Consider the following 72,089-nt stretch of genomic DNA (forward strand, 5'->3'; position numbering starts at 1 on the left):
GGCTGGGGTTTTTTGTCTTTTTTTTTTTTTTTTAACTTTTGCAGTGAGTTACTTGCATTTTGAAGTTTTATTAAATACTATTGGTTTGAAATACATTGTTCTGATCCTTGTCAAAACAGTTGTTTAAAAATATTGTTACACAGAATTATTCTAGGTGTTAATCTTAAGTCAATATTCTTTTACATTTTCTGTGTAGCGATATTGGTAATTTTTCTTCTTCTTTCATTCTATGAAGTAAGAATTGTGAACTTTGTATCAGTAAAAGGGCTACTAGTTTACCAGTTAGAGAAACTAATTTTTAACCTCTATTTAGAAGTGTGTGTGTACCTTTTTAACGTATTACAGGTTTATGTTGTTTCTAGGGATGATTTACTAACTTGTTCTTGAGAGCTCTTAAGTAATAATATTCTTGTGGCTTGCTTTGCAGAGGGGCAAGAGACTTTTCTAAAAGAACTGTTGACAATGTTATGACATGAGCATTAACCTTGTGTTAGCAGGAGAAAATTTAATTTTATGGGAAACGTCAATTTTTTTTCATTTACTTACAAGTTCTGTCTTGTGAAAGTATACTTAATATCATAACTAGGGTAAAGACAAATTACTGATATTGATACTGTTGTTGCTGGTTTGAATTGCCTCATGTGCTTGCCTTTAAGAAATAACTTGACACTGTCAAAAGGATATTTGAATTTTCTTTGTTATAGCTGATGCTTCCACATCTGAGATATATTTGCCAATGTTTTGTTGTCTGCAGGAACCATCGATATATGAAGATGAAACCATGAAGAGAAGGCAGAACGAATAATAATGCTATTCCGAAACCGTTTTCTGTTCTTGCTGGCTTTGGCAGCCTTATTAGCCTTTTTGAGCCTCAGTCTGCAATTCTGTAAGTGTCCTCCCTTTTTGTTTTCTATATATAGTGGTCTATAGGTGTGTTTAAAAATGGCTATGCTTACATGTTGTTTAAGCATTCTTTCTGTATTTAAATATTTGTTGTGGTTGGTTGGTTGTTTTTTAAATAGGAAAATAAATGTCAGAATAAAAATAGTTTTGTATGTCATATGGGAATCTATACAATCTAGAGACTTTCTCAGTCAGGCTATCTCAGGAAAAAAAAAAAAATCTTAATTTTGTAGTGCAGTTAAGTAATTGAACGTGACTTGAATCCTTCCATGAAAGTAGACGAAACACATTTGACTAAAAACTGCTGCAGTTCCAATTTCACATAGCAGCAGACCAGACGGGATTGAGAAAACTGCTGTGAGAGAGTTGAGTAGTGGAACTTCTCCTTATTTGTGCCCTCATGTTAGGAAACTTTAAACACTTGAATTGCCTGGCAAGTCATAAGTGATCACAAGTGACTGGTTTGTTTAAGACAAGATAAATTATGTTGTGCTTGAGATCAGTTAACCATGGGTCAATCCAGAGGACTGTCATTTACTGATTAAGCAGGAAGGTGGTGCTGAATGCAGGTTGGTGTAGGTAGACAAATGAGTGTTGTGCCACGTGTCTGCTTATCACATAGTTCCTGAACGATAACATTTGCTAGGTAAAGTGATGTTGGGTGTAAATCTGATACGTACTAATACATGCCGATGTAATTAGTTGCTGTTAAAGAGCAAGGAAAAATGCATATCCCTACCACAGGATAGCATTCTTTGTTGTTGTCTTGCCTCGTGTTTTAATGTAAGAGTGCGGTCTTTCTGGTCTATGCTTTTTTTGCATAGTGTAAAAAACAAAACCCCCAAACAACAACAACAACTACCAAAAAAACAACCAAAAACCAAATGAAACCCAAACCCAGAGGATTACTTGCAATTTAGAATGTGTCTTTTGCATATGGTGGCAACTTAAAAAAAAAAAAAATTGGGGAGGAAGGGGAAAGAAACTTTGTGGGTTTATGTCATTGTTTTTTGTGTGTTTAAACTGATCTACATGTAATGCAGGGACCTTTGGCTCTGAATTGATTTTTCAGCCTCTCATGGGTACATGCCAGTGGGTCTGGTTGCAGCTTGTTTTGCCCATTGGGCTCTTTATGACTCTGCCCTTGACGTTATATGGTTCATTATGAATTGTGTAGAGGATGAAGATCCTAGAGGAACTGCAGCTGGAATATGAAACCGAATTGTTAACAAAAATGAGCTTTATGTAGAGATGAAGAGGTAGGCATATTGGAGAATGAATCACATTCCATCAAAAGAGGAAGTTATTTTCCACTTAATTAGAAGATAACATTCGTGCAAGAGGAATTCCAGGAGATACAGATGTTTGAGGGCTGCTTTAAAAAGCACTTAAGCTACAGCTAGCAGCCGTCATGAAAGTTAGTGCCAATACCAAAACACATACAGCAATTTTTACATAATGAGAAACGCAGTACAGGCTAGCAGGAACCAAGTGGTTTATGACATATAGGTAGCCTGATATTTTAACTTCTGCCAGCTTCAGCTTGGTAGTTAGTTCAAACTTGGAACCAGGACATCTCCAAAGCAAAGACAAAACTCTCTCCTCCTATCGCCATGTAACACTATTTTGGAAACCAAATGGAGTTTGGAGAATTTAAAAAAACAAGCCAGGGTCTTAAAGCCAAAACCAATTTTTCCCCTTCAGCCCCTAAACAACCCCCTACCTGCAAAATTATGTTAGAGTCTGCAAGTGCTTGGTGAGCTGCTTTCAAATTAAACATAGTCGTAAATTTTTAGTCTTTTCCAAAGTACACCTCCTGACTAGTTTAACATTAAGCCAAGGAAACACTTGATTCTGAACTTGAGCTTTTAATGAAACGGGCACACATTTAAGGAAATACTTGCAATATGTTGCTAATGGAAGCATAGTTTCGGTACTGTCTTAGAGCAGAATCTTTGGTCAGTCGCCATGACTCATATAAATACATAAAACTGCTGTTTTGATAAAAGCGGACCAAGTACTAGCACATGGTGACCCACATGCTGACTCAACAAGGCAGTAACCCCCACCTGAGAAATTTCAGAACATCCTTCAGAAAACGTCAGCCCCTCTGATACTGCATGTTAAGGAGTACTTTACTGCACTAGAGCATTGAAGGGCAGAATATTTTAAGTGTGCAGTTCCATGGGACATAGAGAAGGGTCTGCCACTATGTTGGTCTCCTTATGAGTAGTTTGGACTTTTTTTTTTTTTTTGAACAGCAAAATTCCAATTACTGTATGTATTTCTTTAACAGCGGATTTAAATATAGACTCTGTTGTAGCACTATGTAGTTAGTAGATCTGTATTTACTATTTGTTTCCTATTGCTATGTTGAAGGTCCTTCCTTGCACTGAATTTGTTACTCTTAAGACATGACACAGTTCAGAGGCATGCATCCCTCACAATTCGATTCTCACTGTTGCACAAAGTGGTAGTAATGTAGTCTTGTTTCATGTATAAAACTTTTTTTCTGAAAGCAGTATGCTGCTTTTCTTTTTCATCAGCCTGTAAAACTTGGTTTCCAAGTTTTGATCCCTTCCAAACTGCCTGGAGAAAAATTTTGATTATACTGCTTTATAATTTGTGTCAGATCATGGAGTGAAAATGAGTTTATACATTCAGACTCAGGAAAATGCCCAAGTATTGATGATTTTTTTTTTTGTTTTTAAAGGGAGTTATCTCCTGAAGCATTTGAGCATTTGGAGTGGAAATGGATGTTTTATGCTCTTGTGAGATTGATTCTGTGTTAGCAAGCATGACAGCTTTGTGGAGGAGGACTGGTCATCTTAAAACACACTCCTGCTTCTCTAAGCAGTAAATGTTCAAAATGTGCTACATTTGTTTAGAAAAGTGAAACAGTAACATTAAATGCATAATTATACAAATGGTACATATCTTCCTGCTTTAGGGCAGAGCATCATGCCCTTAAATGCTTGATATGGAATCCCCTCTTGGCCATTTAAAGCCAGGCTTGTGAGTTGTACCTGACTCTGAAGCAAAGGGTGTAGTGAAGGCCAAGTTCAGCAGGTTTTCTGTAGGTTCTGGCTCAATATTACAAACAGCCCACACTGGGATGGCTGACAAGATTACAGTCGGTCCTGTGCTTGAGCTGTGAGAGTTCAGGAATTGCTTCCAGCAGTTTGCAGTCCAGTCAAGCAGAAATCGATGCTGGTTTACTTTAATAGACTGTGCTGTGAAGGGTCTGGAACTGCTTTATGAGCAGTGACTTCTGCAGCCACAATGAAGTGGAGGTGATGGGTGTCGCAAGAGTCAGCAGTCCTAGTGCAAGTCCATTCTTCCTTGTAAGACAAAGTCCCCAGGCAATTGTTTCAGAACTAACAGTTGTTATGTCTCGGGTTTAGACAGAAGGAGAGAAATGCTGGGGAAATAAATCAGTATTGGACCTCAGAGTCTTCAGTGTTGGTAGGCTGGGGAGGGACCCAAGAACGACAGAAAACTCTGTGTCCTGTTTTGATGTTTATTCTTGTTCCCTTTCTCTTCTGTTGTGATTTCTGAGTTCTGATCTAAACTAGTCTGCTTTCCTGTGTTGTTTTGTTTTTTTTTTTTCCCCAAGGCTGGTGCTCTGCACACTTAACTTACAGGGTAAATCACTGAGAAAGTTTTCCCCCAAAATCCTGACAGCAACCAACAGCTCTGAGTGCTAAAAGTATCCTGTCCCACCAACAGTTGCAGTGGGTAGATGCGGACCAGTTGGCAAGAATCCCTTTTACCAGAGCAGAAGCTGCCCTCCCTCTGCCTTGCGTCTGCAGTGCCATGGTACCAGAGATACAGAAGGCAGCTCTGCGGAGCAATCGGTTCGTGTTTGTCAGATATTGTGTGCTGGATTGCCTTGCTGGATCAAATGCCAGATCTGGCATTTCTGGTATGGCTGAAATTTCTTCACTTCCCTGTCCTGCTGAGAGGGAGTCAAATAAGCAGACTGTACTTTGCCAAATAGCTGGAGAAAAGACTTTTTTAAACTTTATTATTCATTCTTCAAGGTGATGTAGCTGCTGTGGATCACATAAGATGCCTTTTGTTCCCGCTGAGTTTTCCGTTATGTAGGTTTGGGGCAATGAGGCACTTGAACAGTTCTGTTCTTTATACACTCGTATATAGGAGCAAAAAGCATGGGATCTCAGTACGGTCTTTATGTATGCTGCTACCCACTGCATCAGGTGGGTAGCAGCGTACTCCTGCTGCTACATAAATAATTCCTCAGTTTTTGTTTCTGAACATATCTGGTGGTGAGTGATAGGAGAATGACATTTGAAACCTGTTTGAAAATGTATTAGAATATTCCAGTATCTATTCATAGTTTTGCCAGGGTTGTTTACCATTTCTATCAGGCACATAGAAGAAGTTTATGCTTGATGAAAAACTACAAGTCTTAATGGTTCTAGGCATCTTTTATGTAATTGTATGGCCTGGACTTTGAAGCAAAAGACTGGGAGCCAGATATGTTCTCAAATTCAGTTTGGCTATTAATAAATTGTACACTGTGAAACCTGGACCAGATCAGCAATAGGAGACTCTCATGGCAAATGCCTCCAAATTTTGTAGCTGTTTTAATTTTTAAATTGTGTAGAAAAATGGCAGTGTAAACTCCAAAAATGTTCCACCGCTAACTGAAAGCTTACTGTGATGTCTCTGGTGGATAATTACAGTGATGAAAGTTTTTGTTTGGGAGTCCCATTGGATAGGGTGACTGATTGACGTCCCGACCAAGTGTGACTGTCAGCTTAAAGTTTTATTGGGAATTGTCATTGTTTCCCTCTTGTTTTATGTTTGGGGACAAATCTGTGGAAAAGACTGGAGAAGTATTTTCCTTAGAGTATTTATTACTCCACACATGTTTTTATTTCCCCCCTCTTTGTTTATGTAAATGGTCATAGTTCTAAAAGATCTAAAACTTCAGTGCTGGAGACAAAAAGAGAACAGGTTTTGATAGACTTTTCGGTTAGACTGTTCTAAAATGGAATTACGTTGTTTTTTCTCTTGGTAGACTCCAGTGCTTTGCTTTTTGTCAGAAAAACTGCAGAACGCAAAAATGACCTGTGCTAGATTGTGGACTGTGTTTTTGTCTCTGTAAATATTATCTGTAATGCTGTTGACTAAAACTGGGCAGTTTACTTCTGTACAAACAGTCAGTACAAGTTGGGATACTTCTTTCTTTTTTGCCAGAGGAAAAGGTGCAGTGGCTGGGGTCTTCCTTCCCACTTCGTGCTGTGTAAAATGCCCAGAGCAGTGCAAAGGGACGGTAAACGCGGTGGTTTGGGGAGCTCCTATAGCACAGAGACGGAGGATGGCAGTGCAGCTAGATTCAAGTGTGTTGTAAGCGATGTGTCAGAATCCGGCTGTGGTCTTGCAGCCTCACACTGAGGGGAAGAGGCATAATTTAGGACCTTGTCAATGTTAATTACGTTGGGTAGTCCTTAGGTCAGCTCAGGAACAGGAGGTTGCAAGTATGCCTGAAGATCTGCTCTTTTTTCCCCCCTTAAGATTGGTGGTGTATATGAGAACCCAATTACTGGGTAAACCCAGACCTTCCAGTGTATTGGAACAGCTGTGACTGACTGCAAAAGCCTGAAGGTGGGTCTCTGCTGGGTGTCTCAACTATTTATCTTTGAAATTACCTTGAATAAACCAAACTGAAAGGAAATTAAAAAAACTAGCTGTTAAGACGCCATATGTAATCTCTGTAAAGTTTATTTGACAATAACTATGGATTTTTATTTTTTTATCAAAAACATGTAAATGCCTTTGTTTACTTTGTTTTTTATTTTTGTTTCCATTTACCGAAAGCCTAAGGAAAGAAACAGTCAAGAGAGGAGGACTAAAACTATAGTGGGAAAGCATCTCTTTCTACGAGCTTTTAACCCTGTTGCGAGCATAAATTACAGGCTCTCTCCTTTTCATCCCGCCTGCTTCAGGCACCTGCAGAATCGCAAGGTCCCTGGCTCTCAGGCAGACCCTGCACATGGAGCTGCTTTTCTGGTTTGAAGTTTGTTTCCCTGAATACTTTGGTACTTTGGTCAGTGCCTCAGGCCTGTCTTTTGATAAAAAGAATTTTGGTATCTGCCACTGCTTTTTAGGATATCAGCAGCTACTCTGGGCAGGGTGCTGGATCCTGTGTAAAGTGTGAGGAAGTTTGGGGATTTTTTTAAGTACTTTGTCTGCCTTGATGGTCCAGGCTTGGATGCTGGTGTTTCAGCATGTCTGGAGATGACATTTTGCTTTTCCCGTAATAACTTCACTCTGTGTTCTGTCATCTTGTTTTGCATTGGAGGTTTTGGTTTTACAGATGAGTCCTAGGAGACAGAAAACAGGATTCTCCAACGGAAAAGTGGTAGTTTTATTTTATTAGCTGGAGTGCTGCGGGCGTCCCTTGTTTTACGAGGACGGGGAGAGCAGGGTATGCGGTCCCGCCGGGACGCCGGCTGCGGGAGGCGGCTGCCGTGTTGCCGCACAGCCCCCTCGGAAGCCTCTTCGCTGTAACAGTCCCGGCGCCTCTGGTGCGATTGCTGCTGTCTGCCCCCCTGCTTGGTGGCCCGACACTGTACCAGAGCAACGCTGAAACGTTCGGCGCTCAGCTGGCTGCCCGCGCCGCTGCTCGCTGCGGCTCCTGCTCGGACGGCCGGGGGGAGGCTCCGGGGGAGCCGCTGCCAGTGCCAAACGCTCAGCAGGGCCTTGCAGGTGAGAATCGATGTGGAAGCCGAGGGGTGAAGCACCCCTGCTCAGGCTTCCCGTTTGCAAAAAGCGGGATGTGCGGCCTCACCTTGCGAAGCTGTAACTGTGGCACTGCAGAGCTGCCGCGGTCCCTGTATCTCCACCCCAAACCGGCACGGGGGTGTCAGCTGCCCCCCCAGCCCCTTGCCCGGAGGCTGCCGGTGGGATGCCTGCAGGAGCTGGGACATGCGAAGTCTGTGGAAAAAATGGATGAGTTGGGTTTTTCCAGAACTTAATTTCTGAAGGAGGAGGGGAGGGAAAAAAAAACCCCAAGGTGTTCAGTAAAAAGATAATATAAGCTTCTGGCTCTTCCTGGAGAGAATATATATCCTTACCATCTCTCTAAGGTGACTTCCTTACCAACAAGCAGTAATTACTCATGGTTCATATTTTAATAGTATAATTTCTTCAGTGGAAGAAAAAAAGAGGGAGTATTGCGTTTTGCTGATTTATACAACTAACTAGATTTAAAAAGCTGCAACTTTAGAATTCTTGACACAGAGAACTTCTTTTTGTCATGTGTTACCAGCATACGAAATTAAAAGGAGATCAGAGATCTCCCTTCCTGAATTTTGCCTTCTAGCTCATAAGCATGGCAGATTTCCACTAATGAGAAGTCTCGCTGGGTTTTTTGAAAGTACTGATTTAATCTGAATTTAAGATTAAAGGGAAAAACAGCCCACAAATAATATATCCAAGTAGTGAATGAAGAAAACTAACTGTAAATGTACATATTTTTGTTAAATAGGCTTTTTATGTTGCAACTGGAGATTTACATAACTTTTTTGTGATTCTCAAAAGTGGTGCTATAATGTACCAGTCCAAAAATTAACCCTTGAAGGGTGATATGATACTGTGGGACAGTCTTATTTTCTCCCACAAAAATAGAGTAATCATTTTTAAATATCTGCTTTAACTATAGGTCAGGTTAAGTTGCTTCAGATAGGATTTGACCAGTAGAAGTTACTTGGCAGGCTACAGAACTTCATAAACCTCTTTAAATATGTATTTTTGGCTTCATCCCTGATGGTTAGTTGAACTGTATTTAAGCAGAAATTAATACGAGCTGTTAAAACGTATGGTTGAAGGCTACTGTAAGTAAAGCCTAATACTTCACAAAAACTAACGGCGAGTTAGTAGTTTCTGCAAATCCTTACTACAGTGTTGGGTTAAATCCTAGAGGGAAGGAAACAAGACTTGAAAATAATAAGCATTTTAACATAAATTCTCGCAAAATCCAATTCAAATCTTGATCCTAATACCTGCAAGAAAGTTTGAAAGTGTTGAAATTTGTGCTTCAGTCTTTTAATAATTATGGTGATACATAACGGCAATTATTTTAAACAGGTAAAAGGGTCAGTGACTTTTGGTAGGGACAGTCTCATAGGTACATTCCTGGCCTTTATTGTTTGAATTTTAAATGGATGGTAAACAACAGAGGAAAATAAATATTCTCAGTAGGAGAAAAAATGTTATGCTTAGAGAAGTCAATATTTTTGTCAATCTTTATGTAGACTAATGCATTAATCTTAATTCCCTCTCTGTATATTTAACCTGGGAGTGAACTTTGTCTTGTTGCTAGTAGTTCAGCTACCTTTATTGGAATACCTCTGCTGTGGTTAAATCCTTCCTCTTCCTGCTTCCTGCTGAACTGGGCTCTGGCACTAATTGAAATAACAGCACAAATAAGTTCCACCAGAAGATGACTTGTATATACAGTTGTATGTTATTTAAACGAATTTGACCTACATTTCTTTCAAGGACTTGGGTAATACCTTTATCTTTCTACATACCGTGGAGTCCTGCTATTTCAATATACTTGTATGTATCACCAGAACAGGGCTGTAAAAATAAATGAGGGTAAAATGTGAAATGAGGATGGATATACATTTTTTTCCATTGTGACTGCGTGAGAGACACCTACAGTTTTTTTCTGTGAAGATGTGAATTGGGCCTTTGCTTCTCCTAAAGAAGTCTTCAGACAGCGACCCTCCTCTTGTATCTTGTTCTTGTGGAGACCCAGAAGGTGGAATTATCCCTAGACCAAGAGGATCCCCAAGGAGCGGGTGTATTCCTTAGTGACCTGGACTACTAGTGTTTTTGCAAATCGACGACATGCCAGTGTAACTGCTAGGAGCTCTGTTGAGCTGAACTCTTAGAACCATGTGCATAGCTAGTTTCCTTGCATGAAAGTCTGTGGAAGTGTAGTAGACTTTTGGGGAAGCTAATGGAAGATGATTGCGCAGTGTTTTCTTCTGGTGACTCACAATTTTTTCGTAGTTTTTTCCTACCTCCTCAGATATTGCAGTCGTTCTACAGTCCTGTGACCTTGTTTACATTGTATTGGTCTATTACGAATTCAGTAGTGGTTTTTTTGGAACCATTGTTTGGCACTGTCTGGCATTGCAGTTGCAGACAATTTGAGATACAGTACATAGAATAAGTAGCTCAGAGTTTCTGTAGAGCTTTAAGAAATGCTCTGATTTATTTTTTTAATATGGAGTATATCTCTTCCTTCTTTTTTTTTCCTTCTACAAGCCAGTAGTTGCTTGACTTTTTATGCCAATTGAATCCTTTGTCAGAAAAGGGCAGTTTATACTTTAATGTGGATCAACTTGATGAGGCCAATTTCCATTAAGACATTGGACAGCGAAGAAATTTGGACTTTTTTTTTTTTCTTTTAAGGGTTGCTTAGTCATAACTAAGCTTTAGTCTGTCTACTATCATTCGAAGTTGTGGGTGGTTTTAGTCATTGTGTGTAACTTTTAAACTGTTGATAGTTGCCTAGACAATGCCTTGAGCAACCTGATTTGAGTTAGCCTTGTTTTGAGTGCTGGGTTGGAGCAGATGATCTGTAGAGATCCCTTCCAACCTAAATGATTAGTTTATTCTGTATCAGGTGAGATATTGATTTTTTTTTTTTTTTTTTTTTTAGCAAATTCTTTTTTGTTTAAAATTTCAGGGCTGTTACCCTTATCAACACAACAAAAGCTCATTAATCCAATTCTCGGCTGTTCCTTTTTCATAGGTGTCTAATGCTGAGACAGGCTGCCTTACAGGTAACTGCAGGTGTGTTTGGATTGGCATGTCTGTCTTTTAAAGCCAAAAAAAATTGTTCCCAGGATTTTTCCATAGGTGAGTTGCGTACTGACCTGAACTATGTTTTAACACGTGTAACATTGTTTTTTAAATTCTGAATTCACCTTATTTTCTTTGTAGAAATAGTGAAGAAAGATAGTTCTCTTTCTAAGGGGCAGCTGTTACATTCTTTATAAATGTTAAATTTGGCTTGGTGATTCAGGGTTAGTTCAAGCAGGTGAAGTCTGCACAGTGCAAGCCCTCAGTTCTCACAAGAACACGGCCCCTCTGCGTGGGCTTCGCATTCTAGCTCTTGCTGGGGGTTTTCAGAGTAACAGATTTCGGTGGTGTCATGGCAGCTGTGTGGATCCAGTCCCCGTAGCCGCTGGCTGCCAGGGCTGGCTGGGAGATGTGCTTTGGGCAACTTTGGTCTTTGCTCGCCTGTGGGCGAGCTGGTGAAGGCCGAAATTACCTGTGTCCCATTCTGCTGCTCTCGTCTGCCCTCCCTGCTCAGCTTTCCTGTTCTGCCTGGCTGGGCAGTGGGAAGTGATTCTCATCCCTGAAGGTTTTTTCTTTTCCATGTGCAGTTTCTCAGCTCATCCCCTTGCTATAGACTGCCTTCCTTTCTACCTTTGTTTTTTCCATGTTTTACAGAGGTGATGTGACCGAAAGCAAAACCTGTGTGTCTCAAGCTAAGAAGATAAAGACAGCCTTGTCACCTTGCTTTTTTGTTTTAGTACAAGCCCTTTCTTAATCTTTTGCTGACCACTCTGATGTTAGATCAGTTTTCTGACCGCATTAGCTTTATCCCTCTTGCTTTACTTTTATCAGAGCTTTTAGGACAACGCTACCTATTAATTGTAAATGGATTCCTCCTCCATTAATTGTTTGCTGTCCGTTGTTTGAGATTTGTGTTCTGCGTCTTCATCAGAGGAGTGTTCTGACCCAGATCTCCCTGCTCTCTTTGTTCAGAGTGCAGACACACAGTCTCAGCGGGACAGTACAGGGAAAACTGTCTTAACATCAGTGGGTATAATGCAGTTGTGTTCCCCCCATTCACAGGCCATATGCAGTCTTCAGGAAAGCACGGATGACTACTTAAACTTTAGATTTGATGATATGTTTGCTTTTTCTGAGCTGTGCTTTGTGCCTACCTTAATCCCTGCTGTACTGCTGCCAATTGAGTTGAAAACCATCGGTTTTATGGATGTGCTAGTTCTCCTCTATGTATCTGCTTCAGATATACTTAATATTCTTCAGATAGTTGTTGTTCATGTTTCTTCTTAGTCCTCTTAATTTTCCTCTTGTGATTTATCTGCCAGGCAGTTTTGTTCTTTTATCTGTGCTTTTGCTGGGCTTTCATTTCTGAAATGATACAGTGACTTACTCAGTCCAAAGTGTCTTGTCATTTGACCGTGAAGATTTTTGAGAAATTTAATGTGTGTTCTTGGGCTTGTGTATCTTCTGTGATTAATAAGGTTTTGTAAGCTGCACCGATTTTGAGGATTTTAATGCCTGCAGGCAGTTTTAAAAAAAAAAAAAAAAAAAATCTCTGTTCCTGAAGTTACTTACCTTTTAAATTTTCAAAGCTCACTCACTGAGAGGAAAGCAGTGCTTGCACATACTAAGTGGCATTGTGGTTTATTTGTTAATGAGGTGGGGTCTAAGGAGTTTTGTATTTAAAAGACTGAGGCTTTTGTGGAATTGCTGCAGTGAAATATGAAGCCTTGGAAAGTGGAAGTGATCTCCCTTTATGTTTTTTGTGAGATGGTTGGATTAAAAGAGATGGAAACCCTAGGTACATGGTGTAATTTTGGGCTTACCAACTGTGCTCATTAATACTGGATGAAGACAAGAAATACAATTCACCATCTTCCTTTAAGATGGTTTATGGCAAGTATCCTAAAGACATCAATAATTCTCTGATCCAGAGAACTCTGCTCTGAATTTCTGAAACTAACGGCTACGTCTGTCATTACAGGCTTCACCAGCACAAAAATCTGTCAGGCTCTACTGTATTAAATTTGTTGTTTTGGGCTTTGCTGCTAGCAAATCCATGGCAGCTTTCTGTGTCCTGGTGCTGACAAGGACAAACAAGTGATCTGGCTTGGCTTGGGTAAGCAGTGGCATATGGTGTTGAGATCACTTCCCTGAGCAGGTCAGTTCGTGGATGGAAAACAGTTGGGATTAGATGTGAAACAGAAAGGTGCTAATTTAATGCAGTAGTTAAAATATTGATTTGAATTTGTAAGGCTTTTTATCTTGGAAGGACACTGATGTAGGGAAGTGCCAGATGTCTGTGGATTGTGTTTGACTGGTGACATTAACATATTAAACAGTTTGCGTCCTGTGCCTTTGCAGAGGCTATGGCTGAACCGTAGAGGTGGTGGCTTCTCCTGCCTTTTGGGTGCTGGCCCTTTGAGAGAAAGGGGGATTACTCTATCCTGCACGCGGGTGTGCAGACACAGAGGTACTGCTGAGAAGTTCAGAAAGCAGCTCCGTTGAGAGGTGACAGAAAGATGCTTTTACTAATGAGCAGACATACAGCATTTGTTGCAGCCCAAAAAGCCGCTGACTTGGTGTTCTGAAACCAGGGGAGCCACGCTTCTCCAGATACAGTGGGCAGAGCCAAGGTGTGCTTTTAAGTCCTTTTATTTCTTTGGTTTTTTACCTATGTATTTTCTGCTTTCTGTTTCGATAGCTGGATGTTCTCGTACACGCCCTAATAAGTGTTGACTTGAGTTTTAAAAGACAGTGTTTTGGGATGCTGTTTAGGGAGGGTCCTAAGGAAAGGAGGCAATGACATGCAGTCAAAGCTCTATATAAGCTCCAGTCATTTGATCTTTTAAAGGTGGAAAAGAACGTTTTATCTAGGATGATAGAAAGCAGTTGTGCACACTTCCTCTTTATCCATTTGAGGAGCAAGAGCTTAGTAGTGAGAGTTGTGAATTCCTTAAAATTAAGCCCAGGCGAACATGCATGTTTCAGCAGCTGAAAGCCCTTGTCAAAGATGTAAAGTGTTAGCGACAGATTGCTAGATAACAGAACAGGAACAACTGTTGAACTATCTTGAATTCTACTGTACAGGGCATATTTTTCTATCATTCTCAGCTGCTGTAGATGAAAAGATCGCAGAAGCCACTGGATTTGCAGTCCACGTTCCTGAGAAAATACTTCTTGCCATGTTCCGCTATGTTGGACACTTAGTGTAGTTGGCCTCTATGTTTGAGTTCAGTTTACATGTGAAATCTGCCAAATGTCTTTTTTTTTCAGTCGTGGTGTAATCACTGCTGCACAGCTTCCTACTCCAGTATTTGAGAGATCCAAAAACTATACAGGACAAAAAGAAGAAACAAAGGTCACCACCCATGAGGCAAATTATGGCAGTAGCATTCAGTATGTGGTGTCCTGCAGCTACCTTTTCGTGTTGACCTTTATTTTGAGACTATACTGTGGAAGTGGGAAGAGTTGCCAACAGTTTCTGAACACAGCTGATAAAAGCTGGTTGGAAAATCTGTAAATCTGTTGCAGGACAATTCTGCTGCATTAGTTCATTTACCAGTTGCTGAGTTCTGTAGACAGAAGCAGGACAGAGCTTTGAAATTTTACTGTAGTGCTCATGAAACTTGTTAGGTAAGTAACAGTGGCTGGATCTATTGTATTTACAAAGATGATGTTTTCAGGCCATAAAAACCTATTTAATCTTTATGTACTTAAGCCTTGTTAGGTAGCCTTCAGGACACTGATTTGATACAGTCAAAGTCATCTCACAGCCTGATGAGACGTAGCAGCTATGCAGATACATCAATAGGAATGACTTCATTTATAGCATCGTGGTGCAGTTTATGTAACCCTTCTCATTGTCAGTCCTAATGACCTGGTGGTAGGCTAGGGACCAACATAACTGCTTCATCATAAGCAGGGGTGGGCCTTTTTTTTTTTTTTTTTTTTTTTTTTTTGCATCTCGTCACTAAATAACCTGGAGCATGAGCAATAGCTGACTTGAGTCACATCGGTCTGCTTGTCTAGATGTCCTCACATCCCCTTCAAATCAACCGGAGAGCCAAGCAGTGAGGTAATTAATGAGAAGCTGGTGAGGAAAAGCTTTATTATGCATATATATTTATTTTAAAGAAAGGAGTGCATTTAATTGATGGAAATATAAATCTTTTCCATGTTAAACAATGTAGTGTTTCAGTGCACTAGGAAAACAGAATAATATATAGAGAGTAATTTTTCACTTTGTGAGAAGTGGAAAATGACTGTCTTCTCTAAAACTTGAAGAGGCTTGGACTTGCAGTCAGCACTCTGTGTTATTGCTGCCAAGCTGAAAATCCTGGAACCTATTTAAGCAATGCCATATGCCCTTCTAAATTGCCAACTGGAAAACAATTTGGGGTGGGGGGACCCCCTAAAACTATAAAGCTCTTTTCAGAGCCACATCTGGACTCAATAAATGCAAGCACCCATTGTATAATTTAACATGTCTGATTAAATTTGGTCTCAACAACATAACACTACAAGGCTTGCCATGTTGAGCTTTGGTGCAAAAAGGATTTTCTTAACGTATTTATCTTCCTTGGGTAAGTCGTATTGGGACCCTGTAAAAAATTAGCAAAGCATGTGGCTAATGCAGCTGGAAATAAGAAACTTGTTCTCAGAAGTCGTGGCGTGAGACTGTTTAAAGCTGGTAGAGCTACCATGCATGGTGGTCATGTGTAGTTGTTCCACTTATTTTTGAACGTGAACACACAGACAAGGCAATCTGGCCTTTCCCTCTGCGTCTGAGAAGGAATAAGGCCCCGGGTCAATACCCAGGGGCTAGCTAGCTGTGGCTCCATGGGCAGAAGGCTACTCTTGGCAATTGCCTCAAGATGAGGAAAAGCTTTAAAGAAGTTCCCATCTTGTGATCCAGAAAACAGGCAGACAAGTAGGCCTTGACCCACTCCTGGAAAGCAGTAGGGGATTTGCCTATTTCTGATCAAGTCTCTGAAAAACAGCTAAAAAAAGCAGCCAATTGACAGGTCCATAGGGAGATTTGCACCTCCAGTGGAAAACTTTAGGGATCTGAAAACCAAGAAGGCTGAAAACTCAGCTACATTAGACTAAAGAATAAGCTTTTGTTTGCATTTCATGCAGTAAAATCACACCAATATTGATGAGTAAAGTTAAGATGCACTTACAAGTTGCAGCTACGATCATGTTATGATTGTTCAAGGGAGAAAGAAGGGATTGTGTTGTGAAAGCTCGTACCAGGGTATATCTATAGACCTCCATTTTGTTTGAGATTTAGCTTATCTTGTGTTTAAGCTTGTGCATGGCAGGTGACTGCTGTGAAGAGTTCAGGATTTTTCTCCTTATAGCCTACTACAAAGAAGGCTTTCTTAAAAACAACCACATTTAAAAAAAACAATAAACAAAACACTCCAGGGCTCACACTCGTTCTCCCTCATTCAGATCTGACTTCCACCAAATTAGCAGAGGTACATCTGCAACCTCCTAGCTCTCCTGAGTTTCTATTTTGCGTCAGTAAACCTGTGATATACCAGATGCTTCTGAAAACTTGTTTTTCGTACACTTTAAACAGACAAACAGCATTTTTCTTTACTTAGATGATTAAAAGTGACTCAGACTTCTACGAGGAAAATTGGACTGTAGTACGGAGAAGTTATTGTAAAAAAAAAAATTTAATCAAAGCTTAAGGAAGTTGAAAAAATAATGGGAAATAGAAAACTTTAGGTAGCATTTCTTTAAATTTCTTATTTCCAGTAGATATGTCCATCTCTGTATTGGACGGGTGATCTTCCTCAGGCTACGAAGGATATCAGCAAAAATGTAGCAAGCAAAACAAAAAGAGCGTTTCTTTTATTTTCACTGTGAGCTTAATAACAGGGAATTGCTATAGCTGTTGGTCTTGTCAGTTGTATTGTGTGCTGCATTTTGCCTCTAATGATGTCTTTGACAGTCTTTGAGAGCGAGCCGAAACGCCTTTACTTCTAAGTATTTATTGACAGCACATGTGACTTGGACTGATGTTTTCTAGCAGACAGCTTGATAATGATAACTTAATGCTGAAACTGAGTGCTGTTAGCACAGTAACGATGTGCTCAGCCCAGTGGGCAATGCAGGCTCGTGCAGGCTGCCGTCTGGCTTTCGCCGTTCCTGGGGTGCACACTGGGCTTCCTTAGTGAGGCTCTGCCCAAGTGGGGGCTCTGATTGACTGCTGCTTGTGTCTTGGGCGATTGAAATAAGCAGCAAGGCTTCAGATGAAGTGTTGGGGAACAGTCATTACCTATGTACCTTAATTTGAATGACGCTGCTCCTCTCTCAGACAAAATGTCATACCAGTATAGGATGGTCATAAAAACTGTGTCATGCAGCTTGTGTGACAGCGGGCTGAGCTTCCCTGCCGGGGGCTGCAGGATACTTTTTTGCTGATGAGCAGTTGAGGCAATGCTGGAGTTCTGTCTTTGGCCATGAAAAAACAGTATCTGTTTATCCTAAATCTTAATTCAAATTTCCCATGAGTAATTTTCGAGTTGGAAGAGAGCGGTTCCTCACGTTGCCTGCCCTGCTCCCAGCCCCACTATGTTTGGGATTGAAGACTGACTGTGGCAGAGTTCTCCAGGTGGAGAGAGGACAGCGAGGGAACTGGTACTTCAGGCTCTGTGATGACTGAGCCTGCAAGAATTAAAAAAAAAGGGAAATTACCTTTTGTCTTTGTTAAATCACAAGAAATAATTTGGGAAGGAAATGGGACTGTAACTTTTCTATCATCATTTTGAAACAGAAGGTACAGTTTAAAGAACATAAGGAAATACAAACATAGCACAAAAGAACAGAATTTTAGAAACAGCGCTTTTCTGATATTGACCCAGGTAATGCAGAAATTCACCCTCTAAGGATAAATGCATCGACATGAAAAAAAAAACCCAGACCCATACAACTTTGTGAATTTAATCAATTTCTCTTGGCAGGTTAATGTTTATATGTAAGAATTCAAAATAAGGTATTTTGTACCACACATCTGCTGCAGCGTTCCTCATTGTCTTCAAAAGTAATTGATATTTTTGCTGTACGAAGGGAGATGTCTATGTCTACCTGATAGGATCAATAGAACTATTCTAGTGGGCTTTAACTTCTGGTATCAGTATATGCTGTAATGAAGGCTACTGCAGAAATCTGTGGTTCTGCGGTATGAAATGCATGCATTCAAGGCTGCCATAGCAAGCATTTTTCAGCGCTTTTGATTAGAAGCACTGGCTTGAAAAGAACGTTTATTCAATGATATCTGTAACTTGGCTTCTACACTTACAAATACTTTCCGTTAACCTTTTTTCAAAGTCTGTCCCAGAACTTGAAACATAGGGTGCTGGCAATAGGATTGTGCTGTAAGTCAGCAGACTCCCGGAAAATTCTCTAAATTACTATGAACTGTCTCATAGAAGGAAGAACAGCAGCAGCAGTCCAGGAACTGAATGTGTGTCAAATAGGTGTATGTGTCTGGGCACGTCTCCGTAACTCTCCTCTAGTGCTGAACGTTTGCAGATTCTGGGGAACTCCGAGGAAGGGATCTGTGGTCTCTGTTCACTGTTTGCTCCCATTTGACTGCTCAGTGGGTACCATGAGGTTGGAAATTCTTGCCAGCTTCTGTAATGAGGCTGACAAATCTGTACTGTGGGTCATCCATTTCCAGACCTTTGGTTTGATAGCATGTTTCAGTGTGTAAGAAGGCAAGTGCTTACCTCTCCTGCCTAGCTACAGTTGCCATCTGAAAGCCGTACCTGTGTGACCTTGAAACGCATACTGCTCCGAGGTTGTAGTATTGTGGAGAAATTGCATTCCGAAGAACGTTTTTAGCTTGTCAGGGATTTGTCAAGGCAGAGCATTTTGTTGTTGCTATTCTAGGTTGAATTTCTGTGTGTCCCTCCCGGCCCCCCGCTGTTCTCCTTCCTGTTACCCACCTCCCTCATAGCTCCCTTCACTCTTTTTCTTTCTTGGGAGCGGTGCTCAGAGAAGTTAGCAGCACTGTGGGAAGAAAACCTTGAAGCCTGGAGCCTGCTCTGCAGCAGGAAGGGCAGCAAGTTGCCCAGGGAGCTGTCTGGAGAGAATACACCGTGCTGCAGCGGCCTCGCGCCTCAGCGGGCAGGAGCCGCGGCGGAAGCGGAGAACACGGCAGGGCGGATGCCGGGGAGGAGGGGACGTGGTGAAAGGTTCCGGTGTGGATGGTGGAGGGATAGAGACTGCACAGATGCTGAGGACTGTCACTTCTTCCTAAGTTCTGTGTGGACATATTTTATATAAAATTTGTCTTCAGGTTCTGTAGGGTAAGTGGCTTGATTTAAAATAAAAATATTGGAGGTTTTCTTTAATTAACTTAATTAAGCTGCATGTTTGTAATAAACTAAAAGACTGAAAATTTAAGACAAACGTAAAAGTTTAGTAGGTCCATTTATATTTTATGTAAATATAAAATCTGAAGTTCAGAAGCTTATGTTCACAGGCTTAGAAAGCCTTTTTTGAAGATTTTTATGGTTGTTTTTCATAATTGTACTTGATAGTTTGACCGGTGTGAGGCTAATCGGCCGTTTTTGTTTGTGTGATTACTCAGCATTCAAACATAGCACAGCCGTGATTGTGGCGTTGTGCGTTGTGGGTGAAGGCCCTCGCTGTTAACGCAGATCTTACGTTTGAGACCTGCAAAGCCTTTATTTATCTGTACAAAAGAACAAAATGAGAAAGGTGGATTGTGTGTCACACGGGCGTATTTGAACCTCACTGATGTCCAAATATGCATTTCTAATCCAAAAGCGGAGCTCAAAAAGTGACCATGGGGACACGTGGATCGAGCGCGGGGTGGCAGGGCGTTGGAGCCGCGGCTTCCGAACGGACAGCGTCTGCCTTGGCTGCTGCCCTACGTGCTCCTCAGCCCCCCTGCGCCCTACCTCCTTTTTCCAGATCGTTGTTCTTGCTGCACGTATCTTCACCTTTTTCCCCATGTCATTTGTTTTGAAGCGTTCCTGCCGCTTTCTGGTTGATCTTTCCCACACTCCTCCTTTTGTAGCTTCTGTTTTTTACTGAGACAGAGCAACTAGAAGTCTGCATGCATCACCAGAATTTCAGAAGCCTGAGTCATCTCCGCTGTACTAGGCAGCCTTGTTAGTGCCTTGCTAGGAGCAGAAAGGGGGGGGAAGGTGGAAGAGGGATAAATAACTTTTTGTGCTCTCTGACATGCACATTTGCTTTTCTTTACCCATTAGCATGAAGTTACCTACAGTGTGGGTGTTGTGGGGTCTTTTTTTTTTGTGTTCCTGCTGTGTGGCTTCATTTCCATGTGACTGTTTTAAATAGTATGTTTGCATGGGGCTGAAAGAGCCTTCTGTTTTATAAAAGATGAAAACTTCAGGTCTCTCTGGTCAGAAAATTGAGACTAACATGGCTACTTGTGCTGCTGCTTCTCAGACTGGTTGGAGCTACAAGGGAAAACAGAGATGGAAAATGGTTTTATTGCCTACCTTTCTGGTTTTAGGTAAATGTTAGTGATTTTCTTCATGGATAAATCTTCTTCTTGGTAAACAGTGGTGATACCTTTTGTTTTTCAAGCTGCATCTAGGACTGCAGGATGGAGAAAAACTGGTAATGGAGTGATTTAGCATTTAATTTGGTGTTTCTTCCACATCAGCTGCACTTTGCTTTGTGTTTGTTTTTCTGCTGTACTGAATTCTGTCGAATTCGTGTCAGTGTTGTAGCCCTAATTCGTATCAGACTGGCTCCCTGCTTGGGCTTCTGAGCACAATAGCTGATTTCATAAACTTGACATTCTTCCAGAGGGGATTAGTTGCTGTGTAGTAGCTGTTACAATCATTATGCTGAAAGCACTTCTGAATGATTGTCTCTCTCGCTTAGAAACTACTTGTCTAACATTTGTCTTTTCTGGTATATTTTGTGGCATTCAGGAACTGGGGAGGTATGGAAGACAGAAGAATTAGCTTCATATTTAATGTGCACTGAGAATGAAACCATATGTCATAATATTTTGGACACCACTGGTTTTGTTCATAAAGATATTTTCATAGTCAAACTCTTAATTTTAAAATTTTGTCTTCAGGTTCTGGGGTTTGGTTTAAAATAAAAATTACTGGAGGATTTTTGTTGAATTAAACTTAGTATCAGAGTTTGGATTTTATTCCCTCAATTTTGTCGACTTAAAAAAAATGCATATCTCAGTTTGGAGCTGCAAAAACTGTTGAAGGAGTGATTCTGCAACAGTTTAGCTATTCTACCAGGTGACCAGTGCCCCTCTGTCTCTCACAGGACAGTGTGTGTTGTTTGGCTGTTCAATCTGGTCTTACTTTTGTCTGATACGAGCCCAAGTGTTCAGTTTTACTTCATGTTTCAAACAATTTTAACTTGGTGGGACACTGGGCAGGGTTGCACTGAGGTCTCTTTCAGTTTATTGTTTCTGTAAGCCTTATACTTTTTTTCCTAGATATAACTTTTTCAAAATCAATGTTTCAAAGTAGTTTCTATGTAGCTTCTTTAGTTTTAAAAATAAGTTTATGAATATTGTGAAATAAAATATGTTTTCTTTCGCTTTGTGTTGTCAAACTACCTCTTATAATAATATGTATGTAATCTTTATAGTTTCAGTGTTGGCAAAGTTTCCAGTTAGATCACCAAATGTGTTGCAGATATATTTTATTAACTGCCCTGGCTGTGGGAAATACACACCAAAATCATCTGCTTCATTTCTGGTTTACATTGCTGTGTTCCTGTCATAGTAAAACATGAGCTTTGAAAGGCACAGCAGTGTAAAAATCCCGTTCAAAAACTGCCTTAATCAATGATTTGACTACATACGCGTTGGCAGACTTCTGTTTTGGGCAAGTGCATGTTACTGTGAACTAATAGAACAAGTGATATAAAATAGTGCTAAGCTATAAAAAGTTGTGTGAGAACTACATAATAGAATTCTGATCTTATAACAATTTACAGCTGAAGGAGGAGAACAGAGTTTGGAAAAAAGATGAATTTCAACTCCATATGAGGGACTTTCTTCCCTCCCCCCCTTTTTTCCCTCCTCCTTTCTCTCTTTTTTCATCCTCTGTCTTTTTTTTTCCATTCTCTCTTTTTTTCCTTTTTATTTATTTTCCCCTCCCTGAGCTGTGTCAGTCCAATACTATTTGTAGGTTTGCCGGTTACATTTGGACCAGAAAACCCGGTTGGGAGACAGAGGTGGGATTGACACTGCAGAGAAGGACTTTCAGTAATGAAATACTTGGATACAGAGCAACAATCAGCTCTTTGAAGAGCTTTAAATAACTGCTTGTATAAGGGATACCAAAATGGAGGAACAAATTGAGCCTTCCATGCAGTAGGGAGCTGAAGAGGATGAGGCATGCGAAGAAGGTCTCAACAGCTAGGAAGCAGGATAAATGAAGACAACAAGGGAGCCTGAAGCCCAAGTACTTGAAATGAAAAAGGAGGGAGAAAGGAGAAAATCTCATAGATGCATGAGGCACTAACAATGTCCAGGGAATGGCAGGAGATGCGAAAACCATTGAGAGCCAACTGAGACTTCAGTTGTCAGTGCAGAAGATACCTCTGCTGTTGTCGGGACCCGGCAGAAGTACACAGAGGGGCTTTGTTACGTGGGGTCCTCATCCCAAAGCACTGAAACTGCAGGATTGCTACCACTTGTGAGGAGCTTTAATAAGGGGAGAGGAGGACCCCCTTTCCTGGGAGGGCTTCCTCAGGGTCACCGTGCTGATAAGGCTGAGCAAGTGGAAGGCAGCTTTCCAACTGGAATTCATCTCTCCTTGGTCTTGTTTTTCCACCTCCCTTCTGAAATACTGGCTATTTTTATGTGTATGTATTCGGTGGAAATTTCCAGTAGACTGCATAGACTGGTGCCCAGATCCTATGATTTTTTTCTTTTTCTATTTAACATAGTTTGGTTGATTTTGTTGTTATTCCCCCCCCCCCCCCCCCAACGTGTTATTTCACGTGTGCTAAAAGTAAATACTTCTTGATATGACAGTGCTTATTTAGGTGACTGGAGTTTTTTGACCTTTTGATAATTTTCTGTGTCAAAACTACAAACAAATTGAGTCATTTAAGTCAAATCATAGAATGGTTTGTGTTGGAAGGGACCTTTTGGATAATCTCGTCCAATTCCCCTGCCGTGGGCAGAGACTTTTTTCACTAGATCGGGTTGCTCAAATATGTTCAGAAATCCAGACAACAGGGTTATGCCCGGGGTGGTTTCAAAGTTAGAAGCTCCTTTAGCCCAGTCCCTGCCTGAGATACCTGGGCTTGGACAGGGTGGTAGTAGTTCAGTGGGGAAATGCTGTGTCCCCTCTTCTCTGGCATAAGCCAAGCTTATTCATCATACAGTAAGGGCAATATTTACCAGCTGTTACTAAGTAATTAGTACATGTAGTTAGCAGCAGCATTTAGAATAGGATAGTTTTTAATAAACTTTTTTTTAATTAATTACATGAACTATTGTTACTCCTAACCTCTCAGTCCATTTCCAGTCCACAAAATAGTCTTACGTTGTACCCATAACTGCTGGGTTGACTTAAGAGTCTCCTTTAAGGGTGTTCTGTCAGTGGCTTTTTAAACTTCGAACATGTAATATGATAATCCTGTAGGTGCTATTTTTAATATTCGATTTTATTTTAATATTTTAAATAGAGTAGATTCTTCTTTCTAAGATGTAGTGCTTTTCCTTCTTCTTAAATTTGTCTGGCACTGGTAAAGTATTTATTCAACTAGGTTGATTAGAAACGAGACTTGCTATCTGCAAACAAAATATTTGGCCCCATGAATTGTAGGCACTTGATCTTAATAACATAATGTATGCATCTGTGAACTGCTGTAGTTAATACTTAGTGTAGGGATGAGATCTGTTAGATCTGATAATTTTTTTGTAGTTAAAACTGTCTTAGATAAAAAATTAGATTCCTTATTTTGCTTTTAAATCTCCCAACCAAATTTTAGCACCGGAGTTTGTAGCTGTTGCTCTTGGGATGTGTTTTCCCCGGTCTTCTGAAACACGCAGGGGTCAAAGCTGAACGGAGTTACATTACCTTCATGAGTGCTTAAGCTAACTCTGTATGTTTTTGTGACATTAAGTGAGCAGTAGCAATGTTGCCGGTTGCTGTAGAGAAAATTGTTAAGAGAAAGCTCAAGAGTTGTTGTGCCTAACCTTTTCTGCCTAGGAAGCTTGACCAATACAACATAACTGCTGTCATTTCCCATTTATACTCTTCAGGCAACTACTAACACTTGTCTTTGTAGAGTCCAGCAACTGTTGTAACACATTCTGAGGTTTGGGATTTATACCCCAAACACAAATTTGCTCCAAGCCCCCTTCAAACCAGAGTTATCAACTTCTGATAGATATTGCCAAGGCTCTGTGTTACCACTAGAGTTTCTTGGCCAGTGGTTTGCAATGTCTCACAGCAATGTGAGTCTTAGCACGGAAGGAGCTAAAAAATGAGTCTGGTAAATAAATGGTGGAATGGCAGCTGAGCTCTGCAGTTTAAGTGCCAAAGTCAAAATTACAGTTCAGTGTTCTCGCTAAGCACAGTGCTGTGGGCAGTCACGTGCAAAATCTGAAACGGCTTAAGGAAAAGTTTAGTCACTGCACTTCGCAGGTATTAGCCATGTCAACAACACTGGCAAGGGTATGGAAAATGCTTGAATTCTGGTTTTGGCAGGCAAAGGGAAACCACGAAAAAATATTTAAAGTAGTGTATTGTAGTGTAAGAATGAAGAGTCTGTGCTATGTTAACGGCTATGTGCTCTTAAAATCTTTATGTGGTTCCCTTCAGTTTGCTGTTGTCTTTGGTTTTCTTTGTCCGCAAAACTCTCTACTGCGGAACAAATTCAGCTCTAAATGAGGACTGGGAGTCAAGATGCGACTGAGGAACTGACCCAGAAGAATTAGTAAAATTCTGCTTCAAAATTTGTTCTCTTGTCTTTTCTTTCTGTCTTTTTTCGATTTTTCCTCTCACCACAGAAGACGAATGGGGTAAAAATACACACACTTTTCTTCCTCATTTTCACCTCTAAATCTGCCTGTGTTCAAATACCAAAAAATACTAATAGAAGAAAAATGTGGGCATTTGTTACCACAAGTGTAGTCTTGTAAGGCTCATAAATTAACTAGTGCTTTCACATCAAGACAAGGTAAAGAGACATTGGCAATACAACCCTGGCCTTAAATTCAGATATGTTCAGCATGCTTCTACGTGTCAGAAGACTTAGTGGTGGTATTGCTGTTAATTTCCCTGCTGTGTGCAAGCATTAACTGCATTTCTTTGTATTTAACATTTTTTTGTGGTAATCTCGTTACATTTCGACAAATACATTTTGCGTGCATCTTCTTTAGATAAGTCAGACTGTTTAAGGCTGGCAAGGTAGCCATGTAAGGGCTGGGATTAGTAACGAACATGATGGACAAACCAGCCCTTTCAATCTTGGCTGCTTTGTTTTCCCAGTGGTTTGTAGTACCATCGTCATTAACTGTGCTGTATCTTTTGCTGATGTCCTTCAACCTGAGTTCTAAAGTTTAAATGATGAGAGACAGCTGGGCCTGTTGTGGCCCTTTTCTTCCTATTCATGCTCTTAAAGCTTCATGAGAGACTGACAGAAAAAGCAGCTTCAAGAAGAGTGCAAAAGGCAGAGTTGTTCTACATCCAGATGTATTTCTGTAGTCTTAGCCAAGCATTGACTTTGCTAAAGAGCTCTCTGGGCTTACCTTTTTGACAATCATGAAAAATTCGCAACAAAGATCTAAACTGTAGAGTGGCATGCTTTCATGGAAATGGTAGTCTTTGTGCAGAATTACTTTAAAGAAAAAAAAAAGTCGTCCTATACATCCTTAAACCCTCCTAAAGGTATATCCTGTATGTTTTGTATCTTTCAGTGCATTTAATCCCAGTAAACCCCATCAGGGAAGATGCGTTGAGTCCTAAAAGCCGAAAGAGAATAATGCCTGATTTGCTGACTGAGCCTCCTGCAATAGATCCTGTTTATGAAGCTCATGTTTACTGCAATATTCCCACCATTGCTGAACGCAGCATGGAAGGTAAGCTTTGTGAATGCAAACGACGGTTTAGTTGCTTGCATCTATGTGCTGTCAGTGGAAACGGTAACTTTGTGCATTGCCAGCTCTTTGGTGCTTAGAGAAGTTACAGCAAATGTCAGCTGGTTGCTGCATTTATATAATTCAAAATATGCTGTTCTTCTTTCTTTTCCCTTTGTATCCTCTGTGTCTTATTTTTGGAAGTGATTCTGCTTCTAGTCAATGGTCATTTGGAGGCCTAATATTGAAAGGGGTGAGAATGATACAGATATTTGCTATTTGAATTATAATGCTTATTCTAAGTGAGCCGTGTTGCAAATTATATTATTAACATCTGAAAAACAGTTGACTTGGAATTCTGAAAAAAAAAAAAAACCCAACCAGAAGTAATTAATTTTGGAACTCCAAACCATTAGACATAGTCAGCTAGAAGACACATTTGCATTCTTCACCCTATAGCAGCTGCAGCAGCAAGTTAGTCTGAATGGATTCCCTCGTTAGCGTATCCCACTAATGCATATAAAATAAATCACAAACTAGTATATCATAAAGCTCCAAATTAGGCATGCTGCAAAGTCCATCATTATGACAGGGGTCTGGCCGAGAGGCATCATAAATGTGGGGTACCTTACTGTGTTGGCAGAGTTCAGTGCTTGAATAATGTCTTGTATGGTTGTTGGACTTTAGATGTACTGTGGAGAATGTGCTAGGCACCTGCGTCTTGTATAAATTGTCTTGCAATTTAAAGTGAAATCTTTCTTGGATGGTACGTTATCATTTCTTATGGGGGTTTTCTTTCATTGCAATACCAAAGCTGTCAAGCTAATTATACCCGCTTTTTTTTTTTCTTAAAGAAAATGTGTGCAAGGGAAAGATTTAGGTAACATTTACTCAACTTTTTGCATCTTCCCCCCCCTCTTCACTTTAGGTCATGCGCCTCATTATTTTAAGCTCGTGTCCGTTCAAGTGGTGATTCGACATGGCGACAGGTATCCGCTGTATGCCATTCCCAAGACAAAAAGACCTGACATTGACTGTATGTTGCTGCCTAGCAGGTAAAATTCGTGGCTTTTGTCATACCTAAGTGTGTGCGTTGCTTGAAAATTATTTTGTTCCTCTTCAGGAAACAATTTATGCAGCTTGAAGTACGTTGTGACTTACGATCTTTTGTGTATTGTTGGGGATTAACACCCCACTCCCCCTCAGTGGTGTACAATATTTCCTTTGAAACAGGAACTATTACCTGTTACCACTTTAGACCAGAAGAAATTCTTGGTATTTCTTTAAAAAGCAAAAGCTATTTAATTGAATATTTAGATTACCATTCCTCTTAGATAAGCTTCTACACATTTTCAAAATGTAAGTGCAGTGTTTGAGAATGTGTGTCTCATTTCAGCTGAGCATGCTTCCTTTTGTGTGAATACAAAAAGGTCTCAGTCCCTACCATAGGAAAACTGATATTTGTGGTTTTCTTTTCAGAAATACAGTTTATCAGAGTTCCCTTAAATTAACGATTTGTGTCAAAGTTCAGGAAAAAAAATGGGGGTTGTACATTTTAAAAATACAAGTTAACCAGAAAGCGCACTGTTTGCTACTTGAAAACTACCGCTTGCCTGTAATTACCGCTCATTGTTTAAGCGGTCATATGCCACACATAAGTTATTTATGTCTGATTGCCATTAAAACATCATTTACCTGTGTGTTTCAGTATAGTGTGCTTCTGTCTAACATGATGTCTTTGTAGATTGCTGATGCTTGCCTTAATACCTGAACCAGTCTGAGCTGTAGATACGGCCTAAATGGCTTCTCTTCTTTGTGGAAGAACCTTTCTTTATTGTTTAGAGTTTACTCATTGGTAAAGATGAGTCCTAGAGTAGAGCGGTAGAGATAAACAGTGATGATGTAAATCACCAACCTGTGTCCTAGCTCGCTTGATTACATGTGTTTTTTCTCCTTTTAAGTAGGATCTGTGGTAGTATTACGTGTGTTTCTTGTTTTAAGACATTCATGGTCTGTGTTCCTTAAAATTTTAGTGGCTTCCTGTCCTCAGTAGCATTTACAATTTTGTCCTTTATATCTTAAATACTCTGGCCTTTCAGCTTTTCCTCAGTGGGCTTTTAACAAAAGGCTCTCTCTGAAGGAGGAGGACGACTATGGTATACTTCTGGGTTTGTGATTAGCTAGTCCACGGCAGTTCCACTTGAAAAAACAAACCAATTTTCATATCTAGTCCTGCATTGGTTTCTGGCTCAAGTATATTAAAAACCAAATGCAGTAGTAATATTGCACAATAAGAATGTTGCTAAAATACGCTGAAGTGATATGAAAGAATACCTGAAACTAATTATTGAGTACAGCTTCGTCTCATACTTGTGAAGATGGTGGGAAGCTTGGTTAAAGAGGCTTACTAACTAGGTACCTGTGGTAGTGGACACAAGGGCTGGCAGAAAATGATCAGCAAATCGGATCTTTCTCTGAAGAAAGCCGAAATATGTTACTTTTCAGCTGTCTGGCTGCATAAAAGGAATTGCCCTTATTAGTAGATGTCCTGAAATTTGCAAAGCTTGCAATGCTCTTCAGTCGTAGTCTGTGTTGTAGTGCTACTCTGGCGTGAGTAATCGAAAAGTAACCATCGCTGCTGAATCAAGCTACTGTTATGGCGGTGGGGGTAATCCTACGAAAATTTGAAATGGTCATCAGTTTTAAGCTCAGCTGTGTGTCTCCTGTTTGTAGGAAGCTGACTTAGGAGCTCCTAAGTTATATTCAGGCACCCTATCTATCTGCCTACATTTTGTATGAAGTTCTAAACAGAGGAAAATTTACAATTTTCTTCCTCTAAACAGAGGAAAAACACAGTATTCCACATATATTCACATTTGTCTACAATGTGTACAAAAATATATAAGTATACATTTTCAAGAGTAAAATGGAAGAAAAATAGACATAAGGAATCTGCTTTTTATAGGTAATATGGCGTTGGAATTTTCAAGCTTCAGATAGCTTCTAATTTCACTGGTTTTAGAGTGTATATATGCACTTACATCTTTCCTAGCTGCTTGCTACAAGTATCAAAATCCAAAATTGACCAAAACCATATCCTCCTTTTTTGAAAGGAGACTACTCTTTCGGAATGCCTGTCTATAAACACAAACCAAAATGTCTGATTTTCTGGTTATACTGCACAAGTTTTATAGGTGATAGTGGTCTGGAACCTTTTACATCGTGCCATTTAAAAAAAGCAAGCCGCAACACCTTTCCTCCGCTATCATGCTGGCTGCTTCTTTTCTTTATTCATACTTCAACTTCCACCAAAATGCTTGTTTTGTCAAGAAGTGGCATTCAGTGGTCTTATCTAACATCCTCCAAGAGAAATTTGAATTTTTTGGGAGGTGCCCAACCCCACCAGTGTTCTGTGCCTGCTGCGAGCTGACTGGCTTTCTGTAATTAGATATGCAGCACTGAGATTGCAGACAGGAGGGAGACCAAACTGCAGTTATCTGTGCCATGTAGTTGAGTGGGCAATTAATTTCTCTAACAAGATAAAAAATGACTCATTTGCTAATAGCTATGATAACATTTTTAATGACTTGCTTTTAAGGGGTGAGATTATTTACAGCATGAAATACTAAGTAAAGAAATATGATCTAGATTCCTTTTGGAGTTCTTAAAGGCTCTGATCTTCTGATCTTGCTCAATATCTGTCACGTTAGAATTTATGCGAGAGAACTTTATTGCAAAGATGCTAACTGCAAGTGACAATGTTGGACGAGTACCTGTATTTCTCAACATTACAGTGCCACATGACACCTTAGTTTTGTATTTGTCAGAGAAGCTTTTATAGTTATTTCCACTTCAGTTTCAGGGAAGGAATACAACATGAAGGCTGAGGAGTCAGAAAAACTGTCTATAAAAGGCAGGGAAGTAGTGCAGCTTTTGACACTGCCAACAGAATGACCACGTCAAGCAGTTAAGAGGGCATAGTGTCAGGCTGTGAGGAGGCCAGCAGTGTAAATATCCTTGGCTGTTACTGTTTTAGGAAGCGTTAGATCATCACTGTGTAGATGATCCATCCACTGCGATTCACAGCCACTAAAAACGAGTGGAGAACCAAAAAGACCTTGTCTCCTTGAGAACAAAGTTTATATAAAATACAATTTCCCGGCCAACTTTGAAAGGCCAGCAGAAAGATTAGGGGAGTTGGCTCTGTACCGTTCTGTCCAGATGTGTTAAAGCTGACCTTTCTGAATAAAGCTAGAATTGTTACTGTTTCTGCCGTTGTTTTGAATGGAACATTTATTACTTAACATCAGGAAGCTATATGCTGCGTTTGGCAGTCAGGCTTATATTCCTTTGTGATGTAAATTTGATGCTTGATTGTAAACGTATTTATATTGAGAATATTACAAGGAATATAATTGCTACCTTTGAACTGAAGGTTTCTTGATGCTGTGTAATTAAGTTGAGATGTTTGACTGAAAGTCTGGCTTGTTTAAGCTTTCTGGACTTCAGTTTCAGATAAGTATGCTGCTCATATTCAGTCTGTTCTTTATTTGACTTGGCATTCAGCTGATGGAATTCATTAATTAAGCAGATTATACCACAGCCCCATGGACTTCTAATGGGTATGCAAAATAGCCTTGAGGTCACGCTTCGGTTTTGTGAATTACGGATCGTGACATATAAGTGTGGAATGAATATAAGCAAATGGATTAAATGCTTTGGAGATTCCTTCTATCTAAAACTTCAATTAATAGCAGTATTATTTTCATTGCTCTGGATGCAAATTTCCTAAGGGAACTGAATAATATATACTTTTTTCCCTCAAGGAAATTAATTGAATGATGTTATGAAAATCCTTTCGTTATAGTGTTTCCTTATAGGGGAGAATAAATTAATCTCCCACTCTTTTTCCCCGTTGTATCTTATGCTTAAAATGTCAAAAGTTAAAAAAAATATGCAATGTTTCTTCACTGAGTTTGTGAGATAGAGAAGGAATGCTTTTTGGAAGATGCTAAAGTGATTTCAGAAGACTGCTACAATTTGATAGTATGCTGGGTTAATTAGCATATGCTTTAAGGCATTTTGAGAGGTGTTGATGTTCATCGTAAGAAGCTTAGTAACAAATATTTTAATTTTTGGTTCAATATGCACATGTCTTGAAACGGCCAAAAAAATGAGAGGAGAGGCAGACAACATACTGTGAGCTAAAGGAGGTATGGATTTGACTTGGAGCGAGGTCAAAGCATGATCCAGACCGCAATTAGGTGAAGAGAGGTCTCCTGAGGCCTCTTCTGACTTCTCTAGTCTAAGATGCAGAAAAGCAGTGGACTGGATCACTCTAGAGTTTGTTACAAAAATGGAAAAGCTGTAAGAACTTTATCAATAAATAACTCCCAACAGTACTAATGCTGTCTTAAGGATCTCTTTTGTAGCCTACAATAACCTATTGTTTTTAGTGGCTCTTTCCATTCATTTTCCTTCTAGAAAGGAAACAGTGTAGTCCTTTGATCTGACACTTTTTTGTCTACTTGAACTTGACAGAAAACACATGTTATTTTTGCTTGAAGTTATAAAATAATTTTTGCATTTTAAGTGAAGAGAAAAGAGACTTGCTTTCGGTACGGTTAGCAGACAGAATCTGGTATGATACGGCTACAAAAAGGTAATGTTCTTTTGTCAGAAGCTCGGTGTGTGCCTGGTGTGCTCCCGTTTACTCACCAAGTGACGCACTGAGGGTTCTGCAGCTGTCTGTGAGAAGTTTGGTTCTCCTGGATTTTGCAAATTTTGCATTTACTAAGAAAAGTGATATTTGCGTAGATAAATGCCCTTTGGGAAGAAAAAAAAAATCAGTATCTCATTTGTATCTATGTCCACCTCTGCAAGTTCTTTCCTGAGGCACGTAGATCTGCTGCAGAACTCTGGAGTATAGTGCTGTGAGAGGACGGCACCGTGCAGTAAGGGAGGTAAATGAATAAAAAGTGTACCCTTCCTCAATTCCGTGAAGCATCTGTAATCTGCTGTTAGTTTTCTGCTTGATTAACTATTCAGTTTTAGCTTTTCAATAAATGACTCTAATTGATCTCAGTAATTAATGTATTTCTTCTGTTGCAGTTTCTCTTTTAATAACCTTGACCAACGTATTTTTTTTGTCTGTAGCATCTTATGTGGTGCTGAAGGTACATTATTTATGCCACTCTTGAATTTTTATGAACAGGTAAATTATTAAATAAATTGTAGTTGCATGTAGTCTTGTCAAGATAATGTCTTCCCACATCTGTTTCTTAACTGCTGTACTTCATCTTAATTAGATTAACTTGGCAATTTTTATAGATATGTAGTCTGAAATTTGTAGGTGGTTCAAAAGAGTATTCAATTTAACGAGTCAGAGGACAGACTGAATGCTGCGGTTTGTTGACCACCTTGTTGAAGAAACAAAGCTTACACTGTACTTCATTTTACAGTATACAGAGTAGAAATAAGGCAGTAGTTCAGTGGTCCAATAGCGTTGATAGGAAAGAATGTTAAAGGAATCTCAGCCTGTTCCTATCAAGGAATTAATTTTCTTCAAAAGTAGTCCTAAAATTAATAAACCTAAGGACTGAGGGGTGGGGAATTTCTGACAAGATTGACCTTGTTGAGTCTGCTTTGCAGCTTAGGTCCAAACGAGAAACAAAACTCTGCCCTACATTTGATTTCTATTTATGTTTTAGTTCTTTCATACAAACAGTTTCTGCTCACAAGGATCACTGGGGAATAAAGCGTTTCACAAATAAACAATATGAATCAATAGCAATATTTTCCTGAGTGGTCCCGAGACAAGTAGCCCTGAGAAGCAAGGATGATTTTCTTCTCGTTCTGTGAATTAACTATCAAGTCCAGAAATGGTCTTCATGCTGTGATTGTGGTCATGATGATATTACTATTATTATTTTATTTTTATTTGTTTTTAAACAAAGGCAATTAGCTCAAAGAGTTGCCCTCTTACCGAAAGAGGCTTCAGTGCGCTCAAACAGTCTGAGCATCATTTTATCGAGGGGCAGAAAGCTCCCCTGTCTCCCATAGCAGTTCCTAAATACCGGCCTTGAAGTCTTGAATTCAGTTAGTCTCATGGGGGTGAGGTGCAAAAATGTCCTACAACAAAGTCTGAGTGCTGCTGTGCAAGGCTTGAGGCTTTGCTGTATAATATGTTTGAACTTAACGTTAAGCTGCATGAGTTATATTTCATACCTTTGCACAAATATAATAGAAGCAATAAATGTATTTTCTGCCACAGTATTTAGTGCCATTATAGCTAAGCCAACCAAAATCTATTGGCAGATTTTCTGAGGTGTCATGTGCATATGCTCGCTCTGGTACTGTATTTCTCACTTTGCTGTGCTAATTCAGAACAACTAGCAAGTTAGTGTTTGCTTCTCATAAAGAAACCCGAACTCTACATTTTTGTACCTAAACTTCTCAAGGAAAAGGGAAATTTTTATTGAAGGATGTCAACTCAGTTGCTGACAGAAATACACGTATAGTTCAAATAGTTGCACAGTATGATTTCTTTCCGTGTACACGGGTTACAGGGTAGCAATAAAGGGATGACATTTCGGTATTAAAGCTTTTTAAGACCTTTACAAATAAGATATTTAAATGTTAAATAAGGATTGAAATCCCGGTCCATTTTAATGCTAGTGCATGAAAACTGCGCTATTAAATCTGGGATCTGTTATCCCGGTGTTTAGTTCGTAAATAACAAAAAGACAAGCTGAATTCATCGAGGGAAAAGAAGCATCCTCAGTTTTGTTACAGATAAATATAAAATTACTATTTGCTACAGATAAATACAACAATAAAACCACTAAAAGGCAAGTTAACAGACATTAACAGTGGGAAATAAATGTCCAAAATTATGAAAATGTATGGCTATTACTCGTGGTGTTAGGTGAAAAGCCATTCCATGCTCTGACAAAATGTGAAATATTTATTGTATTAAGACGTTTCCCAAATGTGGTAGCTGACCGTTGTAATGTCCAGCAAATTACAGAATATCTCTTTATGTATCTAATAGATATCTCTTTAGCCCGTTTTTATTTTCTGACTGCTTTTATGGAAATAAAATTTGAAGGAAATTTCAGCCTTTTCAACTGTACAACTGAGTAATTTTCTTCGCTTCCTGCTCAGACAGTCCCCGCACTCTTAGCTGTTGCCTAGATACTCCATCTCCTGCCGCATCTCCAAACTGGCCAATTCAACAGGAGGATTCGTATTCTAAATAAAAGCATTGGGGCAGGGCGGGGAATCATTTGTTAACCAGTAGCCTGAGTGATGCTGTAAATGTTGCTGTTGAGAAAAATAAGTTTTTACTTCCTCAGTTGTACGGGGTTAATCAGGAGAATTGCTGGTATGTTCCGAATGTGGTTACATACATGAGGATTACATTCAGGATAAAAGTATATCGTAGCCTTCCGGCAGAATGGCTCTTATTTCTATTATTTCATATCCTCCCCCAGCCCTGAATATATTTAACAAGTAGTAAGCTTTGAATTTATATTCAGAAATATGTCTAACAATCATATTTCAAAATTAATTTCTGCAAGCATGTGCTTAACTTGTCCTCACTTTAAAAATAATGTAGTAGTTATAATGTCGTCCAAAGTGAAGTAACTTGCATCTACATATGTATATGAAAAGCTGTAAGTAGTACATTAGAATAGAATTTTATCGATTATCATACACTTTATTATTTTATCTTGGACATTAGTTTAGCTTGCCTGCCATTTTTTAGATAAATCTTTTTGCAAAGCACTGATAAATACTTTTCTTTCTTCTCTCTTTTCTTCCTTCCCACAAGTGATTGCTGATAGTTTTATCAGTACGGGTTTGATTCCACTAGAACTCAGGTTTTTGTGAGCAAAGCAGCAAAAGCAGCAGAATGGAGGACGCAGTTCGTTTAGTTTTCATGCACGTGTATCTGTGGAACTGGCTAATTAAGTAATCAGGGTTTAAGGCAAATTGTGATGCACGGTTTATTCATGTTTAGAGTTTTTTAAAGTGCAAGGTTTAGAAAATTGGTAGTTCAGCTTGCTACATCTGTAATAAGCTTAAAAAGCTATTTGCTAATTTAATTTTCTCAATTTAATTCTTCCGGTTTTAGATTGCACTGCTGGATTGTGAAAATAGTGCCATGTACAAAAGTTCTGTTTCGAAATTCACTCTGGGGATGGATTAAGCTTTCTAATGCATGCTTCGTGCAAGAGGAAGCCTCCGTTGCTTTCGAAAGGAACAAAGCTTTTTTACGGACCTCTGGTTCTCAAATATTAATCGTCATTTGTGGTGTTAAAATTATAATAGAGAGGAAGCTGTGGGTCTAGAATGTCATAAATTGGCTCTATTTTTCCCTCATTTTGCCTTTTTTCTCACTGGCGGTTGTACCATAATTTATTGTAACATTTTCCTCCCAACATTTTTGTTTCTGCAAGTAAATTAAATACTGGAAAAATCAAGTTTTATAAAACTATGACAATGAGCTACCTTTCTGTTGAAAGAGGCACTGATTCTTATGAAACCTCCTGTATATGGATGCTGTGAGCATAGCTCTGCAGGAGGTGCTTTCTCATTTAAGAGAGTTTCTCAGTTGGCTCCTCTATGTAAACGTGAACGTCTTTGTCCTAGTAAACTTTGATGCCAGACACTTCTCTATACTTCAGTAGTGTTATTGCTCCCTCTTGTGGTTCCTGCAACTCTGCAAGGGTTTTTTTTTTTCCCAGGCCTGAGGTTTTTGTATCAACACAGTTTATGGTTTTAACAAAGTGTAAATATGAACCATAAACACAAACCCCAGGCTTCTGTAAAAGTTCTCTGACCAAATTTATCCTCTTTCTCTATATATACGTATCTTTTTGTGAGCAACATAAAAAAAAAACCCCACAAAAACATATTCCGGCTAAAAGTCCTATTAAAATGAGAACCATCCGGGGCAGAGTTGGGTTGCCAAACAGTTTCTGATTTAGTTCTGCACAAAAGTAGAGAGTTGACTGTGTGACACTTGTTGAAGGTTGACGTTTAACGAAGAAATCCCTACGTATGTATGTGTAGAAGTGTGATCGTTTTATTTTTCTAAAGGTTTAAATCCCTTTCAGTTAGTGTTTGTGGACTGGTGTGTAGATGTAGTTTTCAGCGCAATGGTACGACAGTGAACTGAGTCTGTAGTGTATTTGAAATCTGCAGACCAGGTTAGGAGATCTAAGCATTCTTTCACTGACTTGAATTCTGTTTCAGTGAGTTAACCTAGACTTTTTTTGCGTATATCCTTTTTCCAGTTGTATTCATTACTTGCATTGTGGCAGTATCTTACCTGTTTAAGTGTCCAGCAGCATTGGCCTCTTTCTTCCCATGTAATAGTACAATACTCAAAACAATGACTTCCAGTTTTAATGGGGCCACTGGATACTACTTTCCAGGTACCACCTAACTGAGGCTACATGTGCTATTTGATTTGAAGCCTGAAGTAATTGGAAATAAAGGCTGAGATTGTAATCAGCATTGTACATTACAAAACTTGAGAATTCCTTCAAGATCATCTACTTAAAATACTGGTTATTTGAACCCCTTGGGATTGTTAGTGCCTTTGGCTTTGGTGTTAAAGTGCAATGGCACCTCAGAAACTGGAGAAAGTATTTTTTGGTAAGGAGTTCTTTTTCTTAATTCACAACAGTATTAGTGACTACATTCAAAAAAATTATTTCCAAATTACTTACCGAAAGGTATCATAATTTTAACATGAGAAGACATCGGTTTCCCTATAGTTCTTTGGCAGTTAGTAAGTACTTACATTTCTTTCGCATACTTGCAGAAGTCCTGAGTAAGAGCAGATGTTGTCTCAGTGGCAATAACCTCACACCATGAAATTTCTGGGCTGACATACTTAGAATACTTGACTCTCTTGAGCTGCTTTCCCATATGCTTTTGGAAGTTTTCACATTTTGGTTTACCTCTCTAGGAAACCTTCTCATCCTCAGCTTGAAGCTTTCATTAAACATATGTCCAAAGGGTCTGCAGCCCAAATGGATGGTTCCCTAAGCAGCCTGCCTCGTTACCCTAGTCATTCTTTGTGTGAAATGGGAGAGCTTACACAGACAGGTAAGTTCCCATAGCAGCTTTGTCTTTTCTTCTGCTCCGTTAAATACAGTCTGCATGAACAAGGATATTCTGTTTTTCCTTATATTGAAATAAATGCTTTTTTTAATGGGGAGTTTATAATGTTGGTTGTACCCTAGGTTATGCTGGGATATGAATAAAGTATTAGACTCTCTGCCCTAAAAGTGGTAACAGTTCTAGAAACCATGCTTGCCAATTCTGTGACAGATTGATCACGCATGGCATGTCTTTTAACTTTATTTGTAACAAGTCAGAGCACCTTTCCTTAATGTTGCTCCATACCACAAAATTGCTTTGTCACCCTTGTGAAAAATGGCATTGCTCAATCTCTCCCGAGGAAGACCTGGCACTCTTTTACTGATTGGTTTGTGATTCAGAGTGGCCGTGGAACTGAAGAAGAATCGCTTAGTTGCCAGTTTTTACCTGTGATTTAATTAACTGTGTCCCCTGCAAGAGATTCAGATGTAACAGACTTATTTGATGCTTGTACTACGAAAACTGAAAAACTTCTAAACATGTAGTTTAGTTTTTCTTCCCCCACCCTCCCTCTCATCCCCCTGCTTTTTAACAAAGCATGTTTTCTGGCTATTTATTGATGTGTGTTTCATCACAGGAAGATGAAGCTTATTTTCTTATTCCATCTATCAGGTCTGCTGAGCTAGGTATTGGGAGAAAAGGTGAAAATATCATCAATTAAATTCCAAGCAACTTCTTTAAAAACGAAGTTTTGAGTCTTCATTAACACTACCACTGAGAGAAAGGTTGCTGAACTCCGCTAGTGAACATACCTAGCTTATACCGAAAGGGTAGGGGAGATGGGAGGTAACTGGAAGTGTTGCAGTCAGGGATTTGACTGTGTAGAAGAAGATATGTGGAGAGCTGTGAGTATCGTGGGGCTGCGGGCGTTTGGGATTGGAGAGGGAAAGCGGAGGTAGTGCTGGACCAGAGCAGTGATAAAAGGGCCATGGGAAAGGGTCTGGGGCTGCTGTCAGTGGGAGGTAGAAAACATGAGGGGAACAAAAGGTAAGAAGACAGAAGTACAGAAGAAAGTTGACACTGTAAGAAACAGATTTTCACAGATTGCACAGCTCGTGGAATTGTGTTCTCCAACAAGAATAGCCAGCTGACCTGGTATGAACTGAAGTCCGTGTGTTTGCTTCCTGCACTGTTCTGCATGTATTTGTAGCAGTGTGTCAGAAACGAAAATACAGGAGTGCTTTCCCACAAACATGTGGAAACATACTGTTGCACAACTGCGTAGAAAAGTGATTTGAAAAGAGTTAGTCACATGTGGATTTTTCTCTTCAGCATTCATTAATTTAATTAGAAAATTCACATTAATAATACTTTTCTCTTCTCCTGCGTCTTTTCAAATTTTAATCTTGTTCCATTCCATTTTATTCCCACACCTTGCTTTTAACTGTGTTGCTCTTTTTATCTTAAATACCTGTGACTGAAAGGGCATATCACAGTGGGTCTGGGTAGTCAATGAGTTTAGAGACTCACTAGAGAGAATTAAAATAGTGTTGAAGACTTGGGGAATTGGCACCATTTTCCTTTGGACACCCGTCTTTCCAGGAATCTCTGGTATTTTTGAGTCCAAAATTTGCCTTTCAAATCCTCACACGTTCTGGGATCCCATCAGGAGGAGTATTTGTTAGGCCAATGTCAAGTTTTACAAAGTGACCTCGGGAGAAATCTAATCAGGTTACCAAGGAACTCTTCCTAACACAGCACGTTGCGTGAGAAAGCGGATTCATCCTGCACACAGCTTGTAACCGAGTTACTGTTTGGGGCTCCTACTGCCTGTAGCAAGTTACAAAAATGTCCTAGTGCGTAAAGGGTTCATGCCTGTTGCTCTGCTGTGAGAGGATAACACAAGCGAGGTGGATGCCGGGGTAAAGAGAAGGATACGCACCCTCTTCCTTTCCAGCTCGATAAAGGGGAGCATTACTGTAAGAATTATCAAGCGGTTTGAGTACTTCCTGAAGAAAGATGGAAAAGGAAGTTTGCTGCGATTGCCACACCTTGCCTCTGTGTTTTGTGAGTTTACACACTAGTTTATGTTCTGTTCCTGACTGCTGGTACTTTCACTGGCTGTCGTAAATTTGCGGGGAGCACAGCGTTCGCTGCCTGTCTGAAAAGCTGGCTCAGATGCAGCCTGCATCCATCTCCATAACCATCTTACTTTTGTAATCATTAGACACATTCGGTCTGTGCCTCTAGTCCAAAGATCAAACATTAAACCACTAAGGTTTTAAAGAAATTTTATGGAACCAGCTTTTTCTATCTGTATCTCACTTTCGCTCCTGGAATCTGAGAAATACTGAAGAAAAGCGAGTATCTATTTTGTGCAATTTTGCTAATAGTCAAGCGTAGGTGAAGTTCAGTTTTAAATTTCATAACCCTTTAACTAATGGTGCATTTATCAGTAAGACTGCTAACTGTGTATTTTATTTTTTCTCCAGAACCAAGAATATGCTAATCATGTGTTGTAACTTCTTTAAAAAAAATCTCTTCCAGGGGTTGTACAACACTTGCGAAATGGACAACTGTTACGAGAAATTTATATAAACAAACATAAACTGCTTCTGAGTGACTGGACAGCAAAACAGCTCTACTTGGAGACGACAGGAAAAAGTCGAACCCTGCAGAGTGCACTGGCACTGCTCTACACTTTCTTGCCAGATTTTGACTGGAAGAAAATTAACATGAGGCATCAGTGGAGCACCATTTTTTGCTCTGGAAGCTGCGACTGTCCTATGCGAAACCACTACCTGGAAGAGGAACAGCGCAGACAGTACAGTTTACGGGTGAAAAACAATGATTTGGAGAAAATATATGTGGATATGGCAAAGATTGTAGGCATTCCCACCAGGCAGTTGAGAGCTTCTAACCCCATAGATTCTCTCCTGTGCTATTTTTGTCACAACGTCAGTTTTCCGTGTACCAAAACTGGTTGCATTGGTATGGAACACTTCAAAGTTATCAAAAGACATCAGTTGGAGGATGAGAGAGAGAGACAGGAAAAGAAACTCTATTTCTTGTATGCACTATTGGCTACTCATCCTCTTCTCAACCAGACTGTTAATCGGCTACAGCGTATTGCAGAAGGCAAGAAAGAAGAAGTATTTGTTCTTTACTCTGCACACGATGTCACGTTGTCACCTGTTCTTAGTGCCTTGGGCATTACAGAGGCCAGATTTCCAAGATTTGCTGCCAGATTAGTTTTTGAGCTGTGGCAGGATGGGAAGAGACCCAAAGAACACTTTATCCGCATCCTGTATAATGGTGCTGATGTCACATTCCAGACCTCGTTTTGCAAGGATTATTATAAACGTTCCAGCAAGCCGATGTGCCCACTAGAAAAATTTGTTAGCTTTGTCAAGAGGGATATGTTCTTGGTTTTTAACAGCACTAGTTATTATGATGCATGTCGTAGAAGACCACTGTAGGGAAGGAAAGTGAAAAGGAAGCAATGTTAGCTTGCGTGTCAGTGAAAGTCTGTTTTCTGGTTGAGGTACAGTTCAGTTTTATTATTTCTTGTACTTGTATGTGTAAGTACAGAAGGATATTGCTTGAAATGTTCTTCACATAGTTTTATATTCATTCAGACTGCAGATGGTCTCCAGTAGAAGAACAAATACTGGGGGAGTGTTATGTATATGTGTACGCTCACATATGCACTGTTAACTGTAATGAAATGATAAATCACATGGGCTACTGTAACCTGGACGTCGCTTGATAGAGTGAGAGAGCATAGACTTTGTTTCTCTGTATTCGAGAGTAATACTTGGATACCGTAAGTTTAAAACAAACCCCATTTTTTTTTCCACCATCTCAGTCAGTTTAAGCAGTTTGTATCAAGGTATTTATAAATTCCAGGCACCTGCATTAAACCGTTTGTAAGGAATTCTTGAAGCTCCCTACTCAAAAAGAAGCATTTTGATATTTGGGGGCGGGTCTTTAAAGCAAAGTGCATGTGTGTATCTGAGCATGTACAACTGAGCGTGTGCCTTTTTGACCTCACAGACCTATGAATACTTGGTATTGTTGCCAGTGCCAGAGAAAAGTGTACTGGAAAATGGATACAAAACTCTATTCTTTGGTCGCACTTTCAGCACTTTCAGTAGTTCGAACACAGTCTAGAAATATGTAAAGGTCTTGCGACATTAAAATAGATAGCAAACACTGACATTACCACTAAACTTGAGTGGGAAATTAGGATTAGAAATCAATTTTATGGTCAAGTGTTGGGGTCTTTCCCGTTGTGAACATGTTCAAGCTGCTGTGCTATGGAACAAATCGATGTTTTAGGAATTTGAAATAGTGACTCCTTGAGGCAGCTTGACTAAACACTAAGAAAATTTTGTAGCTGAGTTAGTATTTTTATGGACTAGGAAGCTCTTCTTTTGTAAGATCAGACTTGTGCATATTGTACTGTGTATATTTATAACACAGTAGATCTTTCTTACTTGTTTAGTTTGTAAAGACTTGTGAAGCTGACTTTTAGGCATTTTTTCCCCTTGATCAGGATGTTTAGACTTAAGAATAAACTGTCTTCTATGGGTAACTTGAATAATGAGTAGATATGAAAACTTGTACTTCAGACCGCTTTCATCTCTTTAGGATTAGTATATTGAGAACCGATTTTTAATAGAACTCATAGAAATTTTATAATGGTGGAGGTTTTCTACACCTCTAGAAATAATTTAGGCTGTGACTTGTGATTCAATGGTGCTAGTTTATCAAAGAAAACGTAACTTGGCATAAGTTCTCTGGCTATTGGCATTCCACTCTCTCTGTTTTCAATGCTGCATTTGAACATGTTTCTCTAAATAAAATTTTGGGGACTCTTTGTATACTTGTGTGTTATATTTATTATGACTTCCTTAGCTGTTTGCAGTAACAAGATAAGTGTGTATTGTTAAGCTGCATGTTGAATTAATAACTTTGACACTTAATATGTTCTGGTTCCCAGTCTGAGAAGGAGCAGGTAAACATTTCATGAACACTGAAATAGAAATCATGATAGAAAAGTTGAGCTTGTTTTGTATAAATTATGTGAACTGGACCATTGGTCCATCATGTTGAGCTACCTGCAAAAAGCAGCTATAGCTCTTCAGAATGTTATCTGTTGGAGCTTTGCTGTCTGGTGACCATTTGCAGGAATGATGCTGAAAGTGCAGAAAACATTACCACAGGCATATCTTAGCTGTTTCAAGTGTGTATTTAGAAACTTGGAACCCTTAACAGCTTCTGCATATGCCAGTCTTGGTACCTTCAAAAGCCTGTGCTAGGAATAGCATCTAACCTTGCATCTTCTTCTAAAGACAGACCATAGAAGTGTTCTGTTTTCATTTCCTTGTGCAGAAAGATCCCCTTTGTCTGCTGTAGGAGTTTAGAGATGCAGCCGTGAATTTGGATGGATTTCTCATTTGTTGAGCTCAAAGAGGCATGGAGATCCCAGATGTTAATGGATATTGCAGCTGTTTTTCAAACTTCTAGCTTGACTGTTTCGTAGAGCAGCAAAAATGCACCTGTTTTATGGACCTTTGGTTGCTGGTCAACTAATAAGCATTCTACTTGCAGTCTCAAGTAGACCTTGGGGTTAACCCCCCTAGGTAAATCAGTTGCTTTGGGTGCCAAGAAATGTGTTTATCTGTATAGTCATACACTGAGAAGAAAGCGAGACAGAAGCAAGAAAGACCAGATTCTATTAGCAGCTGCAGTTCCTCACATTGCCCCAAATGTCAAATATTTGCCCTTTCTAGATGTCTGATGTCAGTCAATGCTGATATGTTGAAGGATGTCCCTAGTAACGGTGAATATGAAGTATTGCTGTCCTCGAGCCATAGTTCTCTTGATGCTCAGAGAGGTATGGGACTGGTATTCCGCTCCTCATTTCAATTCTCTCTTCCTCAGCCTTTGCTTCACCGCTACCTGTAAACTTCTGTTGTGTTTAAGGAGGGTGGAAAAGTGGGTGTAGGAATACTTCATGCTCTTTCCAGCATTGTTCATGCCAAGCACCCCCCCGCTGTCTCTCCTTACTGCATGGTCTCTGAGTAAAGGAATGATCCTTAACATAATGCTTTTAAGAAAGTCAGTGTGGTGCCGAGTGACTTAAAAAGAACAAAGAAGTATACAGTATGTAAATGGAGGAGCACAGGCTGAGTGTAACCCTTTTGCATAGAGAAATGTGTAAGAAAAGAGGTGTGTGGCCATAACGGAATGTAACGAGGCGAAAGAATGCACTTAATAGTTGTTGCTGTCTTGTCTTTGTCAGTTTTTCTTCTGGCATCCAGTCTGTAACAGTTTGTACGATCAGGGCCATGGGTGCAGTATAGTGAAAAGGCACCTATGTTATTTTGACTGTTTCCAGTCGTTGCTCTTCCTGCATGCTTTTGTCCTTCCTCTAAAGAAGAAATAAAGTTACATGAAAATTAACAGGTAAGTAACTTTTCCTGATTCTAGGGGAAATGCAGATCATTGTGGTGTATTCTTATAGTTTGCTTAATTTTAAACATATGTATGCTTTGCTGTTAATGGAGCTTCTCCAGAACTCCAACAAGAATTAATACCTTTATGATATCGCAGTATCTCTGCTGTCCAGACAGCTTTTGAGTATCTCCAAGGGTAGAGACCCCACAACCTCCCTTGGCAGCCTGTGCCAGTACTCAGTCACCCTCATAGTGGGGAGGGGGGAAGAAAAAAAAGTATTAAATGTCCTCATGTTCAAGGTGGAACCTCCTGTGTTTAGGTTTGTGCCCACTGCCTCTTGTCCTGTCACTGGGCACCACTGAAAAGATCCCTCTCCTTTACACCCTCCCTTCAGCTATTTATACACATTGATGAGATTCCCGCTGCGCCGCCACTGGGCTAAACAGTGCCAGCTGTCTCAGCCTTGCCTCATATAAGAGATGCTCCAGTCCCTTAATAATCATGGCCCTTCAGTGGGGACTCTCCAGTAGCTCCATCTCTCTTGTCTGGGCATGATAAAGAGTGTTGATAGCTGTTTCGGCCAAAAAGGCCTTTGACTATGGTCAGGGCACCGGTGAGAAACCTGGATTAGGGAATTTAAGGAAGATATGGAGCAAAATTTTCAAAGGTACAGAAGGGCCAGACTCTTCAGATCGTTTAGATGGCTGAAGGTGCAGATCAGTTACAGCAGAAGTTGTATTTTCCTGTCTTTTCATATTTTTGTGCTAATGTCATAAATTATTTTCTTTTTTTCCGGCGGCAGCCTTGGTAGGTCAACTTACCATGTAGCGAGCGCCTGCTTACCTGCATGTCTGAGGGTCAGTGGATGGGCATTACCAAATCTCTAAGGTAAAAAAAAAAAAACAAACCAAAAACAAACCCACAACAAACAACTAATTGTTCTTTTGTATATGCACAGTTCATTAAGATAGGCTCATCTCTTCTAAGCCACATACTGGGAGGATCAGCAGCACTGAAAGACTTGATACATCTCCGGTGCCACCGGAAGAGCTAAAAGAAAGAGCTGCAGCGCTGAGATCCTTTTAGCAAACCTCTGACTTGGCTACAGAGACAAAACGATAAGCAAATTGCATTATTAAACTTGATTAATTCTTAGGTTTTAAAGTTTGACCTAATTTATGATTCAATTTGCAGTTGCAATATCTGGACTAAGGTCATAAATTTAACTACCTGAACAATGGAAAGAGGAATTGGTGGGAATTTATTTATCCTGGAATTGATGAATACTCTTTCTATAGGATGGATTGATGAATTAGACCTACCACCTGGGAAGCACTGACTTGTGCAGTTGCACAGTTTAATCAGATGATAGAGCAGAAATAAAAGCTTCTGCTTTAGGGAATGCTGTTTGAGGTCTTGTTGTTGCCTTGAGATTGATGTAGGAGTGGCATGTTTTGTTTGTGTGCTAAACACAGTGCTTAGTAAACAGAAGTTGAAACATGTTGAGTATTTGTAGCGCGAGTGAAACGTGTGTAGTGTTTCCTCATAAAATTCAGCTTATTTTTCAGTGCAGTGCTGATGTTTGGTCTCTCTTCCCCCTCCGTGCCATTTGTTTCAGTTCTGACAGGTGTGATAGCTTTAGTTTCAAATGCTCCTTGAACATTGTGAATGACAGATGGCTTGGTTTGAGCTGTCATATTCTATATTGCTATTTGGGAGTGGTTGAGAAGGTATCTAAATGCAAAATATTCATGTGCAAATTATTACAGAAAGAAGGATCTCTTTGAAAATGCTAAGATTTGAAGAAAGAAGGAAATAGGATGCCCTCTCGTGGCGGTTTTCTTTTGTACAAAACTGGGTTTGTGTGAATTAAACTGGAAAAAATGCCTTTGCTCTGAAATTGCAACACTGGAAAAGCAGAGTTAAAACCAGGTGAGCTGTAGATGGATTTCATCCTGCAGTCTGAAGAAGAGGCTTCCTTCTCCATGGCTTAAGCGAATGGTTATTTATTTATGGAAGATGCTCAAAACCTTGTGGGGTGAAGCGGGAATAATGATGACAACTGTGATGATTATTTTGAAGCAAGTCACTCATATTGCTGAACACAGGTGTATTCTCCAGGTCACTACAGCTTTGCTGTCCTCTGTACCAAATTCAGTCCTTTTCAGCAGAGCAAGTTTTGAAGTTAGTAAAGCCCATAGTATGTGGAATTATAAAGCAGAGTATTTATTTCCCCTGTTAGTTTGCTGGTTTGGTCTCGGGTAGTTTGCTTGCCTTGTGGTTTGGTTTCTTCCCCTTTTCCACATGAAAGGAGCTATGCCACATGTGTGTACTATGTCGTTATTAAGTAGTTGAGATATGACAGGCTCTGAACTTTGCAAAGTTCCTGCAAACTGAAAACAAATGCCATTAAGCCCTTTGTTTCCAAAAGTCCTGGACAGCCATTTTCAAAAGTGATTTAGAACTACTCTTGAGCTCTTCCTTTAGGATTCCCAGACAAAAATCATCATTAAAAGTTTTTTCTTCTATTTGAAAGTGAAAAAGAAGGGTGAAAAAAGTGCGATGGCATTCGAGATGTAAAGCAGTCCAGATCTCATTCTAAGAATAATCTTTATGGTAGAGGAAAAAAATGCATCTGTTTGTCAGTCTTTAAGATGCCATTGAAAAATGGTCATTGGAGAATGTGGGGAGGAAAAGTCCATGAGCTGAAGTTGTTGCTGTTGAAGGTCCTTGCCAAACAGGCCACACAAGATAAAAGAAGAAAAATAGACAACAGAAATAGAAAATATGGCCTCTGTTGCAAATACTTGCATGCGTCTTCCCTGGAGCAGGTACGGGCAGCCAGCTGTTTAAGCACACTAGCCTGCAGACTGAGAATCCAGGACCAGCTATGGGACCGACTGAATGTCTAAGGCCAGTTACTGGGTATCCGTAGTGCGTATGCGCGAGTGCTGGCACGTACGCGTGGGAGCGTGAGGTGACTGGAAGGTGAAGGGGTCCGGGGCCAGCTACTGGATAGACTGAGCGCTCTCGTGCTAGTGGCTGGGCCTGGGTACGCAGAGCTGCAGCAGCGTTGCTTCTGTAGGGTTACTGGATGTGGCAACTCCAAACAATTTTGTCATCAGAAACAGAGTGATCCAAAAAGGGATTCTGCAGACTTAGATGATGGAAGGCATGACTGTAATACTGATAAAACTGTTTCTTCCTTAAAAAAAGTCTGTCCCAAAAGCAGTGAGCAACAGAGAGGGAACCAAGCCTGGTTTCTGATGAACTGATACTGGCCTACTGGTTGCTAGTTTCATTCTCCTTTTGGAGCTGGTCACATACTTCTTCCTCTTTGGCAATGCTGCTTAGAACAGGCTTTCGACCAGTTCAGTGTCTCTTTCATTTAAAAAAACCAAATCCAAACAACAAAAACTTTTATAGCTACGTTCATGCATGCATAGTTCAGGCATCAGAAAGATAAATAATGGTCCCTGCCATTGCTAGCTGTCAAGCTGGGCAACAAGAACGTCTTGAGTGTGTTCTTAGTCCTATCTCAAGTGCTAAAGAAGTATCTCTCTGCTTAAACATCTTTCATAGGAGTTTAAATGATGTTAATTACTATGTAATAGAGCTGGTGTACGATGACATTTGTCAGCAATTACTGTGCTCTCAGCTGTGTTCCCGACCCTTTAGATGTGAACCCACAGTTAAGTAGGTTTATGGAACTTTTACATGTCAATTATTAACTTCTCCTTCAGTCTGTGATATGGTAATTGTTTTTTTGGGTAAGAAAAAACACTGAAATGCATCAGCTTGCAGAAGAGTGATAAAAATATTTTTGCTTTTAATAGGGGACTGGAACCACCTGGTCATGCTCTGAAGTGGTGGATACAAGGAGGAAGGCAGCCAGCTTAAACACACAGAGATGGACAGGGTCTCATTAACCGTAAGGGCTTGTTACGCATCTGTGCTACTTCTGACAATGCTTATTCTGACTGGCATAGAATGGGAGTTAATTTTCACGGCAGTATCAGTGTGTCCCGATATCCATGTGAAACCACAGGATTTGGCTGAATCCTGCCTTTTCACAAAGGACTGACTGCTTGCTGCGCTTAATTTTTGTAAAGCACTCTGTCGGGGTGTAGACCTTAACTTCTGTCTCCCGCTAGGAGGAAAAATGGCTGCAATGGAGGGAAAAGAGCATTTCTCTGTGATAGCTCCTGGGCAGGTGGTTTTCCATGCCTCAGGTCTGACCCTCTGCCGTAGCAACTGGAGTTGTGATTTGCAGCAGCTGCTGGGGATCTAGCCCTGCACCTTCACCACCTGAGTCACTGCCTTCCTGTTGCCACGCTCCTGCTCGTGGCACAGTTAAAATCCAGCTTATTTGTTCCTGCTTATTTCACAGAATCACAGAATCACTAGGTTGGAAAGGACCTTTAAGATCATCAAGTCCAACCATTAATCCAGAACCACCATGTCCCCTAAACCATGTCCTGAAGCGCCACATCCACACGTTTTTTGAACACTTCCAGGGATGGCGACTCCACCACCTCCCTGGGCAGCCTGTTCCAATGCCTGACCACCCTCTCAGTGAAGAAATTTTTCCTAATATCCAATCTAAACCTCCCCTGGCGCAACTTGAGGCCATTTCCTCTTGTCCTATCACTAGTTACTTGGGAGAAGAGACCAACACCCTCATCGCCACAACCCCCTTTCAGGTAGTTGTAGAGAGCGATAAGGTCTCCCCTCAGCCTCCTCTTCTCCAGACTAAACAACCCCAGTTCCCTCAGCCGCTCCTCATAAGACATGTGCTCCAGACCCCTCACCAGCTTCGTTGCCCTTCTCTGGACACGCTCCAGCACCTCAACATCCTTCTTGTAGTGAGGGGCCCAAAACTGAACACAGTATTCAAGGTGCGGCCTCACCAGTGCCGAGTACAGGGGCACAATCACTTCCCTACTCCTGCTGGCCACACTATTCCTGATACAGGCCAGGACGCTGTTGGCCTTCTTGGCCACCTGGGCACACTGCCGGCTCATATTCGGCTCATATTTTTGTAGCTCTTCTCCTTTTCAGTTCTGTCATTCTCTGATGTTTGGGTGGGCACTTGAAAAATGCTGCCTATGGACCTTGTTGTTGCAGCACACGCTGGCTTCCTCTGCCCCTTAAAGCTGCAGCTTTCTTTCCAAGCAGAGGCAGCGCCGGAGCTGTCTGGTTGCCCGGCTTTGCCCCGTGCCCCTCCGGCAGAGGAGAGGGAGCTCTGTCCCATGGGACAGCTGGCCGGCAGCGCCGTGAGGGCGGATGGCGGGTGCCGTGGGGGCAGAGCGGGGAAGAGGCTCTTTCAATGTCACCGCCTCGGCTGTCGCCACCTCTGGAAAGTCCTGAGGTGAGCCTGAAGAGGAGGGAGGAGGAAGGCAGCAACCCCTTACTCGGATGCGCGAGGCGGGCCTGCGCCTAACCCTGGTGACCGACGGCCGCCGGAGCGTGCCCGCCGCCGCGGAGCCACGTCCGACGGTCAGGGAGTGCGCCCCATGAGGAGGCGGCGGTTACTTGGCGTGGAGAAGGTAAGTATGAGAACAAGACGGAGTCCTTCGTCCTGCTATGGTTTTGATAAGGACATATAATAATAGGATGATGGTCACCCAAAAGGCGAAGCCGTGGGGAACGTGGAACGTTGTTGCCAAAATGTGAGAGAACGAAGTGGGAGCTGGGTCTGGGCAGACCAGTGAGTCCTCGCTGTGCCCGGCGGTGCCAGCCCCCAGCGCTGCTGCCAGCCACCGTGGGCGAGGGCGGGTTGTGGGACCCCTCCCCGGTCTGCTCCCACCTCCCCTCCGGGCTTTTGAGCAGCACTCCGAGATTGGCACCAGACTTGGTGTAGCGCTGCGGAGATTGACACGACTTTGTCAAAAAACATCATCAGCAAAAAAGCTAAGGTCAACCAGGGTTTAATTTTTAGGTATGACAACAGTAGTAAATCAATGCCTTAATCAGGCACATTACGAAGTTGCCAGCGTTTAAGTTGTGGCAGTAAGGCAATCACGGAACACGATTCCTCGTGGAATGTGGCTCCATGAGCGAATGATGGTCTAAATGCGTCTTCCTTTCAGTCGTATTTGCAGTCCTGTGCATCTGTGTTTGCTCACTTGCTGCACGAGCAGCAATCATTTCTGATGAAATGGAGAACCCAGGGGTTTGTCTGGAGAGAGAGGGGAGCTCTTCTCCCTGACAGCAAATCCCAGAAGGTATTTCTTCCATGGAACTTAATGCCACCCTGCTTAACCTTTTGCTTCATCCAAAAAACATGGATGCAGGTTGAGTTCATGTCCTGTGTTGATGTTGTATCCCAACTTAAAATGATTTTTTTTTTTTATTGCCTGAGAGTATTTATGCTGTATCTGTAGAGGGACTAAACCAGCACTGGCACACTTTGACAGAAAGTGATCAGCTTTTGTACAAATGTGTATTTCCCTATAAATATGGGTATAGACTTCATCCAACTTTGGCCATCAGAAAGGTAATGTGGTAGCTCTATGGAGAGTTGGAAAGTGTCTGATCGGGGAACAGAAATATGAATAGCGTGCGCATGAGATGAAATAGCTACGGAATGTCAAATATTGAGAACTGGAAACAGCAGGTATAGGGAAGAGCTTGCACAAGAGCTCAAAACTGAAATATGCCATGGAATCCTTCTGAGTACTTCTGGATGTTGCACATCACATTAAAATATGAAATTGGTTTGTGGTTAATTTGGGGATGGAGACGATGAATTAATAAACGGTTCATTGCGAACACTTCCAGCTCTAAATATACTACAAGCAATTTACTGCTGTGGAATGGGAGCTGCAGTGTTGCTTTATTTGCTTTTTAAAACAACCTTCTGTTTCATCAGTACAGAATCCAGGTCATGTTTTCTCAGGCTTAAGCACTTTCTCTTAAAAGCACTTTCTCAGTGCTTTTAAAGTAATGAATATAGATAGGATGAAACATGGCTGTAGTTTCACCTTTATTTTCTTAAGCTTTCAATTTATCATGGAAACAGTCACAATTTTTCTTCCTCTTCAAGCTCTTGAGCACATTTAAGTGTAATATTTTATGAGTATGAAATGGTGTTAAGAGGAAATCAAAATAATTGGTGCAATCTTTCTAAAAAAAAACCCCTGAAAAACTCTAAGGATAACTTAAAGATAAGTGCTCTGCGGATGATACTAATTAAGACAAAATAGAAATATTTAGCAATTTAGTTGATGAGGAAGGGCAGTTTGGGAGGAAGGGGGATCTCTGGCAAAGCAGAGATGGGGCTGCTCTCTTGAGGACCCTGAGAGGTGTGTGAGAGAAAGAGAACCAGAGCCAAGCCATGTTACTGTCTGTGGTCTGCGTGAGGGAGCGACAGAAGGAGAAAAGGACGGTACACTAAAGAAGTAGTATGGCCTACAAAATGCGTGGAGTAATCCTTTTGCTTCTCTTAGCACTGGTAAAGGACTTACCTCAAGTGATATGTTCACCTTTGGACACAGAACCTCAAGGACAGTAAGAAAGCTCAAAAATATGGTTGAACAACCTAGAGCGAGATAGACTCCAGAAGAGAAAACTGAAAGGGGGGAAGGATTTAATCAAATGCAAAGATGATTACTGTGAAAAGGAAGGAAGCAATCTCTCCTTCCTTGTGGTTAGGACAAGAAGTAATTGTAAGACTGAAGTTGGACATTTAAGAAAAAATTTGCAGGAGTGAGCCTAGCGGAACGGTGGGATAAACTGGTGGGAGGGGAACTGTCACAGGCCTTCAGCGTCTTTAGGAACAGGACATACAAACATCTCCCTGGGTGCATTGGTTGGTTGTTTTGGTGTGAGTTTGGGGTTTTTTTTCCAACTAGGGGATAACCAGGTGGCTTCCTGTCCTGGTTTCAGCTGGAGTAGAGTTAATTTTCTTCATGGAAGCTACTATGAGGCTATGGTTTGGATTTGGGATGAAAATATTGTTGATAACATACTGATGGTTTCAACAGCAACAACTGTTGCTAAGCAGTCAAGGACTGTTCAGCTTCTCATGCTCTGGCCTACCAGCGAGTGGGCTGGGGGTGCGCTGGAAGCTGGGGAGACACAGGCAGGACAGCTGGCCCAAACCAGCCAGAGGGATATTCCATACCATACGACGTCATGCCCAGCAGATGAAGCTGGGAAAGAAGAAGGAAGTGGGGGACGTTCAGAGTGATGGCGTCTGTCTTCCCAAGTAACCGTTGCGTGTGGTTGAGCCCTGCTTTCCTGGAGATGGCTGGGCTCCTGCCTGCCCATGGGGAGTTGTTTTGCTTTGCTTGCGTGCGCAGCTTTTACTTTATCTGTTGGAATGTCTTTATCTCAACCCACGAGTTTTCTCACTTTTACTCTTCTGATTCTCTCCCTTGTCCCACCATGGGGGGAGTGAGTGAGAGGCTGCGTGGGGCTTAGTTGCTGGCTGGGGTTAAAGCACAACATTTCTGAGTCTCTTTCACCCTTTTTTTTTCCTTTGGTTCTATAGAAATATGTTCATAATATCTATCACATAAATACCGCTGGCATGGTAGTCTCCTGGCAAACTACTCGCAAATTCGGAAGTTGTACACTTCTTTCAAAGTCTTCAGTCACGTACCACTAGCTATATGGTGACTTCTCATCCATCAGAATGAAGACACAGAATGTGGCAGGGCTGGGGTTTCGCTCCGTTCCCACCGGAGTGTGCAGATGTAGATTTCATTCCTGGGTTCCTGCCAAAAACCTCCTCGGGGAAAAAATCTGTACTGTCTTAACCTGTTACCTTTCATTACTGCCCTCCCCCCCTCCCTTTCTCTTTCTAAAGAAGTTGAAATATTTTTCTGTTAAATCAGTGACAGCTCAGGTGACTTCAAAACATTGGTGCGTGTATGGGGGCTTCTTTTCAAGATACAAAATTTAGAAGGGCTTATTGCATCTTTGATCCACTATTTTTAGAATTTTTTAAACTTCTTATCTAAACTTCCTACAGCGTTTGGCTTTTCCAGAGTCCAAACGGTGCCTGTGAGTTCATGTGCGTTTGTTTGTGCGTCTGCATATAAATACAAATTTTTATAGGGAATTCTCATAAATAAGTACATGGGAAGAAAAGCTTTATCTCCGGCTCTCAAATCTGTCAAGTCAGAATCGGGCTTGAATGGTACACTTTGTGTCTACCGTTCTCTTTCCTCAGGCCCTCCTACATGTGAATTTTCAAAACTTCTTTATGTGATTTTCCAACAGCGTTCCCTGCAGGGAAAGTAGTTTTTGTAATGAAACCACTTCCCTGCAAGAGGAGATTACAGTCTATCCTGTTAAATATTGATCTACATTTTCAAGCTGTTACAGCATTTATCAGTTCAGTTCCTATGAAAACCACTGGGAGGTGTATAGCTTATCTGCACGAAGCTAGGCAAAGATACTGCTCATTACCTTCTTGAGATGTTAGGAACGGAAAATGACTTTTGCCAGTAGAGGAGAGTTAGGTGCCTTTTATGAAACACTTCTAGCAGCTGTCTGTCTTACTGAAGAGTTTTCCTGAGTCTGACAGAGTGCCAATATGCTGCTGTTACCCTGGTAAGTCAGCTCCATAAATAACCCATTTCTTGGATGTATGGAAGAAAAGAACATAAAAATGTGGGACTTCAATCTGGTACTTGACTGAATCTGGTCTATTGGTAGCATTTTAACACAGAAGTGAGGGTTTTTTGTAGTCACACCCAGCATTGGTTTGGTGAAAGGTCTCCCCTTGGTAACTTTTTAACCTGGGTTGATTTCCACAACATTTAACAAGAATGTAGAAGTCTCCAAATTCTACAGATTCTGTGACAAGGCAGAAGAAAGAGATTGTCCAGTTGCCCCATGTGTAGGGAAAGTTGAAGCTTGTTCTGAAGACACTGAAGTTGATCATAGATGAGATAAAAATGCAGAGACACCAGGCTTCTTAAATCCTGAGCCTACTTTTTTCTTTGTTGTTCTCCATTAATAGACCTTTTTCCACAAAGATAGAGGACACACGCAACTAAGCGTTTCCAGATTTGTGCTTGTAGTCTCAGATAGCTGATCTGCTGTGAGGAGTGTCTGTAGGGAGAGCAGATGGGTAAGTTCCAAGTTTTTTTTTTGATATGGCATCCTGCTTTGGTGTCAAGAGAAGAAGCAATTTCAAACATCTTGCTAGTGTTAGCATAGTATTTGCATTAAAAAGGATACATGCCATCCACCAGATGGACGCTAACAGTGTAGGCAAGTGAGCAGCTGTGAACCAAACTTTGAAAAGGCTCACCTGCACCCCAGTTGAAAATCGTGAACTCTCTCCAACATGCAATGTCTGTTGGGAAGCTCTAACTGAGAATAAGATTCCTCTGTGATTTTACTGACCACTGGAATTGCCAGTTCAGTGAAGAAATGCCAATTCAAAATAAGAGTGGCTAAGGGAAACCTTTTTATTAATTCAAGTTCTGCAGACTTTTACAAGAAGTAGTGAAAGGAATTTTAACCCTAGCGTTCTGATGAAATTCCAGACTCTGTAATTACATTGGCTCTGAACTCCACCTGCAGTTTTAATATAAAAAGCTGTTCTGCTTCAAGCTGTAGCCTGCTGTGCAGCTATGCTGCTCAGTGTCAGACAGGTGCTAGAGTTCATCCGAGAGGTGAATGGTAATATAATGTATATAACTTATACAGGGCTTTGTTGCATTTTCCAAAGCCCCTTCAGGATTCCTCAGGATAAAATACACAGCAGAAACGAGATACTATTTGAAGAGATTTTTTTTTAATCAACCTGGTTGATGAGTTAACTTCTTGGGGATGCTAAATTTTTATGCTTGTGTATTTTGCTAAAACTTAAAACATAAATACACTATAGATATGATCAGTATATAGATACATCAATCCAGTGTCCTGGAACTTAGGTCGACTCTCTTTGTAAAAGTAGATCAGCAGAAGGTCTTACTGGTTGAACAGAGAAGGCGTGCTACTCATTTAGGAGCGATTGCCGAGTTCTGTTTGCTGCTCAGGTGTGTATGAGCTCTGAGGGAATGTGCTCCCATTGCACAGTTATCTTGAATAGAAAGGCTTTAATCCTCTGTTTTGAGAAAAGGCAGTGAAAAAACAGGTAATCTGCAGTTGGGTGATGTCAAGTGTGTGCCATCCCTCATTGGTATTTTTGTAAATGGAGGCGTTACCCGGTACCTACTGTTCTGTAGGTCACGGTCTAAGTGGGCTGGTCTGCATGGTGGATTGCTGACAGGCTGTTCGGCTTTACCAGAATTTTATGAGGTTTTTTGGAGGATTTTTCTTCAAGAAGCCAGTTTGCAATTTACAGTGCAGCAGAGTTAAGAGATTTGCATTACTTTTCTTTTTAAGCGTTCACTGTTCTGTGGATAGGGATTTACAGATTGAACACTACTCCTAACACAGCAATGCAGAGGATGTCGATCATCTGTAGCCTGAGTTTTGGCTTTATACTGGATATGAAACATTACAGACTGCATTAAATTTGTTGTGTGTAACTCAGAAAATTTCCTGTTGCCCTAGAGTGATACTGGTTTACTCTGCTGGTTCTTCTCCATTAATCCAACTCGCATGATGGCAATGATAATTTCAGTTCCCTACTTACGATTGCCTTTTTTAAGTAAGTATTTGTGGTTTTAGTCATGAGACTACCAGGTGAGATTAGATCCCACTGCCACAATGCCAGTGTGTATGCTCTGAGAGGTCGCCCTTTACCAAAGTGAACTGGACAAAGTGCTTTGACTAGACAGTTAAAGAAAAAAAAGTCATGTCGTCTGAGTCTCACCAGAACCTTGGCTGTTTCCTCTAGTGCCAGTTTGATGCGATAAATCCTACAGTATAGGAGCATCTTTGAAGTGGCTGCATTTAATTTGCATCTTGCCTCTCTGATATTTGCACCAGCAGTATCATTATCATTGAGCTCCATGCTTACTGTTTATGACCAAACCAGTTATTCTTAGGCTAGCACTTATGCAAGGAAATGTTGAGAACTTTTTTTTTTCTATATTCAAACTGTAATTGAATATAGAACTGTTTGAAGTGACGAGGAGGCAACTGCTGAATTTAATTCGGACTTTACTGTACATTATATATTAATGTAAATCTCGCTCCTCACTCAAAGTCATTGATTATTCTGTTAATGCTTGCGTACGAAACTGCTGTGGTGGGGAGGGGGAGAGTAAATGATTTGAGCAGAAATCCTGACACTGTAAGATGCTGCTTAGTGTGAAATGACAGCTTCGGTCTGTAGGTGACAATTTAGCGTTCAAGTAACTTGAGGGAGTGCGTATTTTCCAGTTTGCCTTGGGCACAGAGAATCTTGGTGCTTAATGCACCTTAGAAATTTTCTCTGCAGACTTTTTAAGGGCTGCAAGGACTTCCTAGGGGCTGTGGTGCCTTACCCTTGCCGTTCGCTCCTGCCTTGAGGCAAACAGTCAGTGACTGAACGCTCCTTAGGCTGGGAGGAAACATTCCTCTTTGCTCAGAGAGCCTGAGCAGTGTGCTGCTGCTCTGTTCCTCTGCTGGTGAGGTGGGCTGCAACCTGAGAGGCACCTGGAGCTTGATCACTTGTGTTTTATCAAAACCTTCTCACAGCACAGGAGGCTGTAGTTAGAAGCTCTCCAAATGAGAGAAATATGTACCGATGTCAAACGAAGTTCAAAATTGACGTCGGTGACCACACTGAGCTGTGACTTCTTGTCTTCCTCCTCCCGTTCTTTTTTGCATCTAATTAAGCTACAAATGTGTCCAGGTCAGAAACTTCACCGAGAGCTGTCCCACTTTCTGCATCCAGTATAGCAGCCAGCCACCTCGGGGTGTGAAAATGAATACCCTCGGTGTTTGTTCCACGGTATCATGTCAGATATTGTTGCTAATGGAAATACCCCGTGCTGGAGGCCAGACAGGCCAGGTTGCTCGTCTGGGAGCCCTGTACTTGTACAGTTCTTTCATTTTCAAAGGCTACAGTCAGGAACTTACGTTCTGTCACACAGTTCTGGTCGCTGGCACCACAAATCCCTGCTCTATTCGCCGCCTTTTAAAGGGCGATCCATCCACAGGCAGTAGCATATTGATTATTATTTTCAGGTTGCCTCTTGCAGGCATCCCTTTAAGAAGTTTCACAGCCTTTTAATTTTAAAGAAATAAATTTTGCAGATGACATTCTAAGCAAATATCAATGGATCAGTGAGAATTACCATAAACCATAAAGGTATGAAACCATGTAATCTTAAAGAATTGGGAAGAGAAAATGTCTAGGGCTCAGACTTCTAGCCAAACAAAATGACCCTGTGTTTCAGTCTGAGCTATTTTAATTTTTGACTTCAGGAGCCAGCCACCTGAGGGGTGATATGCTGTCAGGTTCAAAGTGACATAGTTTGAAATGCAGGGAGTCGGTCGATCAGTGGGATCCCTCCTGTGGGAGATCTGAATTTGAGTCAATTCGTTTCATGACTGATTTCATCTAGAGATTCTTCTCTTCTACTGTGATTCTAATATAGCCTAACACTGTTAATTGCCTAAATGTGAACGGGTGATTTTTCTGAAGACTGCTGCATCTGGCAGTGTCTTTTGCAGGTCCTGGGAAGAATCTTGTGATACCAAGGGGAAACATTCCTAGTTATTGTCATTATATCAGGATTTGTTGTGGGTGTTTGGCTCCAGACCCCAGGAATATCACTTGTTTCCTACTCTGAAACTGCGGGAGCAGGGAGAGTGTGTCTCTTTCTCCAGGAGAGGGTGTCCCATCACTGCAGGCCAGAAAGACCTTACACAGGGCTTACACATACTTTGGTCTACTTTTTCCCATGCTATCTCTCAGCTAAAAACAGCTTGGAGAAGTGCAAAGACAGTAAATCTTAGTGACAGAATAACATGTTTGAAAAGGTTGAAGGAAAGACTATATGTATGGCTCTTTCACTTAACTTTCAGGAATATCCGTACTGACGAGAACTGTTAATGAGCAGAGAATGTAGCTTGCATGCACTGGCGGCAACTGTACTTCTCACAACTCTTTTTCCTTTCCTGTTTATGTAACAATCTATCCTATATGGTGTATTTCAGTAATTCTTTACCAAAACCTAACAGCTGATCTGTGATTTCTGTCTTTGTCTGACTTTGTTTTCAGACACAAGGCATGTTCTGTATAGCAAGTGCTATGTTATATACACCTGCACCGTGAAGTACCTTTATTTGATTTTAGCTTCTTCTTCAACATGAAAGCAAGATGCCTTTTTTACTCTTTTTCTCTTTAAACAGTGACTCATTATTCAAATGCATGGCAGCTTTAATGAAAATTTGCATGAGGCTGTAGAAGTCAGTCTAGCTGATGGTTATGGAACAAATGTGTGCAAAATCTATTTGGGACTTCAGGTTCTTTGTTACAGTTTTGGTTGTTACTGCTATTCCAAAATCCTGGCAGCTGAAGAATGAGGAAAAGAATAAGCGGAGAGAGGACTGATAGCAGGAAAATTAACTTCTAATATAAAATGACAGCTTGACGGGGAACATATTTGGCATGAATTGCAAATGCAGCGAAGTCTGGGAACCGTAATCTGATTTTTAATTTTTTTTCTCCCCTGATTCTATGTCATTCTTTTATAGAATGTCTTACATGTACTAACACCATTTGTGTCATAAGAGCCTTAATATAATCGATATTATATTGCAAAGCATTCTCAGGATAGTTAGAAGTGTCTCATGCTTCCTCAGTGGCATTTGCAATTAATTTTTGCAGTAGTAAATGTTAGTTTTGGGAGAATCTGCATAAGTTCTAAATCAAGGCAGTCTTCTGTACTTGATTGAGTCACCTTGTAAGAATAGATAATCTCAAGACTTCTGTTCTTTGGTGCTCAGTTGTCACAGAAGTAACATACGTTGGTATTATTAGAACTGAATCAAAGCACTAGCCGTGACTTGGCTCATGAACTGTAGCTGCAATCAAATCCAGACTCAGATCTTCAGCCCTTTTGATTTAAAGGGATAGCTGATGGCAGCGTACGTCGTGTTCGATTTCTACATTCTGTACTTGGCAATCGTGTTTCAGTTGCTTCTCCGAATGATGTATGTAGTGTTTGAGTTTTTCTCCAGCCAATTCTAGCTCTGTTTGCTAGACCTGATCCTTGCCCTCCTCGAGTCTTGAAATAGCCAGCACATCTTGCATCGTGTCTGAGCATGAAGGTAACGCTTCATGGACTTTTATTTTGTGTGGTTTGGTTTTTTTATTTTACTCCAGCCTTCGCTGTGTGACAGGCTTGGGGAGGAGTGGCTGGAGAGCTGCCCGGCGGAAAGGGACCTGGGGGTGCTGGTTGACAGCCGGCTGAACATGAGCCGGCAGTGTGCCCAGGTGGACAAGAAGGCCAACAGCATCCTGGCCTGTATCGGCAATAGTGTGGCCAGCAGGAGTAGGGAAGTGATTGTGCCCCTGTACTCGGCACTGGTGAGGCCGCAGCTTGAATCCTGTGTTCAGTTTTGGGCCCCTCACTACAAGAAGGACGTTGAGGTGCTGGAGCGTGTCCAGAGAAGGGCAATGAAGCTGGTGAGGGGGCTGGAGCACAAGTCTTATGAGGAGCAACTGAGGGAACTGGGGTTGTTTAGTGTCATGGTTTAGCCCCAGCCAGCAACTACGCACCACGCAGCCGCTCGCTCACTCCCCCACGGTGGCACGAGGGAGAGAATTGGAAGAGTAAAAGTGAGGAAACTCATGGTTTGAGATAAAGACAGTTTAATAAGTAAAGCAAAAGCCGCACACGCAAGCAAAGCAAAACAAGGAATTTGTTCACCACTCCCCATGGGCAGGCAGGCGTTCAGCCATCTCCAGGGAAGCAGGGCTCCGTCACGCGTAATGGTTTCTTGGGAAGACAGACGCCATAACTCCGAATGTCCCTCCACCCCTTCCTTCTTCTTTGTCCCAGCTTTATATACTGAGCATGACGTTATATGGTATGGAATATCTCTTTGGCCAGCCTGGGTCAGCTGTCCCAGCTGTGTCCTCTCCCAGCTTCCTGTGCACCCCCAGCCTGCTTGCTGCAGGCCAGCATGAGAAGCTGGACTGTCCTTCACTACTTAGCAACAACTCAAAACATCAGCACCTTATCAACATTTTCTCATCCAAAATCCAAAACATAGCCTCATGCTAGCTTCTATGAAGAAAATTAACTCTACCCTGGCTGAAACCAGGACATTTAGTCTGGAGAAGAGGAGGCTGAGGGGATACCTTATCACTCTCTACAACCACCTGAAAGGGGGTTGTGGCGACGAGGGTGTTGGCCTCTTCTCCCAAGTAACCAGCAATAGGACAAGAGGAAATGGCCTCAAGTTGCGCCAGGGGAGGTTTAGATTGGATATTAGGAAAAATACCAAGAGAGTGGTCAGGCATTGGCACAGGCTGCCCAGGGAGGTGATGGAGTCTCCATCTCTGGAAGTGTTCAAAAAACGTGTGGATGTGGCGCTTCAGGACATGGTTTAGGGGACATGGTGGCGCTGGATTAATGGTTGGACTTGATGATCTTGAAGGTCCTTTCCAACCTAGTGATTCTGTGATTCTGTGACCACATGCAGGTTGTTTCTTCTGAGATTCCTGCAAAACAACCACTAATTCGTTCAGGTGTTTCCCACAACTGCAGAGCATTCATTTGAACCAAATGAAATTGATTGAAAACTAAAGAGACGTTTAGTTCCGAAGCAATAAAAGGGTGATTGTCTAACCTAAAATAAAGATTAGAACTAGATGTGTTTTTTGTGGCATGAGCCTGGTTTACATCTGAAGCTTAACATTTAATAGAATGCATGGCTGAGAGACTCACCTTGCTGAGGTATCAGAACACATTCCTATGCTTACGTGTGTTCAATGGTGAAGATGGTATTTGAGGAAAAACTACGCTCAGCTGTGTTCACTGGAATTCCCTAATGGGCTTAGTACCAGTTTTCTGAGAATGACTTGCAAATCCTCTGTGTTACAGTGATTCAGATCTTCATTCACAGCTAAAACAGACCCATCGATTTTAATGCCACATCTTAAGAAAACTGGTCATTCCTCTGTCCCTGCTTGGCTCTTTGGGTATGGATCACAGCTCCTGTACTCATTTTAATTTCTTTGGTTGGCGGAACTGAGTGATCAGCCAACTCGTTATGAGAATGGTGATGATGTCTCTTCCAGAGGTTCATTAGGACTCACTCAGCAAGGTTCCCCCGCATGCCCGTACTCTTTGGAAGTAACAACCAGATTGCATGTAGGTGTGTAGTGTGTGTCTGTCAGCAACATGAATCAGTCTTTAAAAATTATGATTGTTCTCTGTGAAAAATGAGATTTCTTTACTGCTTTATGTCACTCACACTTTATAGCACTAACAACATTTGCTGCACGTAAGGATTGTGCATAGACTCTTCTACTTAAACAGCCTGAAGTGAGACAGTGTTAGTGTGCTTGCTCATGTCCAAAGTTACGCTGGTTATTGTGCCAAGTTAAAGACATGAATATCAAGCTATTCCACAAGCCTAGAAAGGGTAATAAAAGTATTTATGAATGTTACAGTTTTAACTGTTACATTTTTTTAAGACCTCCACAGCCTGGGCTGATTTATGGCTGTTCAGTTCTTTAAAAAAAAAAAAAAAATCAAAACATATTACATACAAAAGAAATTAAGGAAGCCAGAAGCTATGCATTCAAAGAACTATCTAAAAATAAGAAGTACAGCTATAAACTTTAGTATCCCACTGAGCAAAGGAGAAGGTTTTTCTTGTCTGGGTACAGGAGTCTGTGGAGTTTTGCTGAAATGTAGTTCTCATTTTGCCTCTCACAATCTCTGTGGTGGTGACTGCTATTTTAATTTTAGATGTGGGCTTTTTAATTTCCTTATTTAGGTTTTCATTCTCATTATAAGGGATGTATTGTAACCGTTCTCTGCATTCTGCATGTTTAATTCTAAGCTCTGACATGCAACAGCCCTGGGGTGAGCTGTGGCAGCTGGAAATTCAGTACAGCTGACATGCAGTCCAGTCTGTAACGGAAGTTGAGTCACAAAAATACAAATTTCACAACAGAAAACAAATGAATAAAAAGATGTTCATAGAGACCAGCTGCTGTTGTATTATACCCACATCGTGACTGTTCTCTGTCATCGTCTGCATGCTTGGTATTTTTGAGTAATTTTGGCTCTGTATTCTCCGCTGGCATGGCAAGGATTCAGTGTCACAGCACAGGTGTGGAGATGTGGAAGATTCGCGTCTAACCGTGGCAGCACGGGGCAGACACGCAGCGCGCTCTTTCAGAAGCCAAAGCGTGTGGCGGAGGCGAAACGCACCTTTTGGTAGCCTAGAAAAACAATCGCGATGGGATGGATTTTGGAAGTCAATTAGAAGAGTGAGAAACTACTTCTTCCCCTCAGATGGTCCGTGGTTTTGCTCATTCTCTCTCCTGAAGGAGTTCCCATCTTGGAGAGAAAATTATAGCTATTCCATTAAGTCTCTACCAGCAGTGTGAGGAAAAACTGATGAAAGTTTTGCTTCTTTTCAGAAGTGTATGTTGTTAAATTACTCCTTGGCTTTTTTTGCCATGTTGATAGTCATATGAGCAGTGGCCTGTGTGAGGAGAAATGTGACATTTAATATTCATGTTCTTGGATGTAGAGTGTAGAAAGCAACGGAGGATTTTGGCTGGCCAAGATGTACTGGCACTTTGGAGAGGACTGACTTTCAGAGAGAACGAAAAGTGAGTTTCTTAACAACCACTGAAAATGAGACATCAGAAATACAGTGAAGAATATGGGTACCACTTCAGGTTTAAATTTAGGGTGCCAGTCCAGCAGTTTTAGCCTAATGTGTTAAATAAATAAAATAAATATTTATTTTAAAATGCTGTATTGATGATTTGTAAGAGACCAAATTCTTTTCATCATCCAGAGAAGATGCAGTGCTCAGAAAATACCCATGCATTCTTTTTTTATTTTTTTATTTAGCATGCCTTCTTCCCAAGGTGATTTGAATGGCCTCAAACAAGTTGTCTGATAAACAGAGGCTGAGATCTGGGTAGATGTACGTTGCTGATATACCTGCCTAGCCATGCAGAGAGATAGCCGTGTGGTAGTTTGTTAATTGTCTCCTGGAAGCAGTTTCAAGCTCTTTTTGTCAATGCCTGATTTCAGCCATTGGTCAAGGACAATGACAGGAAAAAGGAGGGTCAAAACATCAGCCTCTAACCAAATCTGTTGGGGTTTTATTTCTAGCACTGCTTTGTACTTGCCACGTGTCCCAAAGCGAGTACCTGGGTCTCTTGGAGAGAGGTTGTGTAAGCAATGCTCTGCAGCACCCCAATGGTGTTCCACTGGGAACTGGTGGAACAGTTGTGGGCTTCTCTTCAGAAACATTGGCCAAACTCTGTTTCTAGAACACCTCCATGTCCAAGGTGTGCATGCATAAAGTGAGGTATGCCCCAGAAGAATGCTGTGGAAATGATGTATTTGAAATATTTAGGTACTGCAGTGGTAAATCCTATACAAAAACTGTATTGTGTAAATAGGAGAGAACACAGGGTAGTATGTAGACTTGCTGCTTTAACATACTTCTATAGACCAACTGCATTTCATATTCTCCTCATCAGTCAAAATTTCCATGGTCTCCTTTCGTCTCCATTATTCCATGTGTCACGTTAGCCAATAGAAATCTGAGACTGGTTTTCAAACGTAATTCTAGGAAAGTGTCCTCCCTTTAGCCTCTGCCATGAAATACAGCACAAAAGAACATTTTTAACAAGACATCAGTTGTAGAATATGTGCAAAAAATGAAATACCATAGACCTTATGGAGTGGGCTTGCAGACATCTGTTACTGTTGTAAAGGGAAAGGACAAGACCCCAAGTTGGCAAAAGCTTTGAGGGAAACATGCCAGGACCTTTCTCTGAGAATCACCTCTTCCCAAACCAAAGCAAAGGCTTTAAGCTAACAACAAAAAAAAACTTCTATTAAAACATCAGCTAGGATAGTTAACTTTCTAAATAAACAAAATTCATAATGTCAAAGCCAGGCAGGATGTAAATAAAGTAGTTTGTTTAAACAAAGGGGCTTTCCGCCCCTTCTCACTTCTGCCATGGTGGTGGAAGGTAGATCATTGCTTCTCTGCTTAGTTTAACTCATTTCAGTTGTTTTGGGGACTGCAAAGCACCTCTACCAGTCACCCTTGGTCCCTTAGAAGGTTTGTTAGTTATTTCTCTATTTCTTTCAGTGTACATTTGTTTGCTTTCCTGTTTGAGTTTAAGCATGCCAGCTCTATGCTGCGACTCTCTTACTTGGAAGTCCACAAGGCTGTGGCTTAGTGGCTGTTGTGCTCTGTACGTGGCGACTCTGAGCTGGTAGGATGCTCGTGGAGAAGCGATTCCCACCCCATGGGCCCTCGTACACCTTTTGCTTGGCAATATGGTAGGGAACAGCTTCACTGGAGGGACGGGTGTGGGTAGCTCTGGTTGTTTTGATCTTTCTTTAGGAACCTCTTCCTATCTGTGGTTATACCTACCACTGTCTTTGCAATACATTTATTTCTGCATATTCCAATGTGTAATCAGAAGATAAGCGAGTATTCCACTATTCCATTAGTAAAAGCTAAAAAGCTATGATGCAATATGCAATATTTTTAGTATTCATATCACTACTATTCCTTAGCCAGCCTCAAGTTTGCTTTCTTAGACACTCATGCACATTTAATAGAGATACCCATTGTACATAGGTTTGGGGTTGGTTGGTTTGTTTGGTTTTCTCCTTCCTGAGTGATTACAGTTACTTAAAACCCCAGTCATTTCTGTTGTTCAAATGTTGAGCTGTGTTAGGCAAGCACAGGCTTCTAAAACATTCAGTCCAGAAAACTACCCCCCAGAAATGTAAATGACACTCTTAAACCCCTTCCTCCCACTCCCTGCAAACTATTGGTAGTCTTCTCTGGAGGAGGCAACAAGATGAAAACTATATGAATGCTCTGGAGAGGGGAAAGGCACTCAGCCGCTCAGAACTGAATCTAAAGCATCATTATGGGCTCATTCGAGCTGCTGATTATCAGTGAAAGCTGAGCCTTGCACCAACTTGCTAAAGGTACTTTTAAGCCATTAACACATCATCATAATTCTGTAGTAGTCTGAAAAGGAGAAAAAAACCCCACAAAAATAGTTTTCCTTGACTGTAACTTGATCTGGTGAATGACAATATTCTGTTCTGAATGCTGTTTGTGTAGCTTTAATTATGATTGTGGCCTTAGATAATTAGTTAATTAACAAGGCTATGGCAAAGCCTGTGTCACTGCTTTCATCATAAGCTGCAAGTATTTCAGAGGTCAAGAATGAATGGCAGAGTCAATGAGGTCTCTTTGAACTCATTTGCCCCTTACTTCTTCCATGATCTTTAAATCTGTATTCCATTACCTCAGCATGACTGTATCTCAGTTAAGACACATATTCATGGGTTCAAATAACCTCCGCTGCCCTCTCTTCCACTCTGTGGCCTCCACTGTGTTCCACTTCAATGCATTTCAAGCTCTCCAAGATGTGGTAGCTATTTGTGGAAGCAAAATCATGCTATTTCTTCTTTTGTGATAATGGCTGGCCTCTTGAGTGTTTTCTGTCAGGTCTTTTAGTCTGTCTGTGGTCTTGATTTTCCTCATTCAGTTTTTCCTGCTAGTGATGGGTTTCTTTTTTCTATTCTTTAAATGAAAGAACCACTTTAATTTCATTCTTTTGTCTCACCAAATTCTGTTCAATTCAGTGAAACCATTGACATGTGTTAAGCAGCAGAAGAAAGACGAGCTTCTGCACAATGTTATGGTCAGTGTTTGGAGTTTGATCTGCAATGTCCATTCATCATACTCTTTTCTTAACCCGATGCTGATTATATAGTGCTGATGTTACCTCTAGAGCTATCTCCTTTATTCCATGACCATGTGGTATTTTCCATGTTTTTTTTTTTAATGAGAAACTTTTGTTTCCTGGTAGTTTGAGGGATTTTCTTCTTTCCTGCATTTGGGAATTGGAACCAAATGGTTCTCAACCTCTTTCTCTCACATTGTTCCTTGGTTTCTTCTTAGACTAAGACTGTGTTGTGTTTTTCATCTCTTGGTCCTCCTCCTTCGTGGTGTTACTCTCTGGGTGTAGGCATTGCATTATCTTCCTCCTTGGGTTTTCATTTGCTATCAGTCCCATTTGTGCCATATTGTCTGATGACTGTTCTTTTCTTGCACTCTAGCTGCCCCTTCAAAAGGTCTTTCTTCTTCCTTTGTCTAAGGGTGGCACACAGAACCCTCTCTTTTCTTTGCACCGTTTCAGTGAATAATCTTGTCCCTGGTTACTTTTATTGGTACATATAGAATTCAGTGACTATTTCTATGCTGATGACTATTAGATTCTGTAGGTCCAAATTAAATCTTCATCTGATCTCTTAGACCTTGTGAACGCCTAGTCCCTCAACTCAGTTTCAAGAGCTCTTATCTGTGTTTGTAGGTGGGGAGAACCCTCCTCACCTTTTCATGCCTTGCCTGACTGCTAAAAGAGCAAGGCCTGTGCAGATAACTGAAGTTGTCCATGTTGCTTTTGTTTTTTCATTGTTTCCATGGATTCTCATGTTTGTTACAAGCACTGTTTGCATCTGTTAGTTCCGTTAGTTAGGGTGCTCCTGAGTGACCCTTGAGAGGCATCTCTGTGGAGTCAATTGTATTTGTACTGGATTTTGTACAAATTTTTAATGTGTGTTTCTCATGTCTTTTGTACTCAGCAAGATATATTCCATTGTATTACAGTCTCTGGGACTAAATAACATGAGCTCAGGGAGTGTTTCTTTATGACACTTCTGCTAAGAAAACAATGATCCTTCAATTTTCTAGGGTCTTTCATTCTCCTCAAAAGATCAGTTGCTGGATTTTGACGTATCCAACATCCTTTTTAGTCCTTTAATACTGATGTTATTGGTAGAAAATACGAGTTCTTTTTCACCTTACTTAAACTAATTTTGCCCCTGTATATTCCCACTAGCATTGCATTAATTTACTGTGAAGTGAACGAAATCAGAATCAGGACCACTGAATGTATAAAACATACATGGATTTGCAGGTATGATTAGCTGTGAAATGTTTCATGGTAATTTTGAGTGCAAGATGGTATACAATGACACATTGTTTGATACCCTGGGAGAGCCAGGGTTGCAGAGCCCACAGGAGACAGGCAGTAGAGCTCTGTAAAAATGAGAGAGAGGTGACAGAACAGCAAGTGAGAAGAAAAGAGAGAGAACGTGAGGACAGATAGAAGAATGTGTAAATGGACTGATGAATGATGACAGAGTGTGCAGCTGAATTAAAGAATGTGTGAGCTGATCGATGGGAGATTGGGCAAGCAAACAGCAGAACCAAGTGCATTTAGGGTGTTTATAAATGTTCCACAGTGCTATAAAGAGGGAAAATGAGTGAGGGGGTAAAAAGAATAAAGGGCTCAAAAGACAAAGGCATTCACAGCTAGGCTGGTAAACATTACAGTGCGATGACTCTTCCCAGGAGAACCTCTACAGAGCAATTAAGGAAAGGAGAAAGACAGCAATGGCTTATAGGAAAAGGCTTGAAGGAAACCTCTGAGTGACACCAGTGTGGCAGGGCAGATCTCCTAAGAGAGCTTTGAATTGTCCTCTCAAGAAGCTGGCTTTTCTTCCGGGATTGTCCAGGGTGTTTTTTTTCAGGCCATATATTGTCTCCATTCTGTGCATGCTAGCTTGGATGGATGTGCATGCATATTCCTTATAAATGTCACTTTGGGGCCTGAGTTGGGAGCCTACCTATTCTATATAGGTGCAGAATCTCCAGAGCTGATTGTATACTCATGTATTCATGTTACCCTGAAATAACTGTGGAGGCTTAATGAACAGCTTGGGGGATTTAAGCTCTTAATTCTGGCACTGAAATCAGTTACCTTAAATTAGACAGTGTCAGCTCCCCAGGTCATGAGGTGCAGCATCCTCAGAGCATGGAGCTGGAAGGAATCTCTTCTGTACAGCTTAGGGAGATTACTTAGATTCAGTACAGGTGACTGGGACCACGCTAATAAACAGTGAGAATCAGCATAGTTTTTCCTCTATTCCTCGTCTGCTTCCTTCCCTTAGAAAGCCTTAGCTCATGAGAAGTGCTTGCAAGCACTCTCTGTGTCGTCTTTGTATGTTTTGACTAGGAGAAGGCTGTCATTTCATATGCACTCTTAGCTGGAATTTACTAGTGGAAACTAGTCTGGGTTAAAATTAAGTGCTATTTTGACCTGTCAGTTTTTATTCTGCATCTCTTACCTAGCCTATTTTGCCATGGTGCTGTACAAATGCTTTTGCTGGGATGAGAAATGGGGTGGTGAAGGACAGGAAGAAGCAGCTGTCGAGTAAGACCGCTTTTCGTGAGGGCACTGCTGCCTTTAAAGTGTGTGTGAATCTGTAGCCAAATCCTTACTTGTGTTGGAGGTTTTTTGTTGTTATTATTTTTCTTTCTTAACTGATGTTGTAACAGAGTTCACCAGTGGAGGAGGGAGAATGGTAGGCTCTTCTTGCACTGCTGTCATGCAGCATGTCCTATGTGACAGTATAAAACAGCAGACAAGGGATATATGCTGGTGAGCAAATATATGCTGGTGAAGCACTGGCTGGCTTCATTATCTTTCACTGCATAGTAGGTGCAGGATGTAACTCTTCCTTACTATTTGATCCCCAAAGGGAGAAAGTTACTGTATTAACTCAACCTAGAGCAAATCCATTGTAACACAATGTATCCACAATACATTAGAAGTTACAATCAATGCACGTTTATTTCTTTTTATAATTCATGAGCATTGTTTTGCCAGAGTAAATGATCTTTTTTGAGTTCTGAAGCCATCCTACCTGGTTGCTGAAACTAATCAATATCACTAAAAACATGAACACATGACAGTGATCACACATAAAGGCCTATTTCCTGAGGGTATTCTTCTGGTAGGCAGCAGAGCTGTAAAGGTTGTTGCATTTTTAAAGCAAACTTCAGAGTGTGACTATTAAAACAGCAATAAATTCAAACCCTCTCTTCTAAGAAAATGGCTTTTGAAATATATTCCTAAAAATTCTGTTCATCCCTACTACATGCACTTACTATCTGTATGCTCTGCTAAGAGCTTTGTGAAAGAGAAGTACTTCCTCTTCCCTTGCGCATGAGTACACACATCTACATGTGCACTGCTAGGAGACAGGCTAAGCTGTTCAATGTCTCTACTGAGAACTCTTGAAGCTTCTGAGCTTGATTTTTCTATGGGGTGAGATGCCATTTTAGTCTATTTTAATTTTCCTGGATTAATAGTCTTCAAAAGAATCCATGTAAAAAAAGAGGCACAAATGAAACTCCATGCTATTTTATTAAACTCTCACTGTCAGGATGTTAAATAGGCTTTGATCATTTCACCTAGGAACTGAAGCCGGCGATCAACAAATGTATGATCTTGGTTCAGAACAAACATGGTGAACAAATTGTGCTCCAGGGAGATGCATGACTTGAGTTATGGAAGTGCTGTAGAGGTCACCCATGAGATATGTTAGTGAAGGTGATTTGTTTTGGTATAGTCCTTAATACTAAGTTCACTTCTAAGTAGCAAGTATCACAATTTTAATTTAATAAACTCTAAGATTTCTTTCCAACTTAAAAGAAGACTGGTATTGACACCCCTTCTGTGACTTCTGAAAAGTGTCTGTAAAATAGCTGAAATAGATTAGACAGAGTCAACGCTGAGTAGTTGTCCTTGTTCACCTGATGGGGGGAAGATGTTAGAGGTTTTCTGATTATTAATCTGTACATCTTCACTAGTCATGCAAACCTCTATGGTCATGAAAGATTACGGGTCCTGGCAAGGTTAATAATGGTCCCAGGACCTCACTCAGTTTTTATCCAATCTGTTGACTGAGAAGGATTTGTAAGGGGTACACTGACACAACTGCAAGTCAATACAGTGCTGAACTTCAGAGTTAAGTGATGGGGAAAAAGCAGCACGAAGTTGAACACTCTAAACCCTTTCTATCTATTTCTTTCCTCAAAAAGAAGCAGCTAGTGCTATCTGTTGGACCTAGTTTAGGGATTTATACAAAATAAAATGGTGGAAGTAGATGAAAGTATTATTTATTCCTGTTGATTCTTTTCTGAATATTTCTCTGTCATGCTTTTATGGGGGCTGGTCTTTTATGCTGAGTTACTGAGAACTTCAGAATGACCTGGTGAGACTCTCACCCCTTTTCTGATCACTTAAAACTGGGTAAGCTGCCTCTTAATCCATAGTTTTAATGGTTGGTGGGGTATTTAGTGAAGTGTTCCAGAGAAGACCACAGTATAATTGTTGTCTGGGAAGATCTTTCCAGGTTCTGAGAACAAGAAAGGCACTGACGCTACTATTTCAGGTCAAAGCTCTGCAGAAATCCTGAGAAACTTTGCAGGACATAGAATAACCTGAGGAAACCAGTGATTTATGTGTTATAAATGTGTTATAACTTTCATGGTATGTCTGTACTGTGCACTACAAGACAAAGCAGGAAAAAAACGTTAGAAACCACAGAGTCAGAATAGTCACGGAGAAGCAAATGGGCTTAAGGTAAATTAGGATATCACTTGGAATACTGTACTGCTGGGAACAGCAAAGTGCAGCTTCCCTTCTCTCAGAAGCTGTGGTATGCTCATCAATAAACTCTACTGCTATGTTTCCCATCTCCAGTGGTGTCTAGCCTTGCTCACTAGGACTCGATGTTCAGGACTCTGCTGCAGTACAGTTCTGGACCCAAACAGTACCTCTGTCCTTTCTCTCTTCCCCCCTGCAGCCATGAGAACGACCCAGCCTTGTACGCTGGGGGCAGATACTGTTTTCCTGCATCTGCTGAGAATCCCCGGGCCAGCTTTAGAGGCAGGTTAATTAGTCGGAGCACAGCACCATGTTGACGCAGACAGACTGCTGCTGGGAGCAAAAATCTGCGTGATGTCCTACAGACACATGAGCTCTCCTAGAGCTCGAGTGAGTATCTGTGGAGTAGCATTATGCTGTGCCGCTATTCCCTATCGGGCACTGTGCTTGAGCTTTGGGTCAGCACAATTCCAGCCAGGGCAACAGTCAGATAAATTCAGTTATCACAAAAACAGCCTGTCTATTAGGAACTATGTATTTATCTTCTGGACTCTGTGCAATACTATGTTAATCTTGTTTAAGTTAGATTTTGCCAATAAGGCTTCCTTTAAGCTAACACTAAAGGCTACTGCTCCCCACCACAATGGATGTAAAACTAGCTCATTTGGTAGGCCTGTGTTTCTTCTACACACCTGCAAAGCAGGGGACTAGTCAGTAGCTTAAAAAAATTATGATGGATAGCAGCAATTATAAACCAATAATACACGGGAAACAGAAAAGATTGCAAAGAATTTCCTGCCATATGCATTTAGGAGGCATCTGGACTACATCTGGGAAAGCACACGCTCGGGGAACTGCAGCTTGCTGGAGGTACGTGTCTGTGCTATCAAGAATAATGATAAAATGGTGCTATTCATGTTTACTTCTTTGTGTGTTGAGGGGAGGTAAGGAATACTCAATATGAAGCATTTCTCTAAACAGATGGAGTACAATACAACAGTAATTGAGTGAGAAGTAGGGGAGATCACCTTGTGAGCTGTTTGCTCACCTTATTGCTTCATCATATTCAAGATGATTGATAACATTCCTTAAAGAGTACGGTACTGGTATTGCTATTAGCATAAGTGGTGACATGTAAATATGACTGGCCTTAACATTTACATTTTGGCTTATTGGCCATAGGGACAAGCTAATGTGTAGGAATGCATTTCACTAATGAGTCATTAAAAAAAGAGGAGGAATGGAACGCATCTGAACGGTGTGCCTGCTGATACACCACAGCGGAGTAATTTCAAAAAAAGATTTGGATGTCTACTGGGAAAATTTCAGAAGGAAGGGAAAAATCATTTCTTATGGAGTATTTTCTAATGTGTGGAAAGTGGTTTTTTTTTTTTTTTTGGGGGGGGGGGTATTTTTTTGTGTCTTGGGCTCTCCCCCGATGAAACTAAAACTGTTCCTTAGGGTTACTGAGCTGATTTTCTGAAGGGCTACAGAAAGTGTTGGGTCAACTAGTCTCTATAGCTTATATGCACATTCCCATCAAGATTGAAATAATGGATAGTTGTCTGTGTGGATATTTAAAAAGAAAAAAAAAAAAGCCAGGGTTCCAAATTCTACTGAAATCAATTCAAACAAGCTGTTTTCCACTCATGGACAATGATGTCTTATACTGACTGATTTGTACTGTCTCTCAAAAGAGGAAGCTTGAAGATCACTTGAAGCTAGATTGCCAGTAAAATTTTTTCAAAAGCTTCAGTGCCTCTGACTTCTGGTTGCCTTGAGGGTCATGGTAAGGTGCTTCTCTTACAGCATTTAAAGTACGTCTAATAAATTTGACTTCATGAGTATAGTGGGGGGACAATCATGACTTGGCTTGTATCTTTTACACAGGCCCTAGGCTGATTCTTTGTTCCATCAAAAGCTTATCTGTTTGGGAGGTTACTGTAAAATGCATTACTGTTTGATCTTCCAAGGCTTGCTATTACTCTCATATTTTCTTTCATACGTATAACTGCACAAAGACTGATCCATGCAAAAAAACTT

General features: G+C 40.8%; 1 protein-coding gene across 2 annotated transcripts; it reads left to right on the plus strand.

Annotated features, from left to right (window-relative positions):
• Window positions 1-807: 807 nt before the first annotated feature.
• Window positions 808-40,446, plus strand: PXYLP1 (2-phosphoxylose phosphatase 1; the record flags this gene model as incomplete). Of its 2 annotated transcripts, none has more annotated exons than XM_082003735.1 (5): window positions 808-886; window positions 25,691-25,852; window positions 26,778-26,904; window positions 36,834-36,973; window positions 39,515-40,446. In XM_082003735.1, the coding sequence occupies 5 exons, from the start codon at window positions 808-810 to the stop codon at window positions 40,444-40,446; spliced, it is 1,440 nt and encodes a 479-aa protein (XP_081859861.1). The 2 variants fall into 2 exon arrangements, with proteins under 2 accessions (XP_081859861.1, XP_081859860.1); XM_082003734.1 differs by lacking the exon at window positions 808-886 and adding an exon at window positions 20,188-20,281.
• Between the last annotated feature and the right edge of the window lie 31,643 nt (window positions 40,447-72,089).

Source organism: Phaethon aethereus (assembly GCF_964289735.1).
Source record: "Phaethon aethereus genome assembly, chromosome: 9".
Lineage (NCBI taxonomy): Eukaryota > Metazoa > Chordata > Aves > Phaethontiformes > Phaethontidae > Phaethon > Phaethon aethereus.